This window comes from Photinus pyralis, unplaced genomic scaffold (genome assembly GCF_008802855.1).
Source record: "Photinus pyralis isolate 1611_PpyrPB1 unplaced genomic scaffold, Ppyr1.3 Ppyr1.4_LG6, whole genome shotgun sequence".
In the NCBI taxonomy this organism is placed as follows: Eukaryota; Metazoa; Arthropoda; class Insecta; order Coleoptera; family Lampyridae; genus Photinus; species Photinus pyralis.
In genome coordinates this window covers 27,852,857-27,924,945 of record NW_022170663.1, presented here as the reverse complement: position 1 = coordinate 27,924,945, position 72,089 = coordinate 27,852,857, and the positions used below count along the sequence as shown (strand labels likewise).

Below are 72,089 nucleotides of genomic sequence, written 5' to 3'. Positions count from 1 at the left end.
TGCTGCCGGTTTAATTGTTAATAATTAAATAATAGCAATAGCTATATATATTCTTTTATTTGGAATACGATAAACCTTGTATAATTGACAATAAAATTTATTAAGAGCATTGTCCCCATTTATACAATACATATATAATTAATTTCCAAACAATATACGACTGTAAAATAAATCCTATCCAAACATACGCCCCCGGCCCAACTTTGCGAATTAAGTGGGGAACTTGTTTCCTTAATTAGACTAATTGGGCACTAAGAAATTCCTTATAATTGGCGAATCGGAGGTTTTTTTTTGAATTGTGTGGTACAGAAAACATTTGTAAACAATAGTGGAAGATAAACAATAATTTAAATTTACAATTTATGTTCTGAAAATGAGCGCCGTGGTGAATGCGTGTCTTTGTATATTTAGTAATATTAAATCTATCCTTGAACTTGTAAAAAAGTTAACAACTGAGGCCACGTTGGTTAAAAGTGTGAATCATTCCGTTGAAATACTGGTTTTGTTTGTATATGAAACTGCATTAGAATTTCAAATATTTGATTTAGAATAACAGTTGTATTTGAAAAAAAACATAACGATCTTGAAAAATGTCGTTTATCTCTGCAAAAATTGCAATTTACATTTTTATTTCTTTCTTCGATCTAAATACCTGCATTGGAATGATTACAAAAAGTTCAACCGTTTGTGTTCTAACTACGTTAGTGTAGAAAAAATTGAGAATCACAAAAAATATACTAACTGTACTCCCGTTTCGAGGACCAAAATAGGTTTCTACTTGGTTACAAAAAAATTGATGAATGTTTTAGATAAAAACTACACAGCTACTTCATTGTAAGATCAACAAAAAAGAGTTGAAGGAATGACAACTGCTTTTGGGCAACTTCGTCGTCAACGGGTATGACATTCAAAATCACAGGAACTTTTTGGTACGGCTAATTTAAGGAATTTTGAAAATCTTTAGAAACAAAAACTATTGTTGCAAGTCGCAGATTGCACCGAGGAAGATCGCGAAAATTGTTTTCGTGGGAAATTAATATAGAACCTTCATCTTTGACACAGTAACAACCCCGGAACGCTTTAGACAAAGACTTCGGCCTGAATTTCTTTGCACAATTTCACAACTGACAGGAAGCCAAGAGGTCCCGAAAAACGACGTGACGTTCCATCAAAATTCACATTCACAATAATTGTGGTTTTCTCTTTCTAGCATGAACGTATGGTCTGTGACCAATTCGTAAGGTTTAATGTCAGCTGTCAATAGATGTCACAAACCACGCACGTGTGTAACGGGAGCTCGTTAACGCACTCCTTTGCTTCGAATTCTTTATTTATTCTTTATTTTTTTTAAATAGTAGTAACAGTCTACCCGTCCGCGACCTCACCCACTTAGGTAGGTATACCGACCTTAGATCATTCGCGGATATGATGGTGTATTGATTTCTGTGTAGTTCGGGTTATTCGAAATCAGGCTATTACAGTCACTCTTGCAAAATTTTTATTCCCCTGCACTCCTAATTAAATGGTAGGGTGATTTCTTTAATAATCCCGAGTTCGGGTTCTTACATAAACTCTATTCCAATCTTATGGATTTGATTCACTTCTAATTCCATGTTGTGCTTCTTGGAAAGATGGATTTGATTTCTTTGCCCCTCCCCCCTTTGTTGTTCTAGCAAACAAGAAGATTCCAGTTACGGTACGGCATTCACCTTGGCAATTTCATTGCCTTTTATTGCCTACTATTTGTATAGTACTGATATATCTTTTTTTGAATGGTTTAGTGATCAAGGAGGCAAGTACGCCGGGCTCGACATGTTTTCTGGTACCCTTTAGAACCTATATTCTTCTAGTAGCTCTGGCATCTGGATAGACGTCCCCTTTGTGGGCTCCGTGGTGGGTGGGGAGCTAGAGTGACGAATATACTCTTCTGACATGAAAAGTGATCAAAACAATAAACCACATTGAGCGGCCTAGGATACCCGTCAACTCAGATCACCGAGCCTCAACAACACACCAAACCACGCAAGCGCATCTCCGACACTAAGCAGAAGAGGAGAAAGAAGGCCAGACTGACAGTCCAACAGTCACCTCCAAACCTTCCACTTCCTGTGACCCAACCATGACCCTGAGGCAGGCTCCTAGAGCTAACTCCGGTCAGTCGGGCAAACGGGTAGGCGGATAGAAAAAAAAGGTAAATGTTGATAACTCCACACCGACCAAACCGTCGGCGAAGAAGGGCACACCACAGCTCCAACCAAAGGCTGGTGTCAGTAAGGCTGGAGCACTGTGCTGTAGCTACAAGGAAGCTGCCGAAAGGCACCTCAAAGTAGCGATTATAGATACCAATAACCCTCTGGGTAGGCTAACGGCTAACCAGGCGGATATGGTACAAAATCGCCTCTGGCCAAGGTTCGTCTTAAAAGGCGCTACACTAGCACCTACGTTCAGGGGGTGGAGGTACTCGGGCGAGATACTAAGAATATCGTGCGAGCACAACCATTCCCTTCAGTGGTTGAAGAAGGTGATTGGCATCCTAAAGGTAGTGCAGGAAGACTGCCTTCCTAGGGTCCGTAAGGCTGGCATCGGAGTCACGGGGAAACTTGACGGCCTGCTGGTGGTCAAGAGGCGCTTGGAGGTGCGGAATTCCTAGATAAAGGTAGGCAACTGGTGACCTTTCCACACAGCCGTAAAGGATCAACCTGTACGGACTGTATCGCTTTTAGGTACAGACCTAAACAATGGAGGGGGGTAAAAATTCCCTTTTATTCCCAAACTTGGCAAAGGTAATTGCTAGGGTAATTCAATCGCAAAGGCTCCTAGTAGCTGACATCAACAGCGATCACGTAAGAATACCCTGTAACGTGGAAATTTTATTTTTAAACCTCTGTAATAAATGTTGTAAAATCCCTACGTTAGATGTCACTGGATTCCGTCCCCGTTCGTTGAAAGCGTTCGAGCAGTCCTTCTGAGCGCATTAATTTCAACAACCACTTCGCCCATCTTCGACAACATTCGATCCACTCTGGATGGTTATTAGCCGAGCTCTGACAGAGAGGTTTGTATACGGAGCTTAATCGTAGCCATCAAGAGTAGAGGTAACCCCGGCAGAAAAGGTGCTCTTTTCAGAGGAGGACGCCCTCTACGGAAAGGTGGCCAACCCTGTTGCCGCCGCAGGTGCCACACCGAAGGAAGCAGCCAACGCCATCGAACCACCTCCATCCATCTACCAAAAGGCACCCGAACTCGATTCGAGCGAGCTGCCTTCGATACCAACCCGTCGTCTTCCCCCGTACATAAGAAAATCAAGTCAACCACCAGCTTCTCCTGCAACATGTCAGTTATCTACAGCTAAAACCTCATTATCACCACCGCTACACTGGTCGACCAAACGTTGGAAGACGGGACACGGTACCGAAAGTGAAATGGGAACCGATCGCGAGCGCCCCACAACACCACCGTCACCGCCACCCGAAGCGGAAGCGACAAGAGCCAACTGTCACCGACCCATCCATCTGCCAGAATACCGCCAATTCCCATCCCGGTATTCCCGAACTTCGCCCAACACCCGAGAGCCCTTAAAAACTTACTCGGGCGGCCAGCCGACATCATTTATTCAACAGTATCTCAAGAAACAAATTCTTCACTTACATACTTCCGAGGTCTAGCGGCATCTGTGGCCCCTGAGGAGATACAGGAAGAGCTGCAAGATCCTAGCTACACTCCCTCATACGTGACCATCAGGATCGAAGGACGCCGGCGCCCAACTAACAGCATCTTTCTGGTCAGGCTCAAAAATATCGCCGGGGACACCCAAATGTATGAACTACGGCAGCTGGTATTCAGCCATAAGATTAAAGCATTGAATAAGGTGCTTATTCAATGATTAAAGTATAACAGGATTTCGAAGCCACCGTCCGGTAGCGTATTTCGCCTGCGAACGATTCGGCTACTCCAGCCTCAACTGCGGATATGCTCCGAGATGTGTTCATTGTGCTGACCTACACCGCTCTGCCAACTGTACGAAGCAGACGGAAACAAAACCAACCTGCGCGAACTTCCGGATAAGACCCTGCCAACTACCGTGCTTGTCCTGCTTTCCAAGCAAAGTGCAGCAATAGAAACGGCAGGCACCCTACCGACCCACAACCGCTCGTGCTGCACCGGAATCAACGGAAATCGTCGGAGATAAGTGATTCCACCCCCTACGTTCGAGGAAGAGCGGGAACATGGAGGAAAAAGGAAAATAATATGCCGTCGACATCGCGGTCATTGGGGGACCTGAGGCCTACAATGCTTACTAGGCCCAGGAAACCCACATGAACGCTCCCAAACTACGTTATAACTGCAGAACTGCAGAATAGTGCACGAACCAGTAACTTATTCCCTTAGAAACCAGAATTACTTCCTCGGTTTCTTCCCTTTTCATCAGATAGCCACCAATTTCATTCGTTATTCTTCTCTCCAAACATATTACTTTTTATTTATACCAAAGAGTATACAACTTTATACACAACGGCCGCCCGTTCCGGGCCAGCAGATGCAACTAAGGTTGCCTACTGCACCCTGCACTTAAGGCTGATAGTGCTGCTGGAGGTTAAACTACCATAAAAAAAATGGGACCTGGAATTTGGAAAGATTCAAGAATGAATTGGATGGTATAGAATTGGGAGTAGAAATCGAAGGAAATGAAGGAACTGAAAGAATCAGATTTATTTATTTATTTATTGTCCCTCTCTTGTTATGGGCAATGAGAAAAATGCGGAGCGAAAGGCGGCCTGGGTAGATGACTTCCTGAAGGCTAAAATGATTCCATTGGCAAAGAAGATGGGAGCAAAGAAATTTGGAGAGCGCCGTACTACAAGCTTATTAGTATTATTATTATGCAGAGCGTGGCAGAAGAGCAGTTCAGAATCAGGAAAGGGATTGGAACTAGGGACGGAATAGGTGTTGTGTGATCCCTGGTACAGAGGAGAGAGAAGGAAATAAGTTTACTTTTGTTTTATAGATCTCGAAAATGCATTTGAATGTGTCAAGTGGGACACGGATGAGCATATTGAAGGGAAAAGAGCAGAGGGTGGCTATGAGAGTCGAGATAGTGAAATTGGTCTTGTTTGTCCCCTACCCTTTTAACGTTTGCTTGGATCACACTGAATGTTTGGAAAATGGTCACACTGAATGTTTGGAAAATGGTACTGTAGTGAAGATGCGTATGGTAGAAAAATAAAATGGATCAGATATGCAGACGAGATGATCCTTTTGGCAGAAAGTATCCATGAAATGAATAGTCTACTTGAACAATTACGACAACGGGAGGAGACATATGGTTTGAGACTTAATTAAAAGAAATCAAAGGTAATGAAGATCGAGGAAACGGAAAGGTTAAATGTCCAAGTGGGGGGTAAGGGTTCAGTGTAGATTAGAAGTATTTAGTAAATATGTAATTTCGACCATATCTTTATAGAACAATACACGCGAGGAGGGATGATACTGTAGCGAATATTCCAGAAATCCCGATAGACATCGAGGCGCCATGAAAGATTAATCATCGGCGATAAGGAACGAAGGCGGTTGTGAGGAAATCTTTCCGAGAAATATGACGTGTTTTGTTCTAGAACATTCCGAAGCATTCGAGAACACTCGAGTTTGCTATATAAGCAAATCGAATTGCGTTTCAATACAGTTCCAATTTTAACGCCGAAGTAATAAATAATTCGCGCTTTATAAAGTGTGTATATGTGAATGATAAATAATATTTTAACTGTTACAAATCAATTCATTTCAAGACTGTTATAGTTTTGTTGTTAATTAATTGTAAATAAATAATTTACGTCATTAAATTAAATTTACGTTAATAGTAAATAATAATAATAATAATTAAATTTACGTTAATAATAACACTACCCCTTTAAATGATACTGAGTAAATACTCGCAACAAAGTAGGTACATCTTTGGATGACTCCGTAGGCCTGTACGCGATAACCCTAATTGGTATACGTTCTAGATAGATTAAAACGAAGGTTAAACCATTTTGCAAAAGATAATTGTGGGAAAACAGCGCCGCGAATTACGCGAGCGCGGCTGCTAAACGATTACAAACATCAGCATTCACCGCAACGGCGTGGATAATCCCCATGAGTCTTTTACCAAACTTACTATTTTTGGCCTTTGGGTTGGCGCCTTCCGAGAACAACGTCGAACTTCCATAACTAAAGGAACAATAGAAAACATAAACTTGACTGTAAAAAGACACTGGTAAATAATAGTACCGAACTTCGGTGCACAATGAACCAATAGGGAGCCACTCAAATTTATTTAAAGGTAGGTGTGGTGGAATAACAAAACGCATTCTCCCAAAAACAAGCAGGTAGATAAAGTTGACGTTTTTCTTTTCGATTTGCGAGGGCGAAGACTTATATAGGTCGCTACGACCCAAAGAGCACAATTATTTACGCACTTGATTTGCTAACAGGTTATCAAACATTTAATTCGAAGGGAGAGCCATTTGCCCCGTGATTTAAACATAAGCCAAGCAAGTCAACGGCAGCGCGTTCTTTACAAGGGTCGGTGTCGAAATTATTCATGGGAATTTGTGTAAATTACGGCCACGTTTTAGGATAATTTTCTCTAAAACGAAAGGAATTTGATGGAAAAACGTGTGAATACCTCTATGATAATCGCCGACAACGTTTCCACTTTTTGTAGGTATACGTGTAGACCTGAAATTAGAACAGGTTGCACTCCTGCACATTTAATCGTGTGATTTTATTTTTACTCTTGCAGGCGTATACCGACGACCGTATCAATACTTTCCCATCGTATATCTTCACGAGTTTGCGTTTAAAAAACGCATCCACTTGACTTAACATCTAATCTTCGTTGTAAAATATCGAATTGTGAAAATAAAAAGAACAACATCATTTTCGAGCGTATTGTGTTACACGACAATACCGCCTCATTCACCTTCTATTGTGGTGTGCCCTTCTATAGTGATTTACTTTCGCGTCCCTTCGACGTCCGTCCCTTTTGTAACTTTTGAGAGACCCACTTCATCAAAAAAACATTATAGATGGCGTCACGCTGCGAGGGAAGATCTTCGGCTAAAAGCAAAAGATGTATATTATCGGGCTAATTGCGTTGGTAATTATTTTAAAGATCTGGCCAGTAAGCGTGTCCATAATGTGACACCAGAAAAGAGTCACCATGGGTCATGGGATATGCATTTGATATGCATACATTTTTAAACAGATGGTGATTAAGATTATCAATGTGATTACATTAGATACATGTATGGACCACCACGGTTGTGTGACCTACAATTGCTGCTCACACTGAGCGAAAAGTATTGTTTAAATTTAACAAATCAATTTGTTTAGGCCGCATTTATTTATCGTTACCTACCGTTTTTAACTTTTAAGATCGTTTATTAAACAATAAGATAGACATTCTTTAATATATAGAAAATCATATAGTATCTGTCTGTATTTTAGATATTAATATACAGGCATAGTATTAAACAAATCACCTTTAGGATTACCGCTTCCAAGTCTAAAATGACATGATACTTTCTAACAATAAAGAATGCTCAACTTATTACTTTACACTTATAAAGTAGGTACTGCATACAGCAAAGTTGAGGTGTTGACATCTTGTCTTATTTTTTATCTTGATTTCAAGCATACAGCGTAGTTACCTCATTGAATATTGAACACGTTCAACATACATTTGGTTGCTGGTGGGCAATATGTGTTAAATATGTTTAAAGTAGAATAAATATTAACAAGTAGTTAAGTACGTTATTATAACGCAGTTACGTATTTTTAGCACATTTAAGATTATCTACAGGATTTTTTTTTAAATAAACAGTTATTGATTTGGATTCTTTGTATATTATTTAATTTACATTCCGTTTAATCCTATCAAATAGTTATTGAAAGTTAATAAATATTTTGTACCCATCAAGTGCATAATTCTTAAATCACTTTGTGATTAGTAAAGAAATTGTGGTAAGTATCATTTATACCGGAATTAATACAAAACGTTTCTTAATAATAAAATACCATTAGATCTATATTATCAACATATTCCATTATCATTATTAATCAAAATTTAATACCAATTTTGCCTTCTTTAATAGCTAGTAAATATCAAATTTATAGTTATTATACCACATTACTATCAAACAGAGCGAGGCTTAGGGTATAACAATTATATGTTAACAGTTAAAGAATAGCATTATCTTCAAACAAATATGTAGGATTAATTTCAATCATTTATTGCTTATGGTAAAAAAACTATTTTTAGGTGTTAAGTTACCTTTACTCACCATAATTGAGTAAACCATTTGGTAACAAAAACATTTTATTTGTTTGTTGACATTTGAACTTACTATTTGTTAACCCAAAATAAAATTTGTTTACTGTAACCAAACTTTTTTCTCAGTGCATATTATAACTTATGCCCCGTTTCACAAACGATGAATATGATTAACTAATGACACATTGGTAGGACTAGGATTTCAATATCTCTCCTGTTCCGTGTTATTCGTTCGTGCTTTCGTTTATAACAGGAAGTCCAGTTTTTAAACATGCGTTCTGGTGTGAAGGGTCGGAGGGAAGAACACTGTCATCCCTACAATCGCACTTGTTTCGTTTGGTGACCCGACTTACGTGGGTATTGTCATTTATAGTTAATTACCGCCACCGATTGTACCTTTATAATTATGCCGATCCTATTCGTAACAAATCACTCATACAAAAGGGTTGATCTGTACATGAGTTTGCTTCGCTTTCAAGTGTGGATATTTGCCTTTAATCGTACCGACTGGTTTCTTTGTTTAGTGTCACCCTGAATAAAAGATCTTCGTCGACAGTCTCGCTTTCACTTTGCAGATTTAATTTTTTTTTAAATTTATATTTAGATACAGTATGTTCACGTAGGGAGGGTAACCAACTTGTTGCTGCAGTTTGGACATCGACATTAAATAGTTTATTTCTAATTGAATATTTCATTTCCTTTACATGTCTGATATTTCAATTTGTTACCATTTGTTTACAGGATCCTACTTGTCTGGGGAGTTGTGTGTGACGTAAGCGACTACTAGAATTAGAATGTTTAATAATTTTGATTAACGTATATACTTCACACATTACGTAATTAACTCTGTTTATCTTAATATATACGCTTTTTTCGTCGACCTCTCGATAACAATATAAATTACTCCTTAGTGACGAGTACAATGATGAAGCTTATTAATCGTTAGCAACCATTAATGGTTAGCAACCAACCATTATACGTTAGCAACCATTAATCGTTAGCAACCACTTATACATAACAACCATTTTATTAAAGGGAAATGACAATTATGTAACAATTCACTTTCGGCAACAGCTGAGAACTTCCATCCACCTAACCATTTTAATATCGGTTTTAATGTAGTGAGATAAGCAGCCAGTATGGTCGCCAAACGATCTCAGCAAAGCATATCCTGATGTATGTATATGTAGCTCCTCGGATAAGGTATTGTTAAGGTATTCAGTTACTTTACCTTCAACATTGAGTACGTCGACCACAGGGATGAACTTTTCCATATCTTTCACTGTTAATACACGTACTTTAGTACAGTTGCAAAAGAATTAGTTACATTCTAATTTCACATACCTTTTCAAGGTAAAATGTCAACGTGACATTTTCGGAAATATCTCCTTTCAAATTCATTGTATTCCATCAATTGCCGAACTGATCGAAACCGTTCCAATAAGTTTCTTTTGATTTGAGTGGATATATGTAATGTTAAAATCGTCTCCGCAGCAGAGCAAGCAACATAATCTTCCACGGCGATTACGAGGACTGACGGTACAGCATAAAACAACACATTACTATAGCAACGACAATAGCTGTAATTTAGTGAAAAATCGTCGGAGCTCATAATTTCGTTTTTAGGCTATCATCACAAAAACGTTGATTTTATGGTCGCTTTTGCGGCCATAAAGTTTCACTTTATTGTACGCTTCTGTCAAACTTTACTTTATTGTACACATCTGTCAAACTGTACTTATTTGAAACTGATGTTTGAGAAACAGTAATCTGTTTGATACAAAGCGTCTATCTGGTCTCGCCCCATCAAGGATTGGGCCATCCACGTGCGTTTTTTTCATTTTCGGACTTGTAGGAATGTTTCACACCATTTTACATAATCACAATGTTCACATTTAAAATTATAGTTTGACGTTTCAATCTTTGCTGCTTGCAGACCTTTTTGAAGTGTAGAACCAAAACATGAGGAAGATGTTGTTGCTTACATTATTATACGAAGAATCACCAGCAATTAACCGAAAACACAAATAGCTACCTATACCTACCATCAAAGTAGGTAATCAGGTTTCTAATAATTGTACAGCATGTTAACTATAAGGTCTTGGAAGCCACAGTTACGAAGGACCTATTGACATTATTAAGATCTTGTGCAACGGAGGAAGTTGCCATTGTACTTTTACTCTCAAACGCCTGCTCTTATATCATATATGACATAGGGTCGCAACGCTTGCAGCTTCCAAAATTTCATTTTGGGTACGTATCTGAACTGTCGCTATCACCCATTTTGATACGCACAAAACACACGCAAAGATGCTAATTATAATTTATTACATATGACAGGAAATGCTTTGTTTTTAATTGTCTAAGATAACTATGATTTTCAGAAAAAATATGTTTATGGGCAAATTTCTGAATTCTTTTTTGATGATCGCCTAAAAAATGTTGTGTGCACCTTGGCCAAAAGTGATTTGTTAGGCCTCATCTGAATTGCGGCCTCGGCTATCGCCTCGGCCACAAACAGCAGCTTCGGTCAAAAAAGATCACTTTTACGGCCTTGGTACACAAATAACTATTGTAATTTCTTGTAGTTGAATTTAAAATTACCTACCCCAGTGAAGTCGACGAAAAAACGTTGTATGCAATTCATGTATAAATCGACGATTATTGGTTCGTTCGAATAAACATCTCACTCACCAATAAAACGCCTCATTTATACACTCATTGCATAAATAACTATTATGTGGGTCAAGATTGTTCATAATAGAATTCTTATATTCCTTTAAAACTGATACTCCCCCCCCCCCCCCCCTCGGAACACTAGCATCTATTGTTGGTGTTCTATACTCTATTCATTTTAAGAAGGTAGCGGTAGTGGTTAAAATACGAGTCAGTATTACGCTGATAAATAAAACTAGTGACGAATTTTGACAGTTGGTAGTTTCTGTTGCCAACTAAACTGTCGAACTGTCATTAGCTGTTAATGTCAAAGATCCAAGCCTGAAATCGTTTGGTTCATTTCGGTTCAGAGTAAGTACTGGATATTTCTACTTTACAATAATTTGGAGCCCTTTTATATTTTTCCTGTGTACTACAGCGCCATCTACTACCTTCTTATAATTACCTATCTTTAATTGCACGACCTTTATAGTTACGTCATGACTGACCCGCCCAATATATTCAATTATTGATTAATTAAAAAACTTACGAACAAGATTCTCATTCGTAGGAGATAGTCATTAGTCACGAACAAAAGAATGCAAATGCAAATCATCGTGGTAGTGGTGGCGGAGTGACGGAGTCCGGACCTCGCGCTCGCCGGTGAGTGTGTTATTCTTGCATGATCTCCCCCTCCCCTCCCTTTTCGCCTCGTGACAGCCATTCAAAGTGCTTAAAATGACGACTTTGCAAGTATAATTTTGCAAAAAAAAACCTACCCCAGGGATATTCCTTACCCCCTAACCCCGGCAATCATTGTTAAAAAAAGACAAAAATGTTTAGCTCCAGGCCTTGTATTTGCTAAGGACGGCTCTACCTCTGTATGTACATAATCAACGACTCCCACTTATTAGTGACCGCTCCTACCGGTTTGGTGATCTGGATGGCCGCAGAATCCATATTCCAGCGGTGTGCGGTAAATTCGCCCCGGAAGACTCGCCCCGGTAAATTCGCCCCCGAAAATTCGCCCCCGGAATATTCGCCCCCAAGTAAATTCGCCCCCGGAATATTCGCCCCCAAGTAAATTCGCCCCCGGAATATTCGCCCCAAGTAAATTCGCCCCCGGAATATTCGCCCCGACAAATTCGCCCCCGGAATATTCGCCCCGACAAATTCGCCCCCGGAATATTCGCCCCGACAAATTCGCCTCCGTAGCATTCGCCCCATAACATTTATTAACCCTCGGAAGTAATAGGTTGGTTTAAATTAATTAAATAAATATTGCAAAAATTACGATATTTGGAACTCAATACGGCGAGACTGACAACTCGAAATTGTTCATATTCAATCGTCTATTCGTCTCTCAACGGTTCAACGTCAACCGTATGTTTACAATACATTTTACAACAAATTGCGTTTACAAAGGAATCTAATTACTCAGCCATTTATGGATGTATTGAAATGTTTTTGGCATCAATGTATAAACAAAGGATGATTCTTTCTTTAGACTTACATTTGAATTGGCTCAGATTTGATGTAAATTTGTGTTGAAAAAAACCAACATTGATGAAGTTTGCTGAAGTATCAAATCATAATTAAAATATTCTAAAAAAATCTAACTCGAAACATCCCATTTCTTTAAAATATAAAAAAAAGTTATATATTTATTAGTGAAGTAGTAATTAGTAGTGAAGTGAAGTAGTAATTAGTCTGCTATACGGTACTCTTGTACTCGTTCCAAATTCAGCCCGTCGGATCAGCCTTAAATTTGAGAATTTTGGTAAAAAATGTGCAAATGCCATAAAAGTTTTAAAATGTCCTATTATTATGTAAGTATAAAAATGACAATACGGATTACTGATGCTATAAGAGTTCCTTTTTTGCTGTTGTCAGTTTGATTTTCAGATTTTTGTATTTACTTTATTCAACCTTATCTTAATTACCTATTCATATTTTAGTTAACAGCTATTTGAGTGCTATTATTCTACCCCCTTTATATACACAGTTATTACAAAAAAAATTAAAATTAAACAACATTCATTTTATGAACTGCTGGCCTTGTTACCTCCAAGGATTAATAAATCTTATGGGGCGAATCCTACGGGAACGGAATCACCGGGAGCGAATTTGTCGGGGGCGAATTTGCCGGGGGCGAATTTTCCGGGGCGAATCTTACGGAGGCGAATAGTCCGGAGGCGAATTTACTTGGGGGCGAGTTTTCTTGGGGGCGAATTTTCCGGGGCGAATCTTTCTGGGGCGAATAGTCCGGGGGCGAATTTACTTGGGGGCGAGTTTTCTTGGGGGCGAATATTCCGGGGGCGAATTTTCAGGGGCGAATTTACCGGGGCGAATTTTCGGGGGCGAATCATCCTAACCCTAGCTTATAAGCTTCTACTGCTTGTGTCTCTTAGTTTTCTTGCTTTGCCCATCCTTTTGGTGAGGATTGGGAGGATGTGCGTTAGGGTTCTTGGGTTAGGTGCCTTTTCCGTTTCCAGTCACCGCCACTGGTTGGTGAAACTGGAATTGACGCATGTGTCCATCTTACACTGAAGCAATGGTATTAATTTCTAGGAATGTAGCTGTGTGATGTCGTCCGACGTGTTCGATGATACGATTTTTTAGCGCATTTTTTAAGAATTAAAAAAAAATCAGGAGAGGGAGGAGGGGGCTAGTTTTATCCTTCATGGTACTCTAATGAAAGGTCTCAACGAAAGGAATTAATTTCTACCAGCCATAGCCCTCCTCCTCGACCTCTTATCGTGATTGGGTATATTCCCTTATACCTCAAGAACGGATTGTCGGAAGAGGGTACTCACAAAGGGCGATTGAGACGTCTGCAAGATATATATCCATTGGTGATGTCAAAACAAAAGCTAGTTCGGTTAAAAAAAATTCGCTTTATCTGCACAAGTTTTTGGGCATCGCCACCTGCAGTAATGATGGATCACCCTGTATTTGAATTTTTTTTATTTTGACGTTAAATGTGGTTATAAATTGGGATTAAGCGATTATTTAATTGTAAAGAAATTACGTGTTTAGTTTATTCATTTGGAATTATTTGCGTGGTATTGTAAAAGTTTATCTCATACCTTGTTCGGTTTGTTTGCGATATCCTTATCACTGCATAAGCTAATTAGTTTCAAGTTAAGCACGTGTTATCGCCGAAGTTAGCAGATATTAATTGTTTCGAAGACGCAGTATTGTAGTAGTTCAAATGGTGTTAGGGTGGTTTCTTCCAAGTTTAGGTCGGGGATTTTTTTTTTTTTTATTTTTTTGTCAGGTGGGGAAATGCATTATGCACACTCCGGATGGAAAAGTCCGGAGTAGTGTGGGACTCTCACCCACTAAAACCCCACCTGAGGCTTCGGCTTCTAGGGTCATTCGCCTTTATACATACTTTTACACAGAAAAAGATGACTATATAAGTACAATGGGACAGAAACGGATCTAGTTACATTTATTAACATACAAAACCAACAAATTAAAAATATCACAGATCATTTGCTATACCAATTCTTTGGATGAAGGCAATAGTATTTTTACATTGCTCTTTGTTTTTAAAGTTATTTTCCCATGCAGGGTCGATATTAAAGAGCACACGTACATCTGTGTACTGCGGACAGACAGAAATAATATGATGTGGTGTTAAAATAACACCACATTGTTCGCATAGTGGCCGTTCTTCGCCCGCCAACAAATATCCATGAGTGAGGGCAGTATGCCCCAGCCGGAGTCTGTACAGCCTGATCAAGTTCAAACGCCCAACGTCGATATAAAATAGCGGATCCAGACTCTGTTTGATCTTCTTCAAAGCCGTATCAGTCTCCGACCACTGTTCACTCCACCGCTCATAAATTTGTCAAGTTTCTCAATCAAAGTATTACTGCCACATGTAGAGTACGCTGCACATCCATAATCCATCCTTGACAGGATGAGGGCCTTATAAATATCTAGGAGGGTCTTAGGGTGAGCTCCCCACCTATGATGAGCGGGGATTGAATATTCAGGGGATTACGCGGCCTATAGGGCGATGTCATTAGAGGATGAGTTTTCAACAACATTTTTTGCGTCCATTTTTGGGTGAATACTGTCTGAGTGAGGCCCTGGCCAGTGAGTGCGTGTTAAAATTTAGAAGCGCTGGCTTGTCGCGTCACGAGACAAAAGTAATGGGATGGTGGCCGTCTAGATGAGTCAAATCAAGGCCGTTAACAAGGAGCTACGCAGCATCCGAATTGCCAAGTAGATGTTTCTGGGCTTTATTGGGGATGCGATTTGTGAAAAAAATGAATTCTATTGGTAGAACAGATTCGGAGCCAGTGGGCGTATTTTTAAAGTCAAAGTTGGTGAGAGTTAAGTTGCGCGGCCAGAAAAATTAAGTTACGCCGCGAGGCATTAAGCGTCAAACCACGAATGCGATAGTTTCGAAACGCGACGAGAAAAAATCTGACGCGTGAAGCCGTAGGGCAATTAGGAGGAAGCCACGATCTATCGTGCGTGAAACAGAAAGTTTTTAGTAACTCACCATAAGTTTATAGGCAGAGTTGTCCTTTGGAGATTAAATTCAAACTAAATCGTGGAAAATTACGTAGGGGATTAAGATCGGAAAACTTTCATTTTCGAGTGTCGGTATAGTCAGACGAAAAAAGATTTCGGTTTAGTAAGGAGAATCAAAGTGAAAATTGCACGTTTCAGGTAAGTTTTTGATGCAAGTGATAAACTACATTGCAGTCACGATCTTGTCTCTCTGTGAGAGGAAACCATACCTAGGGAACACCCGTATATTCGCCCCTCTACCTCTACGGCCACGAACGAGAAAATTATTTTTGTCTTTTCATCTTTTTGTTGAAAATGTGTTGGGATGTTTTCAAGATCCATATTCTCAATCTATTCTTTAGATCCCAACACTTTTTCAATTGTTAGAGCGGTAAAGTAGGTGTATTGGGAAAAAGGATCCGGTTTTGCAACAGTGCCTTTAAAAGCCCTTAACAGTACGTACAAGTATTTACGAGCTAGCGCCCTCTAAAGTGTCTTCTAACACCTTTAAAAACATTTAAAAATCGATAGTTTTTTACAACTTAGTCTCCACGGACTTTCTACCGGTTTCTAAGGATATGAACCTTTATTATCTTTCCAGGGTGTTCAAGGCTTTTATAGAGATTTTTGAAGTGTTCCACGCCCTTTAACAGCACTTAGCTTGTCTTCGTAACTCTTTGAAGGACTTTAAAAGCCTTCAAGAGGTTTCAAGAACCTTCCAACAGATTTCAAGAGTTTTCAGGAGTCATTACGAGAAGTCTTTCGGATACTCTAACAGTACTAAAGAAAGAAGACTTTCATTTAATAGCCACTTTGAGGAAATGCACGAGTCGTCACAGTCAAATGAAGCAGTTTGACTTCATTTATTTTGAGAATAACCCACACTAAATATACACTGTGTCCAAATAAGGATGGGATCTCCGAAACCATAGAAGATACGACGATAGTTAAAAATCATAAAATTCCGATTACTTCCGAAGCTTTGCCAGAAAAACCGAATTCGTTTTTATTTTTGTCTGATGTTATTTGAAGATACACAAAAATTAAAAAAACACTTTCTCGTTGCCACCTTTGAGCGCTACAAATCACCATCAACTTTATTTTTTATATACCCCGTAAAAAAGTACATACTGTATTGATTAGCATTTTTTATTAGGAATACAACGATGTACGGCACCCAAAAAAAAACAAAAGTTGGAAACTGTTGGTTTCAACAGGATGGTGCAACCGCGCACAACGGCCCAATGTTCGAGCATACATATCGAACATATTTTTCATCTGAAGTCCTATTTTCAACAAGAAAAAGAACAACAATTAATAATATTAAACTGGCTCATGGTTAAACATGATCAGATAACCGTTAATCGGTGGTATGAGTTTGCAGATTGCAGTCCTTGGCCACTGTAGAGATCGTCATTTCTTGTGGGAGTACGATTCTCTGGTGTGAGCAGAGGTTTGCACCTGCACATTTCAATAACGTGGGCAATTTCAGGACAAAAGCCAATAAATTGTTGAATGGTTGACGTCGCTTCCTGAGGCTTATTGCCTAAGGTGTAATTAATCACAAAACCCTATGCAGTGATAAGAATTAATTGGTGCCTTTAAACAATAAAGCGATGAATTATTCAATACGATTGTTACTTATAAGGTGCTAGGTGTAGTAAACAGTTTACGAAAAAGCTGTCCATAAACTTTGATGGTACTCGATGTACCTACTATAATAATCAATTAGTATATTGCGTGATTAGTGTGGAAAACTTCGGCATACAATGGAAATGAAATGTAATTTCACGGTGTCGTGCCATCATCATTAATAGATAGCAATTTATTTTACTAGCATAGATTTACTACTTAGTTATCTCGTTATATAACAACAACAAAAAAAAACACTACACGCTACAATGGATCGTAAAGATGATTCACCTTTTGTTACTAATACTCACGTTCCACAATATACATCGTGTGGCACCTGTAATTATTATAAAATCTCTGGTAATTACCTGTTATAGTGTTACAAGCGGTATTCACTAGAAAATGGCCGTTGGAAAAAGTTCTTCACTTCGGCGTACGTAGATAAATCGCGTGGTAAGTAGTGATTTTTTGTGCCCTTCTTTCATCGCATGCCGAGGCACTATAGTAGAACAAAACAATACCTGTTTTTTTTAATCTACGTGCGCCGATGAGAAACGTTTTGGAATTTCAAATATTCGGAGGACTGTTATACTGTCTACGCGTTCGTATAAAACACTTGCTAGTTAGGTACCTAGAATCCCTCCCGCGGTTTAATTACTCCTCTACAATTTACAACCATACATTGTTGTATGTACGGCCTAATGTGAATTGTATTTGTAACGGATGTGAGTCATGATACGAGCATTTTTCTCGTGAATAGCGTATGTGGTAAGTGACCCTTATTAAAGTGTTCGACCTGGGCTAACTCGGCTGGAACATCATCCGGACCAAGCCGGTGTACCTACCTATCTACGTCGCACAAATTAATAAATTAACTCTTCTCCGATGTGCAGAAATCAGTTTCTGTCGTAATTCGTTTTTTATTGGTTGGATATTGTGAACGCATCTGCGAAATTACTTCTTTCGTTTTTCCGTTTGTTTCAGTCTTTCAGGGACGCAAAGTATTGTAAGGTTGAGTCGGTAATTAATGAATCGGGAAATCGTTATATCCTTTTATTTAAATAACTCGCGGAAGAAACGGATATCTACCCTTCGACGATTTTTCAATTGCAGCGGCGTAGGTCGTCTTCGTTGGTTCGCGAAGTCGTTGTCAATAATCTGCACGTGCACTGCAATGGGCTCATATGTACTCATATATACTTTCTCTCCGATGGGTCAAAAGATGTACAGGGTGAGTCAACGATTCCGCGGATTAACTTAATGCCTTGAAGATAAGATTTTTCGATAGAGTGCTTTTGTATTATGATATGGTTGAATATTCTCCACATTTTAAAAATATTTGGAATTATATACAGGGTGCGCCCACAAAGTAGGACGCCCAAATGGTACATTTTTTAAATAGAACCTCCTGTATTTGAATGCATTTTTGAATTCTATGTGTAATTGTACGTCTTTTTTATTACTCGTATAGGGTTAATATCCGAAAAGCTAGTAGTTTTAAAGATAATTCGATTTTTAAGAAAAATTGGGCATTTGCAAGCGTCAGTGTATTGTCAAAATTATTACTTAAATTGTGATTTCAGGTTTTATATATTTTATCCTGGGTTAAGTAAAAGTCAAATAAATACATCTACTATGAAACATTAAAAAAAATAGCTTACAGGGTTCGTCTAAAAACTCCAATAGGGAGGATACAATTGCGTTTTTTCTTCTTTATCGTAAGTACGTCATTTGCATTTTCCGTACCTTTTCTTTAGGTTTCGACTGATATTTGTCATATTACAATTTCCATCGACGATTGTTGCTCTTATTTATGAGGTATGTACATTTTAGTTTATCAAGGAAGAGGGGTTACCTTTTATTTTCTTTTAGGGTTCAAGTCCTATTTTAATTATTAGGTATCATTTTAACGGACCAGTACAAATACAATTTAATTCAACTGTAAGGACCAGCTTATGTTTGGGAGACGTTTTTACCCACAATTCTGTCGACATACGAGTTTGAAGTGGATAACCTTGGATTAAACTCACCAGTGTGAGCATCAACACCGTTGACATATCTTCCACGCCTGCTGCTAAGGAGCGGCCATATTTTGGAATTTGGTCACCGGGTGAGGAACGAGATTTGATATCGGGATTCGATTCTCAATCAAGAGATAACTTCCGTAACACTTTCAAAGTGTCACTTTGGAGTATTAATTAATATCTATTTTTCCCCTTCTGGGTGATATGCTATCATATTCAAGTAATTTGTTATTATTTTACGATCTCGGTTAAGTTTAGATCGAGTTAGACACGCGAATGGTACTGGAGTCTGCCACTTCCTTCTGAAGCGGTTGGTCGATTAAGTACCGTAGGTACCTGAGTTCACTTTTTGGCGTCAACGTTTAATTTTATGCAAGGTAAACGTTGCCTTATATGTTTTACTTGTACCTGGCCCTATACGTGCGATTTTTTGCCGGGATTTTCAATTTATTTGTGGAAAGTTGAGTTAAGATTCAGTAATTAGTTTGGTAATCGATCATTCTTGATTGGAGGTTTGTTAAACTGGAAAAAATTTCAATTACACAGTTAAGACAGTGTGTCACGTAACTTATAGTTTTGAATATTTGTGCTTTTTGCTATCCCATTGTTGAGTTTATTTTTGATTTGATATTTGATGTGAATAAACGAACCTAAATTGATTTTTACTGTTATTACTACTCTTCTTCTTCTCAATTTCATACAGGGAGAGTTAGAAATTGAGTGGCGCTCAACCATTGGTAAGTGCAACAAAGTTATGAAGATCATTTTACCCAGAACAAACTACCGCTGTAGAAGATTATAATTTTAACATGAACCTAGGTGCCTACATAAATGCCATATCTGTATTATACCTACAGAATACAATCTTTTACCATTGATTTGATGTAAAATTGTGAAGTATAGCTCTAGGGACTTCATTGAATATATGGAAGATTTACAGGATTTACTTTCTCACTCCTTTTCCAATTAACATTTTACAATTTTAGAGTTCAAGCATCAGCATTTGGCCAGGACATAACCTGTCTCATTACATAACATAACCTGTCTCATTACATAATAGAAGGGTATAATATTCGCACAAAAAGTAGGGTTTCGCGACCCATTACATAACAGTATTCCAACAATCATGAAAAATAATCACATTTGGCATTTATGCAAAATAAGATAGAAGCCTTCACATAAAACAAACAAAACACCCTATATATTAATCTCAAATGAAAGCCACCCACACCTGTGGAAAATTCTACCCTAACTAACTGGATATATTTTTGATTTTGATGTACGCTTTTACGCATTTCATTAAAGGGCAAGAAACGCAAGCAACGCCACTGGAAATGCTTTACCGCGAATCTTAGCAATTCAAATTGCACAAGGACGAGGGCTTGCGAGTGGGTGCGCATGCTTTGGCTTTTCCCAAGCGAGAAAAGGAAGGAAGCGAAGTTTTAGCGGACTCGGCAGAATGTAGACAGCTTTTGGTGGTATATGCTTGATTCGCAAATATAAGTAAATGTATACTTTACTTTTTCTTTTGTAATTACTGTAGTTAGCATAGGTTGTAGTAATATTGTTTTGTACTACTTGCTTGTTGATTATTAGGGTGTTTGCTTTTATAAATTTGAATTTTCAAGGCCTTATAGTACATTGCGCAAAATTCGTAAAATAAGTTAACAGTTGAGGTAAGGGCCGTATTTTGGAGTAGGTAGCTTTGTGTTTTTTTGTTAGGGCTGTCATGTCTCGTGTACGTACAAGTTTCATTGAGAATGTCGCTTCAATTAAATTTATAGGAATTCAATTCATTTAGCTTAATTAATTTTTAATTTTTATCGTTTTGACGTCAGGGTTACGTTCATCTAGTGTTAGTGGAAGGCTGAAGATTAGTACAGGGCGTTAATCTAATTTAGGGTATATTATAATTTTTGAAACGTAGGTAGTTTTAAATGGAATTTCTCATAGGTGCGGGTGGCTTTCATTTGAGACTAATATTCAAAATTCCTGTTTGAGACTAATTTATGGAATAAGAAAGCATCATCATATATCACACCAATTAAAAGAAAACGGATGGCAGATGGTCATACCATGAAGTGGTAACAATAAAAACAAAAAATATAACGCTTTAAGCAATATTGTAAAAAACATACCCGTCGGAAAATTTAAGAAGGCACTCCATAACATTGTTTTTGCTGGACAAACGTTTGAGTTGAGTTAAATTTTATAACCCAATTGACTGTAAGTTACACTTATTTATTTCTTTCATACATTTTGTATTTCATAAATTTATTTATGTATTTTTTTCCCATTACAAAGTAATTCTTTATTTTCTGTACAATTCCCAATTAGATTTTGATTTCTTTTTATTATAGTAGGGTTAAGGGTAAGAGCAGAGTTGGGTCGCCGTGAGTAGCCCAACATCTCAACTTCGCCCTGTTAAATTGTGTGTATGGCATTATTTAATAAAATACTTTATTATTATTGATACTTGATACTTTGACGTATGCCTGGCGTCGCCGCCTCTCCCAGGATTTAGTCAACTGTCGTGGGGATGCGTCCCTGGTAGGCACTATCAGGGGCGTTTCGCCACTACTTTTGTTGCCATCGTGCTGGGCCGCGAGACATATGCCAAACAATATGGTGGATTTTGTGAATGGGGAGGGGGGATTGTGGGGGAGGGCTAACTGCGTGTTCGCCACTGGAATATCTGCCTTAAGCCCGTTTGTAACGATCCCTTATTTAGTCAATTTTTAAATCATTTTTTAGGAACAAAAAAATTGAACATTTCATACATCAACTTTGATCAATTTTTTGGTAGTTATTTTAGGAACTGAAAGTTGTCCTATTTTTGTAATTTATAGAACCTGTCCTATTTTCCCTCAATTTTTTAGTAACTTTTGACAGATTATAGGGAATTTGTAAAATTAAAATTAAATTTATATTCATTTTTAAAGCTCACTATAATACGTTGACAGTAGATAGAGACCTTAGTTTACAGAAGATAAATATTTAGTCTCCAGATTTAATATAACATAGGTTAAGTACAAATGTTAACATTTTACAGGTACTAAAAAATTGACAATATTATGGAATGTTACATACAGTTTCATCATTTATGACATTTTTAGGATAGCATTATCTTTATTGAAGAAAAAAAGGACTAAAAATTTGACTAAACAAGTGATCGTTACAAACGGGCTTTAGAGGGAACTCTGCTTTCTGATGATAGCTTCTTCTCCGGGCGCATATGAGTTTCATTATTATTATTACATACAGAGTGTTTAGATAATTTAGGGTATCTGATAGATTTTGTGTACATAGTGAGGCTGGTATGGAACCATTCGCGGGGAGGTGACTTCAAAGTTCAATTACGATACTTGTTATCGGCTTGTATGATGGATCGGGGGTTTTGATTGCTTTATGAGGAATATGTACCAAATGTGATTTTGGATTTTTGGTTTTGAATTGCGCAATTGTTTCTCGACTGGACTTGGGTCATTACAAAATCAATCTGACACTAACCTAAAACAAAATATTATATATGCGATGAATGTGTAACCCGAGACCATCATCAGTTTCTTTTTGTAAATAACCGCTTCTGTTCTCGATAAATTTGTGCTTGAAGATTTGATCCCACGCACGGCAATGACATCTCATTGATACGTGAGCCAATGTCCTTCTCACGTTACAGATTGTGCCTTGTAGCAGTCCAGTTTTATCGTGATGGGTGGCAAGTTTTGCATCAAATCCACGTTTTATATCTAGTCAAATACCTTTTTGATAGCAAAGGAAACGGCGAGTGGCCGTCTTGGCCGCTTCTGCGATGTGATCAATCAATTTATTGACTTGGAGCAGGAATGTCAAAAGTCGAAGAAAGTTTACCTTAATGGAAATTTGTAATTGTCATTTTTAAAAATAATGCATTTAAAAAAAGTTTTCTCCGTTCGTATCAGGCGTTATTAACTACTAGTCAACGACTTCGGACTGCTATTTGGCTACATCTGCTTTTCTCAGTAAATTAGTAAGATGAAAAATAATGAAGCAATTCCACTGATTCACGTAGTGCTCTAAACTGGTCCCAATTTTAGTTTTTCTATTTACCTAATAGTGTTGGATCAGCTGATATGAACCGCCATTCCGGTTCTGTTTATTTCGAACTTTTGCTTGGAAGAATGGGGCGCTAGTTCTCTTTCTTTTATCTTTCTCCGCCTAAATAGTGGCAGAGATTCCAATAAAACTTGTTTCGTTTGAAGCCTTTAGAAAAGGATTTCAATTTGATGCACCATTTATGGTAGTGTTGAGGCACATTTCTGGAAAATCATGCAGGATCTTTCCAGTTTCTTCTTCATGCTTATTATTGGCTATTCTGTTGTCTTTTAAAATTTCAGTCATTCGTAGAACTGGAAAAAATCACTTTTTAACTGTATAAGGCGTATCTCCGCATTTTTCTCTCCTTCAATCTTGAAAAAAACTATTACACTCAATATCGTTGCAGTTTCACATTCTGCTATATCTGCTATAGGATGCGAAAAATGCTTGTGTTCGTGGTACAATAACGTAGAAACCAAGAAAGAAATGTGTAACTGTAATATTTGCTTCAAGGTCTCATCCCATTTGTTAAACCCGTTAGCAATTAAAATTTTCGACAAGTGAGTCCAGTCTGGTCTGAATAGCAATTACTCCTATATCCAAGTGTCTTGTTGCGAAACATGAAGATGGACAGCATGAAGCTGAGAAATGTAACACGAAAAAAGCAGAATCTGAGTACATTACCTTTCAGAAGAATCTCTAATTGTACGGAAAGAGTGTTCAGCAAGTTCTCTCCTCGTAGAATTACCCATGAAATACTGAGGGTTGTAGCAAGTATGTAACTAACAAAGTTTTATAAAGAATTCTAACGCAGCCACAGACGAACGGGATTATGTTGGAATTTTTTAAAGTACATTAAATCAAGCTCAGAGCAGGAATGGCCAGTTTATTAACTTTTACGAGCAGCTACCAACACCATTAAAAATATTCAACTGCACATCTGTGCGTTTCATGAAATATATCTCTGCATTATCATGGTGCGATCTCCGCCGTAAGTGTATAAGTTTACATCTGGATGAAGAGCAAATTGTACCGATCCGACCCTGCAGTCCCACAATTACTTTATCTCGCCAGTAAAACCGCAAACCGCTGCCTCTGTTCTACGAACGCGGACATATGTTTAGACGAGTCGGTCGTGGAACTACTACAAAGTTGTATTTTACTAGATGACATCATAATTCTAAAGGATGAGTAAGGCCAATGCATAAAGTAGTAATGGTTAAATTTCATGCTTCAACCATCGGCCTCTTTCATAATACCAACGTTTACAAAAATGTAATGACCGAAATTATTATAATTTCGCAATTCAGAATTTCTTCTGTCTTGGTACATTCAGACCTCCCACTCAGACGAGATTTAATTGGTTTTCTAGTGACAGCGGCTGAGAAACTGGTACATTTTCCATTTATGCTCTTTCCAGAAATGAGCCACAAAACCAGCCATGCTATTCTTTCAAGAGTGTCAAGTCAAACAAAAACTTAATCATCAAAACTACTTTGAAGGAAGCGAGGACAGTTCCAGATAGCACCTAGCACCAGCCTAAATGTGGAATTAAACCTTTCGCATGTGTGTAAAGATGTATCGTCATACCTTTTAATAGCACGAAAATCGATGGGTGCAGTGGCGAATTATCCATAAGGCACAATAGACTATGGTCTGGTGGCCAAAGGTTTGGCGTTTGGGAGGCCCTAGGTTATATAACAATGTTCACAGACGGTTAGTTTTCTCCAGCAAATGATTTATTTATTTATTTATTTATTTATTTATTTATTTATTTATTTATTTATTTATTTATTTATTTATTTATTTATTTATTTATTTATTTATTTATTTATTTATTTATTTATTTATTTATTTATTTATTTATTTATTTATTGCTCTTGAACATGATTTTTTGCCGATGCAAGAAACAAGAAAGAAGTGTGGCTGCGAAAAAGCATGCCAACATTCCCAGAGGAACTGCCTCTGACTGTTTCCCTACAGGAGTTCGATGGAGAAGGTATTAGAGAAAAAGAAGACGAGGATGAAAGTTCTTCCCACTCCAAGAGAGCAAGAGAAAGAGACAGCACTCCGAAGTAAGGTTGCCTGATTGGTCCATGCGTTTTGACCACTATAGCGTCAGAGCCCGGCCGTTTAAATACCAGTCACAGGGCCGCAACAATTCATTCGGTTTCGATCGCGTCTCGATTCAATCTTGATTCTCGGAACCAGTCGAGCCGAGGACCGTAACACTGCACCGTCGCCGCTCTCACTGAACTACTGGAAAATTCATTTGAAAAGTCATGCCTGAGGCAATTTCTCTCGCTCATCTAATTGTAATGTTTAAAGGTGCCATTCCTTTTTCATTTGATTAACGTTGCGTTTCCAAATTATATCCCGATTTTCAATTTCTACTAGATAACAAGATATTCCTAATCGTTTGACAACTCTTCAAAAACAAGTTGATCTAACTTCCTATAATCTTTAACACATACTTCTTCTCCTTCACTAAAGAAAACATTAGGTTCGCCGCTATAATACTGTAGCGTATATTCCACAAATGTAGAACGACATCGGGGCGCCATCAAGTTCCTGGCGATAAGAAATGAAGGTAGATGTGATGCATTCTTTCTGGGAAATATAATATTTCTGTTCGAGAACTTCTAAGAATTTTGTATTTACTATACAGGATGGCAATTTGAAAACTTACCACCCCCCATGTCTTAGTAAATAAACGAGATATTTTAAAAAATCAAAAGCCGTTTCGGTAATTCGGAGGGGGAATCACAAATGACATAGTTGGCGACGCACCCCCTCCAACCCCCTGCGCCCCAACCACCCCAACTTTTAAATCTTAAATGTCATTGTGATTCCCCCTCCGAATTACTGAAACAGATTTTGATTTTTTAAAACATCTCGTTTATTTACTAAGTACATATAAGCGGATGTGTGTTTATTGACGCCGATTTGAAGAATCCTTTGAAAATGTAGGATGCCCGTTATTAATGAATGCTTTCACTTTGGACTTGTTTGTTGTTTTCTTGTTAATTCTTTGATAATAATTCTATGATAATAAATTCATCTGAATTAGTAAAAAAATGAACAATAATCTAGTTGAACAATTCCGGTGCTTTTCAGATTTAATTTAATTGGTAGCCTTATTGATAGAATATCAGCACTATTACTATAAAAAAATCTACTTCATCTCTAGGCCCATCTCCTAAATTTCTTCGCCGAAAATCGAGAAATATTTATATTTTCGCCATAGATGGTCACTAATACTCGGTGATCGGTCACTAACTTACACTTTTTCTAATACAAATACTGATTAAATTTGACTACTTCTAAAATTATTGCCAAGCCTTCTTTTTCGATCTGTGAACTCTATAGGTGTTTATTTATTTATTTATTTATTAGCCCTCTCTTGTTCTGGGTCCTCAACAGGCTTGTGCCTACTTACAGAGTGACCCGCATAATGCTTTTTTTCTATTTCGGTGTCACAATGATGATTTTGTACAACTGTTTTAGGCCGAAAACAGTTGTACAAAGACAGTGATTATAGTCGTTTTTTTTTTTGGTAACTCATCTCTTAAGTTGGCAGTTACTAGTTAGTACAAGTAGGTACTTCGTTGGGTACTTCCGTGTTTGAACTTCAAAATGTCAGTCTTACTACGCTGCCAACCTAAAACTTAACGGCATAAAAAGTGTTCCCAACATAAAACATGTTAGTTCTAATGTTCCCTATAGTTTCTGATAATGATTTTTTTAATTAAATTAAAGCACCGAAATAGAAAAAATAGTATGAAAAACGCGTGTTACAATGCTTTATTGTAATACTCCTATCTTGCGGTCACTCGTGCCTACGCTTCGCGTCGCCACTCGTGCCACAAGATGGTCGTATTACAATAGGTCGCATTGTAACACTTGTCTTTCAATATACTATTAGAGGTGCCTCTGCACCTTTGATTATAATTAGTAGTCTATATTCAAAGCTCTGCACTATACTACTCCGGTATTTACCTTACGAATTAGGAAAACTGCAGGAAAACCTAATTCGGAATAGCCGGCAGAATGATCGTAATTGGTCTAAAGTAATTCCCGACCTCCGGATTATAGCCCAACGCTCTACCATTGAGCCATAAAGCCTCTAAAGCAGAAGATGCAACACCGCTCATATCATAAGAACTTGCATGTACAGTTCATATAAGTGGCAAAGTAGGGCGAAAACACAGTAATAAGGAGCTGCGATAAAAACCGACGCGAGTCGTCAATTTTGCGCTGGTTTCGTTTGGTATTTTCAGCCCGGAACGATTACACATAAAAATGGTGGGTTGCGGTTGATGGAAGCTGTCGAAAGGTTGTGGGCGCAGACGGAAGTCGATTCCGTTTCACATTTTTAGTACGCAACGATAGGAAAGAGACAGAAGAAAAAAAGAAAAATTTAGATCAGTTTTATGGTTCTTCGTTCCGCACACTTTGGAAGCGTCACCCGGTCGTTTTACGTATCCCGTGGTGAAGTTAGAGTTGTGTGCACGCCGTGGTCCTGAGGTGGGAAGGCCCAGACTTCAGGCAGCTTCCGTAAGTAGTTTAAGCATCACGTGTACGTCCGTCTACGTGGAAATCCATGTCCAAGGTTCTCAAGAACTCCATGAAACCGAGGAAATTTAGGAAGTGTGATGACTTGATGAGCTAATGGTTCAAAGTAGTGGAGGAAACATGGGAAAGTGAAGAAATAGGGAAAGTTACGAATATGAAGTCAACGGATGGAAGGAATGAGCAAAAAATTGTAATTGCAATTAGGGATTGTTTTGGTCTATCGACACTTTGTAAGATATGAGACACAATTTTGATTTGCACACAGGAACGTGTGGTCTTGGCGGTTGTTAGCTGCATACACAGCAGTCTCGTCTGGAGCTTGCAGCTGTCTGGAAATCCACTTACATTTAATATTTCATCTTAGTACCTACCAAGAAAACGAAATAAAGATTTGTTCAATTTCGTTTATCTTCAAAATGGATCGCCAGTAATGAAATTTTTTATTTTATTATTAGATGCTCGCCATAAATAATCCCTTACTAAATAGTCTGGGCACTAAAAGATTTTTATGATCGCTTCTCATCATAAAATTCGGAGTTAGAGAATACTTAATTTTAAATAGATTGATTTTATTGCCAGTAAGTAATTAAGGAACAAATTAAAACACTCAATTTTTATTTATAGAAATGTTAACGATCTCTGCTTGCCGCAAAATACGCAACAACTGCATCGAAACGTGAGTTTCACATTTGAATTATCAGTTTAATTTTAAATATCTAGTGCCATCTATTGTGTTTATATCAAACGCTTAGCAAAGTTATTAGATGTAACTTCTTCTAAAAAATCAAAGAAAATTCTACTTATGTTATCTTTGTTAAAGTCGTTGTATGGAGCAATGGTTGTAGAGATGGTGCTGCAATGCATTTATACCAAAGAGTAATAACCCACGATACACACCGATATAACCCGTTGATGGCTGTGGCTTTATAACCATAAAAAGTATTGTTCTGCGTTCTGTGGATATAACCTATATCGCCTTCCCCATAGACAAGTTCCTTGCCATTGATTATACAAGTGTGTTATGTGTATAATTACAGATTTAAATATCAGGCCTTCATTCAACGATATAACGTATCTATGCTATTATATTATATCACAATCACAAATAATCACGTACGGTATCGTCGGTATCTCAATCTATATACTCTTTGTAAACTGTTTAAGTATTGAATGTTTATATCTTTGTTTATTCATAAACAAATCTTATACCTTTTGTTTAGTTTATAGCTTAGATCGTGTAATTATATTCCATGTAAATAGATCATTGTATATTTAATACTCGATTTAGTATCAATAGGTACTCATATGATCAAAGTGTTTACTATTCTCACAATTTTGGGGTGGTGATAGTGCAAATCAAACCTACTTAATTTTTGTATCTTTCTGAATGCTTATGGGCAGTTACATTGGTCAAGGTAAATCGTTTTTGTGGTTATGATTATAGGATTAAAAAATAATTGTTAAGTAGGTGCCTAATGGATGACAACGTTGTCTTAGTTAAAATTGAACCAAAACAAGAAGAAGAAATAAATTTGTCCATTGAAGGAGACATTCTTGTAACGGATGTTTCTTTTGAAACTATAAAGGGAGAACATAATGGAACTACGACAGGTTCACCATATTGTAGGCAAGAGTACAATGGAGATCAAATGCTGCAACAAGGTCATTCCTCAAACATTAAATGTGGAACTGTAAAGTTTAAATGTGTGGCTTGCGATTACACAACGGGTAATGAACCACATTTTAAAATACACCTCGTGACGCACAAGGATACTGAAGATTTTAAATGTGCAAAATGTAATTATGCAACAAATATTAAACGCTGTGTTGAATCGCATCTCTTAACTCGGGAACATTCGAAATGTTTTAAATGTGATATTTGTGATTATACAACGGACACTAAGAGGAATCTGAGAAATCATGATCAAAAACACACGGTTTCAGAACTTTTTAAATGTGACGTTTGTGATTATGCAACAAAATGGAAGTACAGTTTGGAGCAACATGTCGTAAAACACAATTATTTGAAAGATTTAAAATGTGATATTTGTGGTTATGCAACAACGAAGGCCTATTTAAAAAAACATGTTTTAATACACAGTTATTCAAAAGATTTTAAATGTGATTTTTGTGATTATGCAACAAACAGGAAGGGCAATTTGAAGCTACATGCCTTAATACACAATGATTCAAAAAAGCTTAAATGTGTAATTTGTGATTATGCAACGAATAGGAAAGACCATTTAAAGCAACATGTCCTAATACACAATGATTCAAAAGATCTTAAATGTGATATTTGTGATTATAGAACAAATACTAGGACAAATTTGAGGGGTCATGTTCTAAAGCACAATGTTTCAACCGTTTTTAAATGTGACACTTGTGACTATGAAACAAAAAGGAAGCGGAGTTTGAAGTTACATGTTTTAATACACAATGATTCGACATATTTCAAATGTGATATTTGTCATTATGCAACGAAAAGGAAGGGCAATCTAAAGCGACATGTTGTAGTACACAGTGATTCGAAAGATTTTAAATGTGATATTTGTGATTATGCCACTAACAGGAAGGACAGTTTAAAACAGCATGTCTTATTACACAATGATTTGAAATTTAAATGTGACATTTGTGATTATACAACAAATACTAATAGGAATTTGAGAGGTCATGTTTTAAAACACAAGGTTTGAACAGTTTTGAAATGTGACGATTGTGACTGCAACAAAATGGAAGCACAGTTTGAAGATACATGTCTTATTTTTAATAAGCAGTTTGAAATTGCATACAATCATTCTTAGCACTGTAATTGAGCGTCATCATATATGTACAGAATGCTAATTGTACTTTCAAGTAATTAGCTATGCTAATAATTACCTACTATAGGAATAGTAAATTTGGCAAACCACAGGGATTTAAAATGCTCTACCTCTACTTTTGGGTTTTACCACTTGCAAAACAATTTTTTCTCATTTGTTTTAGCGGTGGTGTGTGATTTCATCACTGTCACTGATTTACGCAAGGGTCAGAAACAGATTAAGTAGGGAAATGAGTGTGTTTATTCAGAAATTATATTGCAAATAACAATAAAGTTGTCCAGTTGATAAAAATACCTGCTTATATTTTTTAATGTTAATACAGGTCTAGACCATTTGTGAATGTAACGAACGTTAATTATCAAAATCTTAAGTAAAAATAAAAATTTAATAAATATATATGTTATTTGCTAGGTATCTAAACCTATCTAAATATAGATATTGTATCTTTAGCATGTACATCTTTGGACAGAATTAAACAGTATCAAGTTTCAATTGTTTTGCTTCAGATTCGGCTTGTAATGCATCAGGAATATTATTAACAAACAATTGATAAAACCGCATCGTTGCCGTTGGTCAGTTTACTGATGTGAAAGGGTGGCGTATTTGGAAAAAAGCTTAGAAATGGAAAGAGATTCCTAGTCTAAGGCTAAGAAACGTCTATAGTCGAAGGGTAGTATAAAGGTACTGGGGAAGTGACTCACACAGGCCCAGATGGACATATTTCGCGCCTATGGGACCCTTGAAATCTCCTGCCTGCGCCATCTAGAAACTAGGATGAAAAAATGACTGGATTGCGACAAAGCTTAGGCCGGAGCGCTCGAAAAAGTCACGTGACGTTAGGAGTCATATGAAATACTCGTACATTACGCCACTCGTCGACTTTAGATTCAACTACTCCAATGCTCTCGCCTCGCCACTGATCACTATGGTAGTGTCATCTGCGTACATAAATACCTTCCCTTCATGTAGATGATGTGGGAGATCGTTAACGTGCAGTAAAAAAATCAAGGGGCCAATTACGCTCCCTTGGAGAGTAACCATGTTTCGAGTACGATATTGAGATGCCCCAACCTTAGTAACATCCTGTGAATATGATTGTAGATACGAAGCACCCTATACATCATGTTAGTTACACATGCTGCCAACCGAAATCTGGTGGGATTACAGAAAAGGGAAAGAGAGCGAAGATGAGACGGATGGAATTCTTGGAAGACCACATGTGTTTACCATTTCAAACACCTGCAGTCCAGTTTTTTTCCTAGAAATGCGTGAAATGCAGGGAATGGGCGATTTTCGGGTGGTTTTTAGGGGTGTTAGATCAAATTACCGCGTGGCCTGGGGTGGTCAATAAATACGATTTAACATGGTGTGTTCAGGGTCTTTTTCTTGTAACCGGCTTAAGTGTAAAGTACGGCTTATCTTGAAATATTTGTTATACCTTAATCATTGCTGTGTGCTTTTGTTTTTTATATCAGGTGAGGTATTTGCTTCTTTATTCAATTAATCTATAAATGTGTGTAACTTAAATGCAGATTGTAACCCTTTACTTATGTACTTACTGGATTCAAGCACTTGCACCTCTTAATGTGTAACCTTTGTTGGTATTGCCAATCATGTTTCATTGTCGGTATGGCTGTATCTGTGCTGTCCATATTTGTGTATTGTGCTTTTTAGTCACTCTCGATTATTTCATTGCATTTCATTATATTTGCTTATTGTGGGCTGTGAGTAATCTAGAGGGAAAAGGAGATCGAGTTAAAGAGGAGGAACATGGGGGAATATAGGAAAGGGAACATTACCAAAGGATAGGAACATCGGAAACTAATGAACACTCGGAGAAGAAGGTACCACCAGAAAGCAGAGTTCCCTCTAAGGCAGATATTGCAGTGGCGAAGCTGTGGCCGTACCCGTTAGGGTCGGATAATACCCAGTTAGTCCCCCCCCCCTCCCCTCCCAATCCACAAAATCCACCACATTGTTTGGCATATGTCGCGGCCCAGCGCAATGGCAACAATGAACAAAGTGGTGGGGATACACCCGTTAGTACCTACCAGGGACACATCCCCACGACAGTTGACCAAATTCTGGGAGAGGCGGCTACGCCAGGCATATGCCAAAGTATCAATAAATTAAATAAATAAATGACTTCGTTCGAAACAAATTACCTTTTGCTCTAATTAACGGGCAGAACTTAGTATTCGACTTTGACCCATATCAACTAGTTGTATTGCTTTAATGCATAGCAACGTAGAATTAGAGCTTAATGTACAAATCATTTTCTCTTGAATAATAAATTAGATTTTACTTTTAACGTCTCATTTTGTTCAATTATCCGAAAAATATAATGTTCCACACTAAGTATTAATTTGGTTAGTTTTCCGGTGCCCTTTCGACTTGTAAACCGCTCAGAAATGCCAGCGTGGTGCTTTGTTGTACTGCTATGTGTGGTGACGCAATACGCGAATAGTGACGAAATTGCAAAATTGCAACCGAAGAATTTGGTTCCTGGGTGTATTGTTGAGGTATTACATAAGGTTTTTCCTAAGAACGTATCCTTCGCTTATATTTTGAATGATCACCCAGAATATTTTCCGAATAATTTCAATGTTCCTCGTGTAATCGTCAACATTAGTCGCCCGATTAACGGATATTATGGTAACTATGAAAATGATTACGTTATAGAAGCGAAAACAGGGGATAAGTTAATAACGACCATCCACAAGTTAATCCGAAGTCCTATTTGGGAACGTGGAAGGACAAACCGTGGACGCTTTCTTCTAATCACCGCGGAGAAAAATTTAACTCTCACATTTCGTGTTTTTTGGCAAATACATATTATAAAAGTGGTCGTAATTCAATACAAAACCGAATTTGACGGACAAAATGTAACTGTTATTACAGGCAATCCATTTGACGAACGAAATGGTTGTGGGAAAGTGCCAACAGCTTTCCGCTACCAACAGTGCGATTCGAGATTGTCTGTTATATTTGATGAGTACGTTCGAGATTTTGGGAGATGTGAAGTAATTACAGGAGCAGCGCAATTCGGATTGAAGAAACCATTCTATCTACCAGATTATATAATTTTGTCCATGTTAGAACTGATAGAAGAGTTTTTAAATGCAAGAGTAATACGCTCTACTGATATGACCGTTAAGGAGTTTTACGAATTAGGGCGACATAACGCTATGGTGATATTGTTGGTTCAGTATGGATTGACTGTTTACGTTGACACTAGCAATGAAATTTGGACGGAAAGTTTCATCTGGATAGGACCAACACCAAAAGTTATATCACCATGCGTTACATATTTTATACCATTTAAGGGTATCTTATGGATAATTGTAATTGTTACGCTCATTGCAGTAACCCTGACTTGGTGGCTTATGCTCTACAAGACCGAATCTTCTAGAACTGTTTCAGCTATCTCTGTTGATGTGATAAGCCTACTTTTAGGCGTGTCCATATCCACCGAAACGCGTAGAATTGCTCTAAGAATTCTGATTATCTTCTATCTAGTATACGTCATCCACATTCAAACAGTTTATACATCAAATTTGATCAATATCTTGATATTGCCTAAGTACGAGAACTCAATTAACAACATGGACCAATTGGAAAAGAGTGACATGGAAATCTACGTCCCCGAATCTCTTTACGAGTATTATTTAAAAAACAATCTTGAACATTATGAGGGAATCAAGGGCAGGCTGACTGTAATCAAAAATGACTACACTTCTTATGTAAAAAAATTAAACCATACAAATTACTTCATAGTAGGACGAAGGTCACAAGTGACAACGTTCAAACAACATGCATCTGCTGTAGCAAACTATTTAAAAGGAAAAAAACAAAATTTTTTTTTTTGTGAATTTTCAGGTTTACTTCGTCAGGTTAACTTTGCCATGTTCAAGGGTAGCTACTTCCTTCCCAGCTTAAATCGAATAATATCTTATTTATATGAATCTGGTTATCATAGTTGGCTTACGAACAGCGTTGACTATACCTACAACGCAGAACCTGACGTCCGAAGCTATGAGATAGCTGAACTAGCTCAACACGATTTCCAAACAGGATTGAAGCTTATTCATGTTAGCGGTGCTTTTTTCATTCTTGCGCTTGGATATGGAATTTCTGTTGCAGTTTTTCTTATGGAGTGTGTCATTTATCGTGTCTCGGCGAGAATGCAACGAATAATTGTGCTGTAAATGTATTTTACACTTTTTAGAATTTCTGACTCTGTTTCAGTAGACGTGATGTACACCTACCTGTGACAATTTTGAAGCATTCACATAAATGCAAAAGGTTCATAGCGAACCAGAATCTTGCAATCCTTTAATCTAAAAAAATATAGATGTGTATTGTTATGAATTTTTAAACTGTTTGAAGTCTTTTTTTGAACACTATTATACAACTTGAATATGTATCAGTACCTACTTATATTACAATTTCTGTTTGTAAATCGGACGTAATGAACTTTGTCAAATTGAAATAAAATAAAGAAGTAGCAAACAATGTGTTTAATATAGAACAATTTTGCATTAGGTAATTTTGCAATTTTAGTCTTCTTTGATATCGGTAATTTATTTCCGAGTATTTATTTTAAAGAGTGCTTGGACATCGTCACTGAAAAACTCTACTATTTTCAACCCTTAGGGCGTTTGCCCACAGGACGGTAACGGCACGATTTGACGCGCGCGATAAATCGTACGCGATATCGCGACGACCAAAATTCATAAATTTGTCACGCCCATTGGTTAAAAAATGCCGCGACGATATTTAAAACCGTCGCGGCCGGACGTTACCGCACAAACCCGCGATTTAGCGGTCAAAAAGCGCGCAAATTCGTGTCGCCTGACTTTTGAACGCCAATAGGGTTAAATGATTTCTAGCCGACACGTCGAAATTATCAACGATATCTTTAGTACTGTGTTGTCATTTGGTGCGTGCTCTCTCAAAATGGGATGGACCCAATATTGCCTTTGAGTCTGGATAGCTTGCCTTCTTCGGCGCCTACGTAAAACCATCGCTAATAAAATTAATTTCCTTCGATCCATCACTTCGAAGCTTACAGCACCAACTGACTAAAATCGATCTGGCAACACGGAATATTAATCTAAACAGATTCGCACGATATCTACCGCGTAGTGGGCGAGCACTCAGCGGATGCGGCGCGATATATCGCGCGCGTCAAATCGTGCCATTACCGTCTTGTGGGCAAACGCCCTTAGACCAAGTTTTGTTCCACGCCTTGAACAAAATTTCTTGAAATTCTCTTTATAAAGGCCGTATTAGACGATGCAATTTTTATTGCAATTTTTGCAGCAATTCATTGCCGCAAGAAATTGCACGAAAAATTGCTCCGTGTATGTTAAAATTGCACGTGCAATTTCTTGCACCAAATATTGCAGCAAGACATTCTGCAATTTTCTGGTTATAGAACTTGTGCTATTTTTCTTGCAATTTTTCTTGCAATTTAGTAACTATTTTAGTAACATTTAATTTATAAAAAAAATAAAGTGGTATGCACTGGAGAACATTACCTCCTTATGCTATATACAGGTTTGTTATTTAAAGTTAAAACTGAAATAACCTATTTACGAGGAATTCAAAAATGGATATTGCTGCCGCATCTTTAGTTATTGCGTCTGCTGTTGCTCTTTTAAAAAAAAAGAAACATAGAAGACGACGACATTTTTGGACCAGGCAGTGGCTTGCCAATAACGATTTCACAAAGGGAAACCTAAACCTACTCAATGAATTTAACGAACCTGATGGCCGTTTACACCGACATATTTAAGCCGGGCTTAGCTTAAGCGTACCTTAAAATCCATGGCAACCATTGTCTCAATAATCGTTGCCATGGATTTTAAGCTACGCTTAAACTAAGCTCCACTTAAATTTGTCGGTGCAAACGGCCATGAGTGTGAATAAGTGCGTGCAAATATAAATAATAAATTGCACGGCCTTCAACAAAGGAAACGTCACAAAACACACGTTTCCTGGTCTACAACAGACGTGAAGTTGCTTTCAAGTATTTCCCAGTGATGCCAATTCCACTTTCATTGGCACCAATACATGATTAGAATTGGGTATAAAAAAATTGCCAAATAAATTGCATAGTGTAATCATTGCATCTTTTTGCAATAATTGCTGCAATAATAGCAGCAATAGTTGCTGCAAGGATTGCAATAAAAATTGCATCGTCTAATACGGCCTTAAGGTGTATGAGGTAAAGGACGGAGGGCGTTTAAGACAGTCACCGTCGCACTACTAGCTCAAATCATTTTAGTACCCATGGAACGTTGGACCAACCAACAACGCGCGTTCGCCATTTGCACCTCACCTAGCCCAGAGACTTGTTATTACAGTCTCTGACCTAGCCCAGTACGCCCTGAATGAAGAACAATGTTTATAGCAAGATGGAGCAACGAGCCAAACAGCCAGAGGGAGTATGATCCTGAAAATTTTCGGATGCGCCTTGATGAGTACGTACTTTTTCAGAGAGGGATGTTTTCCTGAATATTTTTGAGGTGCTGTCACGAATGCTAGTTACGCTGATTAATACCACGAGCGCTTGCGCGAGTGGTATTAAAAAGCGTAACTAGCATGAGTGGAGGAGCAGCTCAAAAATAATCTACAAATACTTCGACTACGAATGGTATTCGGAGGACTATTCAATGAATCAAAAGAAAAATTAAGCATAATTACCCACGCGAATGTATTTCCATGACAACAACAAACGTCAAAATAAATTATGGAAGTTGCTTTTCATTTTGCTATTGATTCTATTCGAACTTTTGTGCTCCAAGCTAATTCGTTATGAGTGATTAAATTAAAAGATGTGGTGATAAGTCGGTTGTCGAAATTGATTAACAAACTAAGAAGAATGTTCCGGTTAATACGACAAAATTTCGCGTCATTTCACTGGTGGAAGTTTGACAAATGTCATTGAATAATCGCATTGAATTGTCGTTGAAATACCACACGTGAAATTATCCCCTAAATTACACTCGTGCATCAAAATAAACCTGATAATTTTTTATTCAAGCATGTTGTCAGTAAAAAACTGCATTCGGTCATTTTCATATTTTGTTAAAAGAGCCCTCCACCAAAATATGAAAATAAACTCATGCAGTTTTTAGACAACATGCTTTCAAAAAAATTATCGGTAATTTTGATGCACTTGTGCAATTACCTACGATAACGTAATCTTTAAAAACTGAAACATTAACTTTACATTAATTAACGTTTTTTTGAGAAAAAAAAGTAAAGTAAAGTGTTTCCGACCTCTACATATATACGCGGTGGACTTGTTAGATAATTGGACGTTAAAATGAAAATGTATGTTATTGATTTCATTTGATTTTATTGTCGATTATTTCAAAGGAAGTATTGACATCGTCATTTAAATCACAAACATTATGTATACATATAAATAAGATTTGGACTAGAGTTTAGATTTTAAAAAAAGGTAGGTACCAATATCACATATAAAAATCAAATATCAAATATCACAGTTGATAGCACGCCGTAACAAATTCCTGAAATGAATAAACTAAACAAATATAAGAAACGAGCTCCTGGGTATGGCTATAGCATGTGCAAAACCAAATTTTAAACCTGATGTTAGTTTTGCTTTTATTTAAAGTGTATATGTATGAAATTTCATTTAATTGCTTGAATAAATAAGAAAGTTGGCACTGCACATCTTGCACAAAACCAAATTTGGAAAATGGCACTATATTTGCTTTTATTCCAAGTGGTTAAGTATCAAATTTCATTTGAATGCCTCCATAAATAAGAAAGTTGGCACAAAACCAAATTTTGAAACTGGCGTTAAATTTGCTTTTATTCAAAGTGCATATATATCAATTTTCATTTAAATAAATATCTTCATAAATAAGAAAGTTTGCTATCCGGTTTGTAAATGGTCGTGATGCGAAAAGGGCACTGTGAATGTTGATCGATTGGGTCCAATTTTTGGAATTGCGTTTTATATGGCTAAAGCTATACGCATATTGAATTTCATGCAATTCGGTTCATAATTAACGGAGTTGTCGAAAGGGCCTTCTTTATTTTTTGGGCTACATTGCCAATTCACGAACTCCAATGTACAAATTTGATAAAGAATCCACCTGCAAAATTTCATTGTAATCGGTCCATTCGTTTATGAGTTATCGTGCTAACGGACGGACGGACGGACGGACGTCGGTGTCTACCGCAAAATTATAACCTCGCTAGGAGCTCGTTAATAATTGTTAGCAATCGCTTTTCAAATTGTGTTTGTGAGATTTAAATTTACATTAAACTTATAAAATTAAAGATATTATTAGTCAAAAGTATGGAGTATTATCTTATATCTTCGTTAATATGAATTTTGCATAAAGTATTTTAGTTATAAGTACCGTTGAGTTTTCACTCAACGGTTATACCTACTCGCATGAAAGTGAAATGGGAAATTTGTCTTGTCCGCCTATGAGGCCTGGTAAGTATCGTAGGCTTTCATCTTCATTCTATGAATGAATAAAAATAACCTATTATTTATATTATATTTATAATATAACGGTTATAGTGACCGGAGCGTCCGCGTGTCGTATCCGTACGGTTCCCGTTGGTCACCGTCATGTTATACACGTTATCCTAGAGATTGGTTAGACGCTGCAATATAAACATGTACATTTGTTAAATAAAAGCTTATTCCACGATCTATTGGAATTATTATCCAAAAATTATATCTACTTCAAATTTATTTATTATATAAATTAATTCGTCAGGTAAAGTTAAACAGTTATCGTATAAATATTTTGTGTGCATATACTTATCCCTGCAAATTTCATATTTAGCGCCTCCGATTTAGTTCTCATTTTAGTCATACCCAGTGATGGCGCTGCAGATGTTGGCTTCAAGTTTTATATTAAATATTATACGACGCTAGCAGTCCAGGTTTAAATGGTCGAAGTCTAGAAAGCACGAACGGGGGTTACGTTTGGCATCTTGTCTTGAATGGCGGTCGTGAACGCGTCTCTCCATAAATGTTTGTTGTGATTTTGTGATATTTAATGCAGGATGCAGATAGTAATTTTTGCATTTCTTTATATCGTATTTGTGTTTTGTATGCCGCATTTTATATTTTCTGTGTGTTTCAATCCTTGTTTTTGAAATTTACTTGGTTTAACCGTAATGCAGAATCACATGTGTGATATCGTTATGCTATTGTTTGTAATTGTTTACGTTTTTTGTGTAATGTTTGCTTAATTTATGTTTATTAATGTTGATTACTTGGTCTGGTCCCCGAAGTAACATTCATATAAATATTGATCATTTTATTTTAATATGTGGAAATTACCGATTCGTTTGATGGATGTACTGACTTGTTGTTTGTAACTAACCATTTTCTCCGGAATGAAGCAGTTACGGGGGTGGTAAAAACTGTAGTCAAAATTGAGCTACGACACCAATTCCGTGATTGTCTTCGACATTCAACTGTAGGCTCGAAACCCCAAACCAGGGGCGGGCTATCGCTCTTTAGTTTAGAATCTATGTACGATAAATGAGTGGCGATTCAATAATTTCCACATATCGTGTTTTTAGTTAAATTTGCCTACAAGGCCATGTAATCTTCCATCTTGCTTTTAACAAGTCACATCCTGTGTATTTTCCCCGTTCTTAGAACCTTGGTACCTGCTTACTTGATCCATAATTCCCAAAACTTGTTTTTAACCTATATATATTACCTCTTGAAGTCTACATGCTACTTTTTTTTGTTGTTACAAGTTTATGTTACGTATTCACATCATTACAAACAATTAATTTTACTACACAATTTAATATTCATTTTTGACGGCTGGTTTTTTTATTGGCAAGTTCTTTTTTTTATCCAGCCTATTTCTATTTTGATTCGGTGAACTCCCATTTTCAAAGTTTATTTTTGCAATGTAACTTATTTTGCCTAAATTTTCGAGCTTTTACAATCAATAATAATTGCGATCATTATTAAACAAACTTTTCACAATTCCAGTGATTTATTTTACGTTTCTTCCCTACTGTGCTTCAGGTCATAGCTTTGTTTACCACTAACGTAAGGGGACCCTGCCTTAGATGTTTGATCACGTGCCACTTTTCAAATTTAAGCGGGATCTTGTTTAGTTTTGGAGGGAATATTCGGGTGGCCCTTTTTAAACGTTGCCGGGTAGACTTTATTTCCGCGACACATGGCGAAAGGTCACGTTTATACTATACATATGGACGCATGCTTCTAAAGCTGGCAGAGGCAATTGGCCGTTTGGTTTTAGCCGGCCGCGAATTGACCAGACTGGCTGGGTTTACGGCGCGTGTCACCCAACTGCGACACGTTCTTTCTGAATTAAATGACGGTAAATACCAACGAACTATGCTGGCGGGTGCGGAAAATTTAAGCGTGAACGGTGGCAGATTAATATTCAGGGATAAAATAATTAAGTTCTTGTAGTGTGAAGTTAGCGTAGAACATGGGGGTTAAGTACAGTACAGTGTTAATACGGAATTCTTTCTCCCCACAGTTTAAACACTGAAATCCACTATACAAACATGTAAATGTAACCATTTGAATTGTGTTTCAGAGAATCTAACGGTAACGTGACGTTATTAAGCCAGCCACGATCATAAAATTGATAAAAATTGCTAGAGGACACCTTAAGTTTTTTCAACAACAAAATTTGCGGGAGAAGGCCTAAATTTTCCACAATCTTAATACAAAGTTCACATAATTTTGTCGAAATGTGAGGTTATGTTACGCCATGGAGTGTGCCTAGTTCTATTTCTTAAGGGGTTATTTTCTGCAGAATTATTTCCCAAATTTGGTTTTTTGTGCCGCCCCTAAAAATTTGCTGCTATAGGTCTGGGCCCACAGGCTCAATGCCAAATCCGGCCCTGACGCATACATGTAAGTGGCATGTGATTAAAACCAAAAAGCGCTGAGAGAAGGAAAAAGACATGGATTTAGTGCTCTAACGCAACATATTTGTATACAAAATAAAAGCTTTTAATATAACAAATTACAGACTTGCACAAAAAATATAATATATAATAATATATTAATCATTAAAAAAGTAATAAAAATATGGCAAAACAATCATTAACAAATAAATACTATATCTAGTAGGTATAAAAGGTAAAAATCACAACGTTAATATTCTTAGAGGTACATATCAGTTCCCAGAGGTTTATCGAAGAAGGAAAAGTTCAGTCGAAAATTGCAGTCCAACATGTTAAAAAATTAAGTAAACATTTTTCGTAAGTTGTGTTACTGTGGCGGTTTGTTGTTGAGGTATTCGAACTTGTGTTACCAGCGTGTCGCGAAGAACTTCTTCGGCTCAACACTTTTGGCTTTTCGTTCCCAATTGTCCTCGGCCGGGACCATTTGTGTAGCAGCTCCTCAACTGACCTCTTTTTGCTTTTCTCCTTGATGTAAAATTTAATGAGTCGCCACTCTTTCTCCTCCAAAATTCCGCTGCGCGAAGGACCCTTTACGTTATCCACAGTTCTCGTCATGAATTTCGCTTTTGACATTAAACCGTAACGTGGAGTGTAGAACAGTTGTCTCAGCACGGCTTTCAAGTTCGAAAGGTGAGTGTTGAGTGTACAACGAAGACACTCCTCGATCGCCCAACGGTGGATGACGCTGTAAATCGACATTTCGTCGGTCACTTGCAGAGTGTCTCTCTCGGCGATGTTGATTAGGTCCAGATATGATAGTTCGAGTATTTCCTTCTGTTTGAGGACGTAATCGGCGTTCTTATCTATCACTAGTAAGCAATTGTGACGTAAGCTGTCGGTTAATTCCTGCACCCAGTCCGTGTCGCGATGTGTTTCGTTTTCGATTATGGGAGGCGCCGATGGTTCGAAATCGTATTTGTTGCTTGTTGGCATTTTGCATTTGGATAAGCTCGAGTATATCATAAGAACGTTAGTCTTATCTAATTGGTGATCGAGATTTTCAATACATTGTTTTACTAGTGGCATGTTTTGTAAGCGAACGCCGGTTGATAGAAGTTCTATGGCCGTCTTCGGCGATCTTATTGGGAGCAGATTCACCTTTATTGAGCTGCAACAAACAGTTCTGATTAATTTTTAGCCAGGTGGTTTTCTACTACTAATACTGAGAATATGCCAAACCAATTGTTTGGAGTATAACGAAGTATTATATATGTACCTATATTGCGTAAATAACAAAAATGCTCAAACTTATGAATTGCAGAAGTGGGCGTTTTCGTCGCTTATTTTAGATAACCAAAGCGAGCAAGTGTTTTTACGACTCTCGAACTCGGTATTCGATTGCATATCACGTGCATGGCTCATTAAAATCTTCTGTGACTAGCACAAATACCACGCGCACATTTGCCCATGGGCGATTCTGCTCTTTTATGTCTAAGAATATGTGTACCAAATTTGGTTCCAATCGGTTCAGCCGATTAGCCGGAAATGAGAATACAGACAAACAGACAGATCCACCGACAGACCAACAAAGCGATCGACATTGAGGAAACAATTACACAAACAAAGAAGAAACGAGCAAAGAAGCAATCGTCGAGGAATTGCCTGAAGTAACAGAAGTTACAGAAATAATCGACGAAGGAAAACCAAAAAAGAGGGTAAAAAAGACTAGAAAAATTCTCAATACAAAGAAGAGCCTATTATTACTGTCACCATTGAAGAAACTGTCCTTCCAAAGACTGTCGAAGATGCCATCACAGTTGAGGAAATTCCTGAAGTGGTTGAGTTGAGATAACCGAGATTGTCACGGAGAACCAAAAAAGGTGCCCAAAATTATCAAACAGGATGACGAAGGAATTCAAACAATGGAAATTGTCACCAGAGAAGACGAGGGCAAAGCGCCGGAGACTATACAGTAATGGTTGAACAAAATATAACGGAAGAAACTAAGAAGAAGTGGAGGGGGAAATCGAAAGTCGCAATCGTTGAAAAACTACCCGAGGCGACTGAAGTGACCGAAGTAATCGCCGAAGGCGGTAAACCTAAAAAAAGGACGAATTTAGGAACATCTTCAAAGAAGAAGATGGATCTGTGCAAACCACCGAAATCGGCACAATTCAATACGAAAAAAGAACCTAAAACCACCGTCACAGTACACGACGCAAACTGTAGAAGAAATGTCCGAAGTGGTTAGCGAGATTGTTGCAGAAAACGATAAACCAAAGAAGAGGGCAAAGAAGGTGCGCAAAATTATCAAAAATGGCGACGACAAGAGGATTGAAATTTTAATAGTTGAAGATGAAGGTAAAGTACCAGAAACGACTCTCACAATAGAAGGAACTGAGATCACCAAAAAGGTGCGGAGGAAGACACGCATCAAAAGCACCAATAATCGAAGAATTACCTGAGGTTACCAAAGTGACCGAAATTACCGAGGAAAGCCAGGAAGATTAATCAAAGAAGAAGACTGTATTTTTCCCGCCTGAAATAGTAACAGTTCAGGATGAAAAGGAGGAGCATAAAACTACAGTCACAGTACCAGAAGCTACCCTTCCACAAAAAATTGAAGATGCTGTCACTACCTGAAGTTGTAGAGATTATACAGGTGGTTGCTGAAGATGGCAAGCCAAAGAAAGGGGCTAAAAAGGTGGGTAAAATGATCAAAACGAACGATGAAGTGGTGCAAACAACGGAAATTCCAACCGTCGAAGATAAAGGCATACCTAGCGCCTGAAACGACAGCCACTGTAGACGAAACAACTGCACCTGAAGCACCTAAAAAGGTTCGCAAGAAGAAAGTAATCATTGAAAAAACTGCCCGAGGTCACAGAGATAATTACTGATGAAGATAAACCTACGAAACGGGTGAAAAAGACTAGCAGGTACTAGAGCCATAACTTGTGAAAGCAGTGGAAGATGCCGTTACCATCGACGAACTGCCTGACGAAACCGAGGTTATCGAAGTCCTTGCAGAAGATGGAAAACCAAACAAGCGAATTAAAAAGGTTCGTAAGATAATCAAAAAGGATGATGGCAAAGTGCAAACGACTGAAAATTCTAACAGTTGAAGATGAGGGCAAGACACGGTAAGTTTCGGTGACCGTGGAGGAAATCGAAGAAATCAAAAGATTCGCAAGAAGAAACTGAAGATGGCAGTTGTTGAAGAATTACCCGAAGTTACCGAGGTTTCAAAAGTAGTCAGTGAAGAAGGTACCTAAATTAAAAAGATAACAATAAAAATGAGGAAGATTGTCAAAGGAGAAGATGGCATTTTGCAGACAAGAGAAATCGTAACAATTCAAGATGAGACAGAAGAACCGAAAACCATCGTCACATTTGAAAAGGATGTTCTTCCGAAAACTGTTATGAAGTAGCCGTTACCGTTGATAAAGTGTTGAGGACGGAAAACCCACGAAGCGGGTCAAGAAAATGTCCAAAATTATAAAAAGAGACGATGACAAAGTAAAAACTACAGAAATTCTGAATGCAAAGCGACTGAAACCACAATGACCGTGGAAGAAATCAAAGCCAAATCCAAAAAGATTCGCAAGAAAAAACCTAAGGAAACAGTCGTCGAAGAACTGCGGGAAGAAACTGAGGTGACAGAAGTAGTTATTGACAAAGGTAAACCTAAGAAGCGAGTGAAGAAAACTAGAAAAATTATCAAAGAAGGGGAACAACAGAGATAGTAACTATTCAATGTGACAAAGAGGCGCATCAAACTACTGTTACAGTACAGGAGGCTGTTCTTCTAAAAGCTGTTAAAGGCACCATTACCGTTAAGGAAGTGGCAGAAGTGGTGGGAGCCGCGGAGGTGGTTACTGAAGATGGGAAACCAAAGAAATGGGTTAAAAGAGTTGCGTAAAATAATTAAAAAAGACGTTGACATGGTACAGGTGACTGAAATGATAACGGTTGAGGATGAACTTGAAGAACCTGAAACAACGGTGATCGTAGAAAAAACTGAAAGCAAAAAGATCCGAAAGAAAAAGCTGACAGATGCCGCCGTTCAGAAGTTAACTGAAACGGCTGAAGTCACCGAGGTCATTTTCGATGAAGGCCGATCCGAGAAAAGGGTGAAAGAGACGCAAAAATGTCAAGGAAGAAGATTGGGATGCCTGAAGTAATCGAGGTGACCAAAATAATTTCCGATCAAGGCAAGGTCTAGTAAGATTGTCAAAGAAAAAGACGGTGTCTTGCAGACTACGGAAATTGATACTAACCAAAACGAGAAGGAGCAGCCCAAAAGGACACTTTACAGTGCAAGAAGTCGTTCTACCGAAAAGATTATGAAGAGAGATGATGATAAGGTTGAAACTACACAGATGGTGACCGTGCATTGAACAAACCGAGAAACCGAGAGAAACCAAAGAAGAAACGCAAGAAAGTTCTAAGGGAACCTGAAGAACTGATCATTCTATCCTTGGAAGGCATTAATGGCGAACAAAGTGTTTTAGACGCCGTGATCCTGAAAAAGATTGCTAAGTTGCACGACATTCCCGAAGTCACTGAAGAATTAAGATGGCCCAAACGACCGTTTCCTAGCAGAAGATGAATAAGTTATCGATATCTTCTCTGATGAAGGATTACCAGAGAAAGCTAGAAAGCGAGCGCGTGGAATTATAAAAGATAAAAGAGTACCCGACACGTAACGGAAATTACTACGATTAGAAAAGAAGAAAAGGTACCAATTAGTGTGGTTGTAAGAAAGAAGAAGACATGACCGATGAAGTTAAGAAGATGATTGAAAGTACGACTGAAATGGAATTGCCAGAAATGATGGACATGACTGAGGTGTTAGAAACAAGTTCCCTACGCTGCTGCTACCAAAAAAACGAACAATCCTACGATCAAAAGACGGAGCAAAGATGATAATATACAATTGTAACCACGTGAGATGACACTAAATCAGTACAAACGTTCATAAAGGAAAGTGTTATTCCTATCAAACGAAAAAAGCACCAAAAACGCCCAAAGAAAACCCAAAAATAAAGTGAAGGTAAGCGTTATTTTAAATGCAAAAGAACAGTGAGTAATGAAACTGCTGAAAGCAAGAAGAAAAAATTCTCTATCAGACGGTTAAACTTACCTGGTTATGTTTTTGTAGGCCTTCCCCGAGTACGAATTTGTGCAATTCAAATCGTGGAGACTTGTTTCGGCCTTAATCATAGGCTCCGATTCCTCAATAGGTTCCTGGACCACAACCACCATTGTTCTGCTAGAGGGGACGGTTATGTTTTACTTACCACACAATAATAAATAAATTCGCCAGTGAATGTTGAGGAAGGAGGCGCATTGCGATGTTGATAACGCAATTGTTTTGGTTTATATCTGAGAGCGCCTATTGGTGAATTACTCGTGGTCTGCACTTGATATTTATGGAGGTGCTTGAGTCACTTTTGAAGTAAAACTCATGATTCATTTCTTGTGAAATCTATAAGCGTAATCGTAAACAATAAATAGTATACGCTTCAAGTACCTAATGTTAGACATCCATCTCACGCCTTTATTTCAGATTATTACTGAGTGACAAAAAGCGAGTTCATGGTTTTGGACCTTCTGTCCGTCCGTCTATCTGTGTGCATGATAACTCATGAACGGTTTCGAATTTTCCAATTCTGTTTTCAGTAATAGGTAGACAGTGGTCAAGCGACTAATTGATTAAATTTTGGTCAATACTCTTCAACCGGGAGGGAACCTTGTCGCTCGTTGTCTATAGTGGTGCAGTTTATTTATTTACATAACATTCGCTTGTGTCATCAAAAATATGCTCAAGCGTATCGATATTGTACAAATACTTAAGATAAATCGGCAATCCACAAAACCGCTACCGCGTGTTTTCATCGATGACAAGATAAAGAACAACATTGTGCAATTGTACAGATTTAGTGAATTTCCCTAAAATTTGGATGGTAGGTACCCATTAAAATTAAGCTCTTTAAAAAAATATTTTGTAAATCTATACAATGTGTCCCAACGAAAACTTGTACCCCCCCCCCCGAGGGGGCTAATTTTTATAATTTTTATGTAAAAATAATTGCTCTTGTAACCCTAACCCTGTGCTAAGGGTTGGGAGGTTTCCATTACCTATACAACCGTTTTTATTTTTTAAAATTGATCGATTACTTATTGAGAAATCGCGCTTTCAAAGTTTAAAAATGAATAAAAGCCGAAAATCTTGATCCAAATTCAGATCTTGCATTACTCAAGACCTCAGCAGTTTTCTCCGGCATTTGGCGATAAATTTTTGTGTAATTCTACAAATATCCGCAGTTGTCGCTAGAAGAAGTTTTCGTGCATCGTGGGGAGATAATTAAATAAAAAAATACACGGACTATTTATTGTCCACACGAATCCCCGCCGGAAAACTTACACTTCAACTTTGGCATTTCAGTTCGTGTATAGTTGGTTGCCTAAATGGCAGTAAGTTTCCGATTATCATGACTTTCGTCGATGATTGTACATACAGGTTTTGCCTTAGCCTTAGCAGTCTTTTTGCGCAAGTATGAAAAATGTATGTAGATGATAAGATAGAATTAAAAGATACGTTGTTGTTGTTGTTGTTGTTGATTGTTACGGTCTGTTGTTTTATTGCCCCGTGATAATCGATAGAAAATACTCCTTGTGTTGATGGATTATGTGGAGCATGATTACTTCACCATCAACAGAAGTGGATTGTCACGGGCAGGAGTGTGGTCGGACATAACGATTGAATAGACGACCATGCCACAGCTTACTTACTATCAGTAAGCTGTGACCATGCGTTCCGTGAAGAGTAAGGGAGGCCTTACAAGGGGAACAGGCATAATCGACTCTGCGTTGGGCGCTGGTCAAATGAGTATAAGAGGAACTTCTGCAGCTGCTTCCTTATGTTATGCTCTTGAGGAGTTTCCTGAAGTTCGTTTCATGAGTGGGGAGCAGTCAAACGTGACTTATGAGACTGTCACCTGAAACTGATCTACAAATGCAAAATATTTCTTTGGCTCGTATTCTTTGTTGATAAACGCGCGTAATATGTTGAGAAATCTGTTGCACTTTTTTTATTGCAGAATTGCTGAAGTTGTGGATGAATGCTTCAAAGCGCATGGAGATTTAAATACCATTGACATTTCCTTCAAATACGGCAGCATTATGTATTTAAGACATAATTAATAATTTGTAAGATGTATCCTATTTACCCACGCCAACTATAGTAGGCTTTTGGCATTTGAATTTTGCAAGTACCAAATTTTTTCTGCTTCTGCAACAAGCCACTGAATGTACTATGAAAAATACACATATTACATAAATGTCTTAGACGTCTACCTATTTTCATTTCAAGTTATCCACATATTAGGTTTGATTTCATTCATTTGAATTCATACAAAAGCGTGGTTAACAACAAACATCTCGTATAACATCTTAGTATCCACCATTCATTCCATAATAGGCGCTCCAAGAAATAAAAGATTATTGGGTCGTCATTCTGCAATTTTTAGTTCAAATGATTGCTGGTTAGAATACATAACCATGAACTATAGAGGGACAATAAATAAATAAAATGTCACATTATCAGGTTACTTTCAAGAATGTTAAATGTGATCAGTGCAATTATGCGAATAACAACAGGGATAAGTTAAAGAATCATCGTCTCAACGCCTAACATTTCCACACCTTTAATTGTGAACAGTAGCCTACAATTACACACCAAAAAATAGGAGATATACCAATATTGTTATATTTATGTAATTTTATAAACTTTATTACAGAAAAAAGTATTACCCTAGTACATTCTTACAAAATGTTGTCTTACAATCAACTACCGTAATTACTAAAACACATTTTAAATAAACTAAACATCATTATCATCTTTACCTACATTCAAATGAACTACTACATATATGTTATTCTTTGACACACTCGCCTTTGAATAACTTTCTATCACTGCCATCAGTGTAATTACGGTACGATTAAGCGTTCGCTTAAAGCGTCACATATTAACACACACAACCTTCTCAAACATTTAATTTGTGAACAGTGTAATTGCGCTATACTCACGATAAGCAAAACTTAAACATTGAAGGATGTTACGTGCACTCTCTGCGAGGTATGCCAAAAATAGTAAAAAAAATTAAATAGTCATTTACTAAAGCACAACACATTGAAGAATAGCCATTGTTTAAATTGTGGTCAGTGTAATTTTACCACAAATAGCACCAAAGGCTGTTTTAAAAGATAATCAACGTAAGGGAAATTCGGGGAGTTGTTCATTGTAATGTTGTACGAGTGCGCTAGAAATTGAATGATAGATTGCGATCTTTATTTGTAATTAGAAAATTAAGATAATTGCCTGTTCAAGCTTGTAGTGTACTTAACCCTAGGTTCTACGCCAACTTCACACTACAAGAACACGGAAATAAAGTCAACCCGGCAACGTTTGAAAATGGCCACCCGAATGACTATTCCCTCCAAAACTAAACAAGTTCCCGCTTAAATGGAAAAGTGGCACGTGATCAAACATCTAAGGCAGGGCCCCCCTTACATTAGTTGTAAACAACGGTCAACGCTATGACCTGAAGCACAGTAGGGAAGGAACGTAAAATAAAACAATAATGATCGTAATTATTATTGACTGTAAAAGCTCGGAAATAAATTACATTGCAGAAATAAACTTTGAAAATGGTACTTCACCGAATAAAAATAGAAATAGGCTGGGGAAAAAAAGAACTTACCAATAAAAAAACCAGCTGTAGTAATTGTACGCATGATTGTAAGTTATCGCGCCAGACTGCACTCATGGATTATGGTTTTGATATAATATTGTATGTTTGGGTTTGAATAAATGAATATTACACCAGCCGTCAAATTAATATCAAATTGTGTTGTAAAATTAATTGTTTGTAATGATGTGAATGCGTAACATAAAATTATAACATCACAAAAAGTAGCAGGTAAACTTCAAGAGGTAACATACAGGTTAAAAACATGTTTTGGGAATTATGGGTCAGGTAACCAGGTACCAGGAAGAAAGGGTGAAATAGACAGAATGTGACTCATCTTTGGTGCACAAAGTCCTTTTGTTAAAAGCACGATGGAAAATTACATGGCCTTGTAGGCAAATTTAACTAAAAACAAGATATGTGGAAATTATTGAATCGCCACTCATTTATCCAACATAAATTCTAAACTGAAGAGCTTTGATTAGCGTAATCCCTCCTCCTGCAAGATAGGTAACCCGCCCCTGGTTTCGGGGTTTCGAGTCTACAGTTGAATGTCGAAGACAATCACGGAATTAGGTGTCGTAGCTCCATTTTGACTACAGTTTTTACCACCTCCGTGACTGATTCATTCACGGAGAAAATGGTTAGTTACAAACAACAAGTCAGTACATCCATCAAACGAATCGGTAATTTCCACATATTAAAATAAAATGATCAAAATTTATATGAATGTAATGCAACTTCTCGGATAAGACCAAGTAATCAACACATAAACATAAATTAAGTAAGCAGTACACCAAAAACATAAACAATTACAAACAATAGCATAACGGTATCACATATGTGATTATGCATTGCGGTTAAACCAAGTAAATTTCAAAAACAAAGATTTTAAACACAAAAAATATAAAATGCAAAGATTATTACTACCTGCATTAAAAAAACACAAAATAACAACAAACGTTTATGGAGCGACGCGTTCACGACCGCCATTCAAGAGACGATGCCAAAACGTAACCCCCCGTCCATGCTTTTTAGATGGCGCAGGCAGCTTTTCCTCACCTAGAAATTGCATGGTTGCCAACTCTCAAAAATGTGGTCAGGCGTCAGGATTAAGGGGTTATATTTTCAAGTCTCAAAATTCACTTTCAAATTAGTACAATTTTACTTAAAAACCTGCTAGAATAACCCGATGTTTACAAACCGAAACCGCTCTCACCGGCTCTCACCTATATACGCCATTTGTAAATTACATCAGCGCCTCTAGCTTCATTCACAATGCAAGAATTAGAAAAACCATAAAACCAGCGTTATGCGTCGTGTAAAAACAGTCATATAAATTGGTTTTGTAACATCGGTTTTATAACTCTACGCCGCTCATCTCATTGCATAGGCGTGACGTTATAAAGCCGGTGTCATTTGCTAGTGCTAACAACTGCAATTTCCGCTCAGGCGGGAAAACTGCAATGCGATCATTACCGCTCTTATGAAACATGATCTTAGTAACGATTTGACGCAACGCATGTGATAATAAACCAATACTAAACAATCCCTCCCGTGTGATCCACTTATTTCCAAAACTAATTGTCAGCATTGTCTTTTCGTTTTACAAAACATCTTGGTCAAGGGTACCTAATGTGCAACGAATAACTACGAGGGTGCCCAATGCCCCTCAAAGCTACCGTGGAATCACCCATGGCTACCCTCCCGGGTAGTCCGATGTATAAGCGTGAGTTTTGACTCTTTGGAAGAAAATAAGCTGTTTTTGCAATTCTATTTCTGTAATGGAAGTAAAGACGAAAACGGAGTTTGAACATTCGACTCGCATGTGCGTGAAGGAATTTCGAGAGGCATATCGTTGATTACGAGAGCGTACGCCGCCACATTCTTCGTGCAGTTAAGCGATTTGACGATACAGGAAGTGTTGCTTATGGAAAATCTCCTGGTCGCCCAACAGAGTTGGCAACGTGGTAACGATCAAATGTGATGCTGTAGAATTTCACTTTTTTGTTGGTGCACGTTGAGGTAGTTAAATACCAATCTAACAGTGGACTCTTCCAATCCAATTAAATGTAAAATTGCAATAAGAGTGTTGAGGTTAAAGGTCTCAAAATCTTTGTCTGTTTTTATTATTACGTCATTTATGACAGTCGAAAGCGCAGTAGCACAACTATAGCGAGCACGAAAACCAGATTATGTTGAGGGTAAAATATAATGTGTTTAAGAAGTTTCCCATTTGTTCTTCATATTCAAACCAGCAGGTGATTACGATTACAACCTTTGATGACTGGATCAATTAAAAATGCCCAATGATATATAGACATGTGACTGGTTTGCGGTTGAAATAAGGAGCCATAATACACCTAATGACCTAACCACGTGTAAAGTTGCATGTGATTAAAAAAACCACAACGCGCTGATAGAACCCATAACAGTAAACAAGGAGTAAACGTAACATTTCCGCCAACGAATTGCACAAGACCTAAAACAAGCAATATACAACATTAACAATGTGTACGGCCCACGATTTTATAAATTTATTCATAATTAATACAGTAGTAATTCACGTTAGGTAATAATATTGCAATAACAATGATTTAGGTGCAAAATGCATAATAATAACTACTAATAAGTTTTCTAATTCATAGAGTAAAATTTATAAATTTTGTTTTACTAAACTTCCTGCTCATTTCTAATTACCTATACCTACTAATAAGATTATACAAAATATTAGGACCAGCCCTTTTTTTCTTATTATGGCACCATTTCAAAGTGCTCTAACGCAACATTTGTATAGAAAATGAAACGGCACTATAAACAATGAAAGCATTAAATGTAACAAATCACAGACTTGCAGCTAAAATATAATATGTCTTAATATTAATCGTTAAAAAAGTATTAAAAAATATGGCAAATAAAACGGCTAAAATAAACATTAACAAATAAATACTATACCTATAGAAGTTAAAATCACAACGATAATATTGTTAGAAGTACATCAAAGAGGAAAAAGTTCAGTCGAAAATGGCAGTCCAACATGTTAAAAAATTAAGTAAACATTTTTCGCAAGTTGTTTTACTTTGGCAGTTTGTTGTTGAGGTATTCGAACTTGTGTTACCAGCGTGTGGCGAGGAACTTCTTCGGCTCAACACTTTTGGTTTCTCGTTCCCAATTGTCCTCGGCCGCGACCATTTGTGCAGCAGCTCCTCGACCGGCCTCTTTTTGCTCTTCTCCTCGATGTAAAACTTGATGAGTCGCCACTCTTTCTCCTCCAAAATTCCGCTGCGCGAAGGACCCTTTACGTTGTCCACAGTTCTCGTCATGAATTTCGCTTTTGACATTAGACCGTACCGTGGAGTGTAGGACAGCTGTCTGAGTACGGCTTTTAAATTCAGAAGGTGAGTGTTGAGTGTGCGACGATGACACTCTTCGATTGCCCAACGGTGGATGACGCTGTAAATCAACATTTCGTCGGTCACTTGCAGAGTGTCCCTCTCGGTGATGTTGATTAGGTCTAGATATGATAGTTCGAGTATTTCCTTCTGTTTGAGGATGTAATCGGCGTTCTTGTCTATCACTAGTAAGCAATTGTGACGTAAGCTGTCGGTTAATTCCTGCACCCAGTCCGTGTCGCGTTGAGTTTCGTTTTCGATTATGGGAGGCGCGGATGGTTCGAAATCGTTTTTGTTACTTGTGGGCATTTTGCATTTGGATAAGCTCGAGTATATCATAAGAACGTTAGTTTTATCTAATTGGTGATCGAGATTTTCAATACACTGTTTTACTAGTGGCATGTTTTGTAAGCGAACGCCGGTTGATAGAAGTTCTATGGCCGTCTTCGGCGATCTTATTTGTAGCGGATCCGCCTTCATTGAGCTGCAATAAATAGTTTTGATTAATTTTTAGCGATTTGGTAAACAGGAAATAAGCAAAATCAATTGTTTTTATCTTTTACGTGGTCACAATATTTTTGGCGACCGTGATAGGACACCACTTGCAATAAGACTCATCTTCAGCATGGAATAAAGGATTAAGTTATTTAATGTCTTCAGGGCATGTGTTCCGATTGGGCAACGCGTAACGTGTGATAGAATCATTAGGTATTTGTTTGCCCGGCATGGACATCGGTCCTATTGAATTATTGTTAGGGGCGGATATTATCAGACATTTGTGTACGGGTCGATGACACCTTTTGAGGTGTGACTTTAGAGACGGTCTTCGGTTGGACAATGATGGGAAAAATCCCTTCCCGCGGAGATGTTTCGTCGATAATTACTACGAACATTGTGTCTCTTTATGTACAGGATGCGGCAATGACCGATTTATGGAAGCTAGATGTTCTTGGTATCACGGAGCCGTCTGCACGTATGGCCACAGACGATCTGTGGTTTGGGTAACGAATTCCTACAGAATGTGTGCAAGAATGAGGAAGGTAAAGTACGAAATAAAATTGCTCTGGCTAGAGCAACATCCTATCTTGCCCACTAAGTAAAGAAATAAATCAGGTACAATAGATATTAAATCAAAAATAGCTATCCGAAAAGAGGACAGCCGACAGCCTATACTTCGAAGGCAAAAACTCATGTGTGGATTGAACAGTCATAGTCGCTTTCGAAGCCAACCGCTCGCTGAAAAGACAGAAAACTTCGCAGAAAATGTTGTAAAGTTATAAGGTAAGGTAAAGCTAGATATTCGCAACGTAATAAAAAGGCTCATCCTCCAGAATGTACGAAAAATACAATTATGTACCGTTGTACAGTTGACCAGTACAGCGAAACACTTGGTTAAACTCAAATCCGGGAATGACCGACATTGAAGGAGAGATAGCCACTTACATACGCCTTCCTAAAGTAGTGATGTACGTCCTGCGTTTACAGAAACTGGTACATATTTCGTTATGTTTTTCAAAGCTGAACAAACATTGTGAAATTACGAACTCGCACATAAAAAATAACCGTTTATTTGATGCAAATCGGTTGAGTAACTTTTTTGAACACAAACTTTTAAAGTCGGCGGATTAGACATTTTACTCCGATAGTAAATAGTTAAATGGAACTGTGACGTCATTACAAATAAGCTAAAAATATTGCATGTGTTTATTTATTACTGTAATGATTAACTTTTGGAACGTTCTAGTAAACTAGGTATTTTGTTTATTGTGTGTTTAGGACTCACCAAATATTTTAACAATTTAGGATAACATTTTGATAGTAACGTGTATTCGAGCTTTCCTTTAAAATACAGGATAGTAATAAATAACACGCTTGTTGAAATAAATTTTGTTATTTAGAGCTGCTATTGAATACACATGCTAAAATATTAATTAAGGGTTATTTAGATGGGTTTCAGTAATTACGTAATTTGGTGTTGACATTTAAATTTCGCATCGCCGTAATAAGCACAAATCGAAAGGTCAAAATCCATGTTTTCTTTAAGTGTATTAAATTTCTATCTAGACACAACATTTTCCCTTATTCCGAAACCCACACCCCCCAGTGGCACCTTCTTTAGGCTTCAGGACTTGCTTGATAGTTGTTGGGGAAGGAAAAGGTTTTCGCCCTAAAGTGAGTAACTTCAGCGCATTTTCCATGGATTCATCGGTACTTCCCAAAAGACCGTAGATATGCGCGCTATGTTTTTCTTTATTAGAGACATCTATGGTTAACATTTCAAAGAAATATCTCCATGAATAAGGAAGTTGACACAGCGCAGGATGCGCAGACTGCGCATGCGCACATACAATGTTTACAACATGAGATATGTTTGCTTTTAACAGAAGCACATGTAAAATGTAAATGTAAAATTTCAAAAAGATATCTCGATACATGCGCACATAAATGGTCAATATTTTTCTTGGCTCAGGTGCCAGAGCTATAAGTTACAGAATTCAAAAAGAACAATCCAAATACTTATATTGAAAACTGTCTTTAAATGTTTTTAGCGCATTTTTGCAAAAATTTTTTTTTGTAAAAAGTAGCTTTTAATCTCACTTTGGCTGGCTGGCTGGCTGGCTGGCTGGCTGGCAGTAAATGCGTGCCCGTAGAAAAACGCTTGTAAAAAGACAAGGAGTGTACATGTAACTATCGGGGCCGTGTAATTAAGAACGTTAGGGTGGGGCTACAAGATTTGGAGTCGACGACATCTGGACGCCATCCCCGAGCGTATTATACTAACCTGGAGATTTTTCAGTTTTTATCTATCTTCTTCTACGGTTTTTCTCCGATTGTTTTCAAATTGGTGTCGTCGGGAAGATCTTGTCAACGCGCACAACTCCTGCGTGGCGGAATTTTGTTTTTTTTCCTAGGGGCGAAATAAACCACCTTTTGCGCGGCGCGCTTCGAGGGGTAGTCGACTTTGGGCGCCCAAAAGTTTCTTACAGCGCGAATCGCTGTCTCTCTTTCTCGTGTCACTAATAGAAGGTCGAGCTATGTGAAGTACCCAAAAGTTGAATACGATTTTATGCCGGGATTTTAGCGAAATCTACCAAAATGTGAATTACGAATGAACGGGACGTCGGAAATGTGTATCGACAAAGGGAATGTGGTAACCCCCGACGAGATCTTACTGATGGTGGAGTCGAAACTTCAAATCCGAATTGTTGCGGGTGATCAGAAGTGGGTGTCGACAAAGGGAATATAGTAACCCCCAAAGGATTTTAATGATGGTGGAGTCAAAACTTCAAACGCGAATTGCGAGTGCACGGTAAATGAGAAAATGGTACCGACAAAGTGAACGTGGTAGCTTTCGGCAAGATCTTATTGATGGTGGAGTCAATATTGGCTAATAAAACACTGATCTGCCACACAAAAATGCGCTGAAGTCCCTTCGATCTCACACGAGGACTTTGATCATTTTTTTTTTTATAATAGTGAACCAGTCTAATATACAAATACAGATTTATCATAGCGTGGTACTTCTGTTGAACTTCTAGATTTCATTTTATGCAGCTTTATTTACGATCGAGACACAAAAAAAGGAAAAAATGATCAAAGTCCTCGTGTGAGATCGAAGGGACTTCAGCGCATTTTTGTGTGGCAGATCAGTGTTTTATTAGCCAATATTGACTCCACGTGAATGATAAGATCTTGCCGAAAGCTACCACGTTCACTTTGTCGGTACCATTTTCTCACTTACCGTGCACTCGCAATTCGCGTTTGAAGTTTCGACTCCACCATCAGTAAGATCTCGTCGGGAGTTACCACATTCCCTTTGTCGATACACAGTTCCGACGTCCCGTTCATTCGTAATTCACATTTTGGTAGATTTCGCTAAAATCCCGGCATAAAATCGTATTCAACTTTTGGGTACTTCACATAGCTCGACCTTCTATTAGTGACACGAGAAAGAGAGACCGCGATTCGCGCTGTAAGAAACTTTTGGGCGCCCAAAGTCGACTACCCCTCAAGCGCGCCGCGCAAAAGGTGGTTTATTTCGCCCCTAGGAAAAAAAAACTAAATTCCGCCACGCAGGAGTTGTGCGCGTTGACAAGATCTTCCCGACGACACCAATTTGAAAACAATCGGAGAAAAACTGTAGAAGAAGATAGATAAAAACTGAAAAATCTCCAGGTTAGTATAATACACTCGGGGATGGCGTCCAGATGTCGTCGACTACAAATCTGGTAGCCCCATCCCTAACGTTCTTAATTACACGGCCCCGATAGTTACATGTACACTCCTTGTCTTTTTACAAGCGTTTTTCTACGGGCGCGCATTTACTGCCAGCCAGCCAGCCAGCCAGCCAAAGTGAGATTAAAAGCTACTTTTTACAAAAAAAAAAATTTTGCAAAAATGCGCTAAAAAGGAACAAGGAACCTTTTTGTGTGTCAAGTGGGGAAATTATTAGAGAGCGATTGGTACAAAGTGTTCTGTATAAGGCATAAGGAGTATTGTCTTCAACGTCAAATCTTGCGAAGGCCCCCAAAGCCGCAAATAAAGAGAAGGAAAAATTTATTCACAAGCCTGTGACATTAATTAAAATGCTTATAAGTGAATTTGTAATTTTGGTCCCTGTATACCCACCAATAGGTAGATGAGGTTCACCATATCCGCACCGAATAGGGCTCTTTGAAGCATATTGTAAGTTTACCTTCCACTTAACCAAATTTCCCAGCTTTGAAAATTTCTTTAATCAAACTTGGGTGTTGAATAAGTGTTTCACAGTTCAATAAGAATGTTTTGCAATCAAGCTTTTTATTGGAAATGTTTACATAATTACGTATATTTTTCGCTTAAAACAAATTAGTTTAGTGCACAACAGATTAGCACAGATATGCAAAGTGCAAAACTTGGTCCAAGTCGTAACTCTAATTTCTTGTTGGCGATATAATTTATGTTGAACACCAAAATACCAGTGGACTGCATCAAAATAAATCAAATGCAATTTCGAAGCAACGAAGCGTGACTTCACAATTACCACAAAGATTTATTAGTAATAACTTGTACTGATACATCGAGTGCGGTCATAATTAAAACAGAGCGACTAAAGTGAGGTCTCTTTGGGTTGATTAATGAGTCGCTGGGGTGATGCGCTACTGCGAGCACATAGACGTCTAATTTTGCTGACTCAGGTGAATTTCAGAGCGCCGTAACAGACCGCAAACACTATGCTTCGTTCACTAATTATTCGTTTATTAGAGAGCATTTATTCTAGTGTCAATATCGTGGCGATCGCGAAAGTTGCTTGAGTGCCAACGTGACCTATCAACCATCTGACCGGAGCGTTAAACCCGAACCGCTCGTGTCCTTTACAAGGGTGGCTTCGAACCACCCTCGTTAGATGCTACGGTGATAAAAAAATACACTTTTTTATGTTATGCTGGAATGCACACAATGGAACAAATTTTCATCTAAACATTTTCAGGTTTTTTTGTCGAACCTCTTACGTTTACTTATTATCTAAATGAAACGGTGCAATCTACTGGCCGATGCTCGCATTTATAAGAAAAACTTAAATGAAGGGCATTGATTTAACCCAACTGTTATAGTATAGTGTTATAGATGTTATGTGAGCGTGGTACAAACAAAGAAAACGAACTTATACAAATCCTGTGTTTTAAGTATGTATCTAGATAGGTAACCAAGTATATTTTACAACAAATGGACTTTAAATAACGTGATTTTAACTTGTTTCCCCAAATACAAGTACAGAAAAGTCATAAAGGCATTAATTTCTGCTTGTTTTGTTCGTCAATACTAACGAAGATATTGAATTTTTAATCTGGATTTCCAAAGATCAACAGAAAAACGTTAATCCGTTAACTGTTAATTAACGTTTCTTTGCCAGTTAACGATGTAATCAGTCCTGTGTTGTATCAGGAACGTCGAACTTATCTGCCAAAAAATGTTATTTTGCGTTATTTAGTATGAGAAAAATAAAATTTTTTAGAGAAACTTGCACGTTATGTTTAACGTTAGGACTGAATTGAGAATTGCCATTAACCGCTCTTTTTAACTTCGTAAGTGTTAGTTCCGTTGCAAAGTTACAAATTTTTCTTCGTGATACCTACCTATAGTTATTGCTTGAGACTTGCAAGCATCTCTTTACAGTTTAAAAGCTATTTATGAAATGCGTACAAAACCAAGTCGACATAAAAATCTTGACGACAATAATAACTTTCCTTTATACCTTCTCGAGCATGTTTTTTGGTGTATTTTTCATGAAAAACACTACGTCGGTCTACGGGTTTTAAATCTCAGCATTCAGACTTCGTAGAACACTGTTTTTTTTTTAATTAATAGGTTCCAATACGCAGCCCCCTTGACATTAAATTGTTGTTGATAGGGCGATAGACCTCTTTGTGTGGATGTGTCCTTTGTAACGGCAGGTTACAAGTGAAACGACGAGCTCTCTGTTTTGGAAGTCAAACTGAAATTTGAGTGCGTCCGCGACGCCACTGGGCTCCTCTGTTAAATGACATATAAACTATTAATTTCTTTATATTTCTAAATTTCACCTCCTGTAATTTAATTTTTTTCCTCGTATAATTTTCTTCTGCCTCGATATAGCCTCCTAAGTCCTAAGTCCCTGAAATTCTTCTGCTGACTTGTCTTCTCCACGGAAATTTCTCGACTCGATTCCGATTCCGTACACATATTCTTAGAAATAAAAAAAAGAGCTGAAACACGTTTAAGAAGAACGCGCAGGGGGTGTTGTCTGGTTCGCTACAGGGAGCGACATGAAAATATATTTACCTAATTCAGTCATTTTGCAACAAATTTCTCACATATTCTGAAAGGCAAGTCTTCAAAGGATTTAAAATGTGCATAGTGTGATTATACAACGATCTACTGTACCAGGCACGTAAGACGGCGAAAGATCACGCATCCCTACTATTCATATTTTGTTAATTATGTAACGGTCCTAGCGGTTACAGGCTACCCTTAGACTTTTTTTAGATATAAATTGCTCCATTACTTACCATCTACTACTACCCTTAGCCTCTTCGTACCCTAACGACCTCTGAAACCTCCCTTCTATACAACCTCCTGTTCGTCAAGACAACCTGTGTATGTTGGGTTTCCTACGTTAGGTAAGTTATTACTTTATAACCCATCTAAAACATTACCCACATTACAGGAGTGATTATTCCCGGTGAGCGCGAATGTACATTCGCAGCGTCTACCAAAATTTAAAAACAGGTAAACTTAATTAAGATCGCCGGTATACGGCCGAACACCCTTAATTCACGGAAGGTAATCTGGGGAGAGCACGGTATTACAACCGAAACCTCTACTTTCATTGAAGGACAGGTGAATTTAATTAATAGCGCGGCTATACAGCCGGACACCCGCCACTCCGAGCAGGTAACTTATTGTTAGAGCGCGATCTACAATCGCTACTATCTACAGGGAACAGGTCTTTGGTACTTAGGATCAGGGAAAAAATTCTAAGACCCCCTTTCTGGTTCAGTTAATCACATTAAATTTCACATCTTTACAATTGCATCCATTAGTGCACCACGGCGCCAGTTGGCTTTTCCTGCAGACTCTAAATTAGTTATCTGCGCATAGCCTTCTTACATACAAAGCAAAGTTAAGTAGCCATGTGTCCACTCACAATACTTTCACATATTTAAAATGTGTACAGTGTGATTTTGCAACACATTACCATTGTTTAAAAACAATGACATTACCATCTTGTTCTGAAACAGCATCTCTTAACTACAAAACCTCAAAGGATTTAAAATATGCACACTGTAATGGCATTATATGGAAATGTTAGGTAATGTACCCACATATACGCGGTTCGCTCGGATATACCATATAAAGTAATGCATGTTTGTCTGTCTGTCTGTCTCTTATACATGTCTTAAACTATTCATCCGATCACGATCAAACTTTGGGGAATGGTTCGACGTATTCCCGCGAAAGTTTTTGAGTTAGTAAAACAATTTCCGAAATTCACACGGAAACGGGAACAGGAAAAAACAGGAATTTATATTTTACATTCGAAAAGACACTTACCATTTAGAGCATAGGTTTCTTTAAAAGCATTTAAGTGTACTCCAAAAGAACTTCCCGAAATTCCCACGGGAAACAGGGGTACGGAAAAAACCGGGATTTTCCAAAGGCGATACGATGCTCGCCGGAACTGCTATAGTTAACAATAATCTTAAATTCATTTTATTTACTCCGAGGCTTTAAATATGTATATTAGTCAATTTCAAAGCCACGTCGACGGTTTTGATGCCATATTTCTACTCAAATAATAATAATAATACGATTTGTTGCCCAACAGAATAAAATTCCAATTATAGGACAATTACTAATAATCTAAGAAATCACAATAACTAAATATACTAATACCTTAACCGCTAACTTACTAAAAACCAAATTAAATGATATTAAACTTAAACAAGATTAAAAATAAGATCACACTTTTAAGATCAGTTACTGGAATTTAAGAAATTGTGAGCCAGGCGAGTGGGCGAGAACGCCTTCGGCTGTTGGGCTTTGCGCGTAAAGAGTGTTCAGTGTTCAGTTGAAACTGGAATGTGGTATTAAGGGTCCCTGGTTCGAATCCGGGTTCGAGCATGGATATTTGTAAATGTATGGTGAGTTGGGTTGGTAGAGCAGCCTTGGCTGAAACCCCGCCCACTCAAAAATAAAGGCAAATAAATAAAAAAAATAAACAAAACTACTGCAAGAAAGGAGATTGTTCGTAATCAACCAAGAACTTTTCTTTAGAGCTAATAGTTTTCACATTATAAGCAGGAAACTAAAAACAAAAAATTATAAAAAAAATCAAGCCTTCCGGGAAGCCCCATTCCATGCACTCTATACGTTGAATATATTTTCAACTGCTTTAGAAAAGGTAAACAAAAATTTATTTTTTTTAATTTTGATGAGATTAATCTTCCGATTTATACAAAAAACACAAGGCAAAGTCGCACACACACACAATTGGCCAAAGCATATTTTTCATGCATGGTTTTCAACAGTATTTAATTAGGGTACTACCTAACAGTTTTACTGAAAATTTGTTTACCCAAAATCATAAAGCCTTCATTTTCATGCCTACGTTATATCAGGAAACTTCCAGACTACCTTTCTTGTCGCCTGTCTCATTACCAGCCGCACCTGTCAGTTTTTCGGTCGCACCTGTCACATGGTAATGTCTATATTGACTCCTGTCATCACTGACAGATTGACATAAAACAAAAGTCCTATATGAAAATTGCAATTTTATATATTAAAATACAATTGCCGATAAAACTCGTCAGTAAAATGACACTACTTGACTCGGAAATTAAAGTACTCGACCCCAAAAGGAACTCGTACTTCAATATTTCCTCACCAGGTATTGTGTCATTTTCCTGATTTTGATGTAAATAACCATTAAAATATAACAAATAATATTTTTCTTGAAAAAGAGACTAAAAATAGCATTTTCAAACGTAGAAATATTTTTAACACTGTACCTATTGTAATATTATGTAGGTACTACTGCACGTTGCCGAAATGTGCGAAAATCTTCGTCTACATGACCGTCATTAAGACACTAACCAGTACGTTGCGTGTTCGAACAACGCTCTATCTTGTGTTTCTGATTATGATTACTAATTCGAATTATGACATCTGAAAGTCTGGAAATTATGCATTGAGAATGAAAAAGAATTGTGTTTGTATCGTTCAAGCTATTTACAATAATTCCCTAAATAAAAGTTTCGCGAAAACTAGAAAATGAATTATAGATATTCGTTTGCGACTTCCTCTTGATCTAAAGGGATTCCGCCCGCATTCCAAATGCAATTTTTGTAGATTGTTTTGTTCGAATAATTTGGCAAGAATAAATAAATACTTTTTACCAGTCGTAGATTTAGTACCAGTTACTCACATAAAATTAGTGTTGAGTGCGTTTACAGCAGTAAAGTATTATAATGCTTTTATTTAACTGGTGGACTTGGTGGAAGCATTAAGAATGAACGAGGGTGAATTTATTCCCCGGCGACTACTACTCCAGCACAATACTGTCATTAGTAACCACCGTACCACAGTGATCAACGTTCGAATAATAGTTAACATTTAGTTAATTTCCTCACTATTGGAACGTAACTTTCCCAAAGATGCATTGATTAGTGGCGGTTTCGTCGACTTGAAACAATGTAGTTAGTCGCCCGCATTTCGAAGTGAGACTATACAAAATTACTCTTCGCCCCCTTTTCGGATAATAAATATCGTATATTATGCAAAGAGATCTCCTTGATAGGGTCAGACTAGATTTTTTCCTGCACGAATCTGGTCATCAGCATTCGTTGCAAGACTGCGGTAACCAAAGCGTGGAAATTGCCTATAAAGCCGACTGTATCTGTTAAGACACAGAGGGATGAATTGGAATAGTATCTTGCGACTGATGTGCAAATGCCGAGCCGCAGGAGTCGATCGTCTGATATCTGTCGCCTATAAAACTAGCGTAGGGCCAAACAAACAAACAAACATGATAACGAAAAACGCGGATCGTATCTTATGCTGTCGATTGTGTGTCATAGTCATCCCTAACATACTGCCCTACGTCTGCAATCTAATAACGGCTCGCGTGGACTGCATTATATTTAATTTGTTCTGTTTCAGTAGGAATATAAATATTCGATTCATATAAATCCTGCTCGGACGTGGGTCTATATACGGAGTGGGTTTGGTTTCAGTAAATCTTCGAATATCACCGGGTTTTTTCTGCTATAAGAAATTGCCTTTCGTTTATGTCGTCGGTATGCTCTAAATCTTCCTCCTCTGATAAATTGAAAAGCATTTTAAAATTAATTTCGAATGTTTTCGAAAACGTATCGGCTGCGGGATAGTTTATCCGACATCTTAAGGGAGTCTCGTCTTAGAGGGTTTATTCATTAATTCTGCGTTAAATTTAATCCCATCTCCGCCGCAGAACTTCAAAGCTTACAAATATGAACGCAATCAGAATCAAATGTGGGTTCGTTTCAGTTAAATAGGCTATCCGAGCCGTGTCTCTTCTATATCGATAGCGGCAAATCGATATCCGTCCGAACGACCCCTAACCATTGCGATTCTTGTCACAAATAAACGGACAAAATACAGGCAGTATAGTCCGGCAGGGCCGATGATTGAGCGCATTATCCGGAAGTGCATTCTATGTTTTAGGAGTTTCGGATACAAGACGTAGGTAGGCCCCGCGGCAATACTTTCACATAAAGTCAAGTTCGTGTGATTGGATTACGTTTAGAGGGTAATCCAGTTGACGAGCGTCAGGGGACCGTCGGCCTTTAATGACCCCGCGCGACAAATCGAGCGCTTAACCTCGGGCCCTAGGGATGTGGATGGACCGTGATTCACGCCACATCGAACCACCGGAAGCTCCACATATTTTAGCACGTATGATACATATTGGCCCGGTCCGGATCCGCTTGATTTATGTCCGTCTTATACTTTATAGCGGAGCTTGTTCCGTCCGTTATTATATTAGAGTTCGATACTATACTTTATCTAACACCCTTTACAACTCTTGACAGTTATGTGCGAGGGGCGTGCAACTCGAGCCCTGGGCCGTGGTTAAGTGGCGCGCTCAGCCTCGCGGCTCCTTTCTCTCATGTCTTTGTCCGGGCACGGATCTATTGGTATTCTGGATGCTCCAGAGACTGGCCTAACCGAGTAGCGGCCAGGAAATAACATTACCGAACCAAAGACACGTTGAGAATGCTCATCGTCAATTCGCCTCATTGTCTCATTATCTTCGCGCTCATCCCATTCAGTTGTTGTTAAGATCAATCTCAAACGAAATCTCGAGTATACTTTCTAATATAGAGCTTTTAACGAGATTCAGTTTAAAGCGTCGACCTTTGTTTTAAACGTAGTTAACAAGTAGCACTAGAGCTTGAAATCCTGAAATACGACGTAAAAGTCTTTCACTCGGGCTTTCTCTACTTGATTATTTCATTAAGTACTTCATAGGTTTTGCTTGCTAAGGAAAAACTTGTAGCACTAATTTCCCGAATATGTATATAGGTACCCTTAATTGTCATTAGAAGACATCAATGATAGTCAAGTTAACAGACCGAAAATCAAAGGTGAATGAATTTGGTCCTTTTTGCCGCACCAAATAAATTTGTACTAATGGTTTTCGAGTTATTGAAATGTTTATAATGGCAATCCCACTTTATGTTTATACAGTGCTATTTATATATTAAGGGGTAGACATAGGGACTTACGTGCATTGTTTCTCTCTATGTCTACTTTTAATTAACAAAATCTCTTCTGATGAGCACCTAATTTTATGCAACCAAAATTAACTATTAACTAATTTGAATATTGTCGTTTTGGCTTCCGTATTCAACTGAAGATCAAGTTGATATTGTCAATGGATATGTACCGGTAACAGTTCAAGGAGCGTAAAAGATTTATTTTCTTTGAATTCAAAACAACAATAATCAAAATAATTAATAATGAGTGCCAGATCTTTATTTGTTTTAAGAAGATATTTTGGATGCATAAAATTAGACGCCCTTCAGAAGAGATTTTGCCATCTATAAATAGGCATAGGGAAAAACACGTAAATCCTTATGTCTACTTCTTAATAAATAGCACTGTCTATAGCTGATGTTGCAAAATATAAACGCTTTTCTAAATTAATTTTCATTTTTTTGCTATGAGAGTGTATCCGATTAATAAGTCACCATCGGTTAAAACTGGGCCATTATAAATTGAATATTCTTCAGAAGATTTTTAGATATTTTCACTGTTAACGATTTTTAACAGTTTCAAAAAAAATTCTTCAGATATTCTTGAATTGCCCAAAGTTCTGGACGATATTCTGATATGATTTTTCAGGTGTGACCTTTACAACCTTTTCGAGAAACAGCTATATACTCGACTAAGGCCAAAAAAGCCAAGAATCTCGAACTCGGGTTCAAATAATATATCAATTTTTAACGGAATAGTTGGAGTTGCTAGACTTTCATATAGTCTATTCAAATCCATTTTAGGTAGATTTCTATCTATCTACGATCTACATATTGTAATGGTACCAGTATATTTATAGGTGTATATGTATATGTCGTAGTCTTTTAGTGAAATCCGCCATTTCACGAAAAGCCTAGTCCGAGGCCCAGTCATTTAAGTGAAATGCTGATAATTTTTCGTGAGGGTTCGTTTCCCTTACCAAATTTTGAAACTGGCTTTAAATTTGCTTTTATTCCAAGTGGCTATGTACCTATCAAATTCCATTTAAATTCCTCCATAAATAAGAAAATTAGCACTGCGCATGCGCAAAACCTAATTTTGAAACTGGTGTTACATTTGCTTTTATTCCAAATGGCTATGTATCAAATTGCATTTAAATGCTTTCATAAATAAGAAAGTTTGCAATACGGTTTGTAAATGGTCCAGATGCGAAAAGGGCACATTCAACTTTTGGAATTGCGTTTTATATGGCTAAAGCTATACGCATATTGAATTTCATACAATTCGGTTCATAACTCACATAGATGTCAAAAGGGCCTTCCTTATTTTTTGGGTTATATTGCCAATTCACGAACTTCGATCTACAAATTTGATAACGAATCCGCCTAGAAAATTTTATCGTAATCGGTCTATTCCTTATCGACATATCGTGCTAACGGACGGACGGACAGACACCGCAAAATTATAAACTCGCTAGGAGCTCGTTAATAAATAATAAATAATAAATAATAAATAATATATAATAAATAATAAATAATAAATAATAAATAATAAATAATAAATAATAAATAATAAATAATAAATAATAAATAATAAATAATAAATAATAAATAATAAATAATAAATAATAAATAATAAATAATAAATAATAAATAATAAATAATAAATAATAAATAATAATTCATATCAAACTTTTCAGTTTTGAACATAGGAACTAGAACTTAATTTTTTTAATGAACACCCCCTTGTCTTCTGTTCAATCAATAGATTCTACACTGAAAAAAAGAGTAGTTTCTAATTACATCCCTTCGGCATAACCGAAAGTGGTATCTACAAAACTGTTTGGCTGAAATAATCTTATTGAAAAACCTTGTCGACGTTCCTACAGACCTCTTGATGTATCTCAATCTTCTGGTCTACTCAGCATGGGTATATGGGGTACATGGGATATAGTTTACCTAAACCCCACGAAAAAGTTGACTCCATAGTGGAGATATTGTCTTCCGCCACTCTGAAATCTTGCCTTGCTCAAGGGTGTTTACGACAGCAAAGGCTGTTTGGATCTTATGCATTCAACATACATTTCCCAGTCTTGTCGATAAACCCTAAGGCAGAAAAGTTCTTCGTCGTATGGCTTGCTCCAATGTTTGATCCATTCAGCTCGAACATAATAGGACGAGGGGTAAACCGCTAGCAAAAATTTGTACACCAAATACCTTTTCCTGAAAAAATTCCCTTTAATTCCTTTTAATTCCTTAATTCCTCCTAATTTTTTTGTTTCCTATTAATACCTTAATTATAGCCATGAACACCTCAAAACATTTTTATTTCCTATTAATACCTTAATAATGCTCTCAATTCTCCACAATTTTTTTTATTTCCTACCTACATTATTGCTCTGAATTCCCCACAGTTCTTACAACAGCTCTATTCTCCATAATTGGGTCTATCTACAAAGCCGCAGGACGGGTGTTCGAACCTGGGCTGAGGTAAGAATTTTTCAGTTGTATCAGGGATAGGAATTTCCTTAGATCAGTTTCAAGCATTCTGCCGGCTACTCCGAATTAGGTTTTCCTGCAGTTTCCCTAATTCGTAAGGTAAATATACAGGAGTAGTATAGAACAGCTTTAAAGCACAACAAGAGAAGGGCAATAAATAACCAAAACAGTATTATGTTTATAAATATTTATAAATTTATTTTTGGTTCATAGTGAAGCGAATGGTGAAGTTTAAAAAATATGAATTCCATAAAAAAATATTAATTTATTCAGTACATAATGTTATTACCAAAACGAACAAAAAATACCGAGGTATGCACTATACCAGTCACTTGACGTAAAACGATGCGTCATTTTAATTCTGATGTATATTAGCGCATGCGCAAACTTATTTATTTCCTCCTTTTCCTTTTAATTCCTTTTAATTCCCCACTTAATACCTCATAATACCTTTAATTTCCTCGGTAATTCTCAAAATACCTATTAATTCCTTTTAATACCTTCGAAATACCCTAATTCCCTCTTAATTCCCCCCAACTTGTACACCATTTCCTCCAGCGGTTTACCCCTCGTAATAGGATCTTTTTGAAAAAAAACGTTTTGAAAATTTCAGTTGCAGTGCTGGTCGGTGACAAAACGTCTAGTGGGCATAGTCTCATACTATTCCATACAAACAATATTTTTTTGCCTGACACGTTATTATTACGGTCATGATATAATACGTTGTGGAGGGTAGAGACCTTAAAGCGTTACTTAGAAAGGCTTTTCCAATAGTTGAAGGTCCCAAGTGGACACGTTGCCGTTGACAGAAACAATCAGGAAACGGACAAACGACAGAAAAATTGTTGGTAATGCAGTAATGAAGTAAACAACGTGGCGCGGGAGCTTAGAGAATAGACTATATTTCACAAGATCATGTACGATTTTAGAGCTCAAGAAGAATTTTCAAATTTTTAGAGCTCAAGAAGAAATAAAAAGCATATATATCTTACTTACCTATACGAACGATAAAAATCAATCAAAACGTCAATCAAAGGTGTGTAAGTACAGCAAATTTTATGGTCTCTAAACTGACACTCAATAAGTGGTGCACATTAAAATTTAAGTCGATATAATAAGTGAGTGGCTGGTGTGCTATTTCAATAAATGTATCCTCCCGCTATCTAAATCTAAATACTTTTAGGGTGGTTCGATTTAAAGAGAATTAATTGGTTTAAATAACAGCAATAACTTCCAGAATACCCAAACACGAGTATGAAACTTGCTTCTGTTGTCAAATTTGTACAGTGTGGATCAAATAAATACGTAGGTAATACAAACTATTAATCACAAATCGTGCGTCAAATGAAATTTGCCTTCTCTAGTTTTATTAGGTACATTAACGGTCACTTACCTAATAAATTTAAATAAGTTCAAGAAAGATTTATGTTCGATGGAAGATGAAAGATAACTATAACTCACAAAGTGCTACATCAAACATTGGAAGAGAGGGAAGTTATCAGTTAACTATACTATCTTAATCTATAAGATTTAATACAGTGTGTCAATTTTAGGGTTCGTAAATATTATGTATGACAATAAACTAAATAAATAAATTAGGTATACAAATACTTCATCAATTAGTATTCGTTCTTTAAGCGAAAATTGTCTAGGTCTTTTCTATTTAAAATCTGTTAAAATGTCAAACTTGCATAATTAGCGACAAAGGTAAGTAATTAAATAATATAAAGTTTATATGGCACTCAGGAGTATAATCTCAGCTATTAGTCCAGGAAAAATAGCTCTAAAATAATTTATTTTGGAAAACAATTAGTTACCGGGCGAAACCGGGTTTCTTAGGCAGGTGAAATGAATAGAAATTGGGAAAAAATAATTAAAACAGCTGAATTTTTCCGCGGGTGAAATCCCGGGGGTTGAAAGGGGTGGAAAGTGGTGTTTTGTAAATTGTGGCAAAATTATTAATTTTAGACGAAAATGTTAAATGTAAATGTTATAGAGATTAAAAAAATGTGCAACTTTTGTATCGGCACTATTTACACATGGGTAACCTCCAATTTTCCTAGAACAACTGGAAAAACTGTTTTTTTCGTTTTTAATTCTTATTTTTGCGAAAAAAATGTCGTAGGGCTTTGAAATTTGGAGGAAACATAGCTTGTTTTATGATAAAAAAGAAGATAATTTTTTGGGCTTGTAAAGTTGAACCGTTTCCAAGATCTCACGATTTCTGAAAAAAACACCTCTTTTTCAAGGGGATGAAAAATCTATTTTTTTTTCATCGTACAGAGGTGCGCGGGGTAACAAAATTTTCGTAACGACTTACATTTTAATAATCAAAAATAAAAATATTATTCCAACAGAAAAATTTTAAGAAAAGCGGCAAAAACGGCGGGAACAGTTTTAAGATATACCGTTTTTGACAGTAGATAAGTAGTTTTTTTTGCGAATAAATTAACGTATTGGATCCGCGCTAATAAAAAGTTTTTGAAATCTGTCGTCTCTCTCCTCTTTAATGTTGCTAAAATATTTTCTTTTGTTTCCTAATGCCCAACTGCCTTAATTAAAACATCTTTATGATTTCTTTTTTCTGCGCATTTTTACCGCAATAAAGGCAATTCGAAGTAAAATCGAATTCTTTTGCTTCCTGAACAATTTGTTTTTGTTCACTAACTCTTCTTCCTGCCTGTTAATCGTTAATTTCAGGAATTATGAATAAAATCTCATAAAGTTTATTCCAGGTTTTACATCTCAAATCATTTGCTTTAGTTAGCCGGTAAAACTAACGTTCTTATTGCAAATTTTGCAAGTTTATCAACAGGCCCAACGCAATTGCATCAGCATAAAACAGGCAGGAAGAAGAGTCAGTGAACAAAAAGAAATTGTTTCGGAATCAGGATAGGAAGCAAGATATTTCGATTTTATTTCGAATTGCTTTTATTGCGGTAAAAATGCAGAAAAAAAATAATAAAGATGTTTTAACTAAAACAGTTGAACATAAGATAACAAAAGAGAATATTTAAGCAAACATTAAAGATAAGCAAGAAGACAGATTTCGAAAAAATCTTTATTAACATCCAACATGTTGATTTATCATGTCAACAACCGTGTGTATCTTAAAACAGTTTTTTCCAGTTTTTGGCGATTTTCTCGAATTATTGCTAAAGGAATCATATTTTTTTATTTTTGTTTATTAAAATATAAGCCTTCCCCTATCATGATTTTGCTAATTGGATTTATTGCCAAATTTTTGATAAAGTAGTGAGAAATACACCTGAAAATTAACTAATTAATCTTCTTTCGATTGGTGTCATTATAAACCCTTTAAGTTAACATGGAGAGTAACGATCTGCAAAAAACGTTTTTCCCATGTTAATTTCCTATGTTCGCTTTCGCGTCTGGGTACTGCATATTTCGCGGTTCTACTCTACGAATAGAAACTTTTGGATATCTGAGGGAAAATTTTCATAATTTGTACTATATAGCGAGGGATGAAAATGCCTTCACTACATCCTCGAGGCACTAGTTCCAAGCTTCAAATGCAGTTTTCTTACCCACGTCCATAAAAACCGGATACGAAGTCTCAGCCTATTAGGTACCTTATATTTTTCGTTGAGATTAACACATGTTGTGTACTTAGGAACT

General features: G+C 37.3%; 4 protein-coding genes across 4 annotated transcripts; 2 read left to right on the top strand and 2 right to left on the bottom strand.

The window, feature by feature from the left end:
• The first annotated feature begins 28,740 nt into the window (after positions 1 to 28,740).
• On the top strand, positions 28,741 to 31,106 carry LOC116175209 (zinc finger protein ZFAT-like). Its single transcript, XM_031493345.1, has 2 exons — positions 28,741 to 29,225; positions 29,279 to 31,106. Exon 2 carries the CDS (start codon positions 29,286 to 29,288, stop codon positions 30,501 to 30,503), a length of 1,218 nt encoding a protein of 405 aa, XP_031349205.1. The 5' UTR covers positions 28,741 to 29,225; positions 29,279 to 29,285; the 3' UTR covers positions 30,504 to 31,106.
• A 1,916-nt stretch (positions 31,107 to 33,022) lies between these two features.
• Positions 33,023 to 35,091, top strand: LOC116175079. The gene has a single exon (XM_031493149.1). It carries the CDS (start codon positions 33,041 to 33,043, stop codon positions 34,835 to 34,837), a length of 1,797 nt encoding a protein of 598 aa, XP_031349009.1. The 5' UTR covers positions 33,023 to 33,040; the 3' UTR covers positions 34,838 to 35,091.
• Positions 35,092 to 41,636: 6,545 nt separating this feature from the next.
• Positions 41,637 to 46,982, bottom strand: LOC116174432. The gene is made up of 2 exons (XM_031492348.1): positions 46,693 to 46,982; positions 41,637 to 42,714 (listed from the first exon to the last, which is right to left on the bottom strand). The coding sequence occupies exons 1-2, from the start codon at positions 46,812 to 46,814 to the stop codon at positions 41,853 to 41,855; spliced, it is 984 nt and encodes a 327-aa protein (XP_031348208.1). The 5' UTR covers positions 46,815 to 46,982; the 3' UTR covers positions 41,637 to 41,852.
• A 5,843-nt stretch (positions 46,983 to 52,825) lies between these two features.
• On the bottom strand, positions 52,826 to 55,284 carry LOC116175141. Its single transcript, XM_031493251.1, has 2 exons — positions 55,138 to 55,284; positions 52,826 to 54,178 (listed from the first exon to the last, which is right to left on the bottom strand). The coding sequence occupies exons 1-2, from the start codon at positions 55,245 to 55,247 to the stop codon at positions 53,317 to 53,319; spliced, it is 972 nt and encodes a 323-aa protein (XP_031349111.1). The 5' UTR covers positions 55,248 to 55,284; the 3' UTR covers positions 52,826 to 53,316.
• Between the last annotated feature and the right edge of the window lie 16,805 nt (positions 55,285 to 72,089).

Coding starts and splice junctions, on each gene's coding strand:
- LOC116174432 (XM_031492348.1), bottom strand. CDS start 46,814: ATGGTGGTTGTGGTCCAGGAACCTATTGAGGAATCGGAGCCTATGATT. Junction 42,715..46,692: donor GCCTACAAAAACATAACCAG/GTAAGTTTAACC, acceptor TGTTTGTTGCAG/CTCAATAAAGGTGAATCTGC.
- LOC116175079 (XM_031493149.1), top strand. CDS start 33,041: ATGCCAGCGTGGTGCTTTGTTGTACTGCTATGTGTGGTGACGCAATAC.
- LOC116175141 (XM_031493251.1), bottom strand. CDS start 55,247: ATGTGCGAGTTCGTAATTTCACAATGTTTGTTCAGCTTTGAAAAACAT. Junction 54,179..55,137: donor ACTACTTTAGGAAGGCGTAT/GTAAGTGGCTAT, acceptor TATTTATTGCAG/CTCAATGAAGGCGGATCCGC.
- LOC116175209 (XM_031493345.1), top strand. CDS start 29,286: ATGGATGACAACGTTGTCTTAGTTAAAATTGAACCAAAACAAGAAGAA.